This window comes from Haliotis rufescens, unplaced genomic scaffold (genome assembly GCF_023055435.1).
Source record: "Haliotis rufescens isolate VD_foot unplaced genomic scaffold, xgHalRufe1.0.p SCAF_9, whole genome shotgun sequence".
Lineage (NCBI taxonomy): Eukaryota > Metazoa > Mollusca > Gastropoda > Lepetellida > Haliotidae > Haliotis > Haliotis rufescens.
This window is the reverse complement of record NW_025964383.1, coordinates 41547097-41619185: the sequence shown is the minus strand read 5'-3', so window position 1 is coordinate 41619185 and position 72089 is coordinate 41547097. Positions and strand designations below refer to the sequence as shown.

Here is a 72089-nt window from a genome sequence, read left to right as displayed (position 1 = left end):
GTAAATTTTCGGTCTAAGTAGGGCAAGCAAATGGAGATTACTTCAAACTGGTCTAAAAGTTGGCCAAAGGACATTCTTGAGCTCAATATGACGAACAAGGTATCTTATGATTTCGGAAAATCACAAAATATTAATCCTATTAGCCAATATTGTGCTCTTTCTCGTGCAAGACTGAAAAATATAACGTGACCAAAATATATTTGTCCTTTGGTATGTGCTGAAAGTGTCAATATATTCCTTCTGGGTCTTATACATTTTCAGCAATCTGGATCACCTGACTACCTCGCAAGTAAAGTATGAATTATCTTAGAGAGTCTAAAACGTATATGCGCCGTGTATGTGTTCAATCCTCTGCAATTGAGGGAAACTATACATAATTTACCTATGATGTTTTACTTAATAAGGATAAGATATATGGATGAACAACTTCTTTATTACAATTAATTTATGATTACAATTGTAATAAAGAAGTTGTTTATCCATATATCTTATCTTAAGCTGTTCATCCATATATCTTATCCTTACTTATTTTTCCAACATCTTATTGCCTCTGAAAGAATATGCTTTACTTTATCAAACATAATGATGCCTTTTAAGCTATATAATGCACCTGCATCTCCCAATGTGTCTTCTGAAAGGGAAGTTGGTTTGGGTGTATCAAATGCGTTAACATTTGTTATAGATGGGTATTGTTAAACGTCAGGCGCAACGTTCTATAACGTCGGGTGAAACGGCCATATTTACCGTCGAACACACAATCTATATTTCCTATGGAGACATTCATGTATACCACCTCACTGTGTCAACATGTTTGTGAAAAGAAGCATTAATAGCATCAAGCTTTTGGTTATAGTAACGCTAACACCAACTTCATAAAAGGTTAATCTCCATGAAAACATCATGATTTACATAATTATGTCAATGATGGTTTTAAAAATGGGAAGAAAAAAACATTCGCAATTACATATTTCACATGCAGTGACATTTCCCTCGTTAATATTGCACAAATTGATGTGTATACTGTATGTTCTTCCATCACACGTGAATGCGTACAATATGCGGCGTTGAAGTGAGGCGTGCCTAGTTTAAAGTCAAGAAATGAAACGAGAACGTGGGTCTTTGATGAAGTCAAACGAGCCTTGTCGCATGACACTGATGCAATGTAGAGAGCGGATGGCTGAGAGGTTGTGGCACGTGTTGCACGAGAAGTTTGGCCGGTTATACGATGTAACCTGAGCACTCATTGGTCAGAGCACTTCTCCCTCGCTGGAACCAGGCCGAGGCTTGATAAATTGGTTAAAAATAGCAGCTTCACTTCAAATTGGTTGTATGTATTCACTGGTGATGGACGGACGTGTATACAAACCCGTGAAGTACTGACGAAGCGAAATTGGACTTAGAGAAGCGTTACGAAGCAAATGACCCTCGGATGCATTTGAGCAGTTTATTACTGTTTGGAACATTTTGTCTCAAAGTAAAGGATAGACATTTCTGTTCGACGTACTTTCCTGGCTTCGTAACGACAACATCGTTGTACAGTCCAATTTATGACGTCATAACTCGACAAAAAGTTGATTACTGCTACTGTGGAAAATGAGTATTGTCTATCAAACAATAGTATAGTCTCGATTTTTTTACCGTTATGACGTATGGTCGCTTGTCTATCACTGGTATGGTTCTGTATCCATCCTTATGATATGAGGTCATATGTCCACATTTCGACGTTTCACGTCACACCTGACCATCGTGACGTTTCGTCACGTACATGCATTGTGACGTGCGGCCACGTCCTTACCATTGTGACGTATTTTCAACTATGTAGTCTGGTGAATGTTGGTAGCTCAGACTCGTGGGTATTGCATATAATCTACATATACGTTGCCATGACTGTCTATGTGTCTAGGTGTGATGTGTGATCGGTAGTCTATGTTATGATATCTTTAGCCTTAAGGTTAACAATTTTGTGCATACATATCGCCTTCAGAATCGTTCGAACCTCCATATATGTTTATGAACGCTGCGAAATGATCAAAGCATGTTATAATGAGATATATATTTAATGTTGATAATCCTCTGTTTGTTTTTCTGTGATTTGACAAATATCCTACAATATTTGTATTTTATTGTGAATTCTTAATTTTTTATTATTAAAGCGAACAAAGATCGTCCAGTGATCAAAATCGACGTTATTTCTTGATGTGCAGAGTTACGTCCCTTAGGTGTGCCAGAAACCTGTGATATTGGGTTCGAATACCAGATTTAAGATTCTTTGTTTGCCAGGGCCTTACACGTGTTCGTGGGTTTTGTGGGAAACCGTCTGTATCACTTCAGGCTTTTCCTCCACAACAAACTGACTATAACTGAAATAATGGTCAAATCGACGTTAAACCCAACTCACTAACTCACTTTTCCTTAGAGCCGACACAGTTACTTCTGTTTATTCCTCGTCCATGTTCGTGACATTCCCTAACAGTTCGAGAAAACTCGTCACTTCTCGTATCTTTCCGTAACACAGTCACGGAAATACACGAGAGGTCACGAGTGAGCACGGGAACAAAATACAAAACAATTTTTTGTCGCAGTCAAGGCAAGTTTACTGATATCGAATGAACATTACAGCTCGTAACTCTATTGGTGTTCAATTTGTTCAAGGTGATTTCGAAAAATTATATATGATAATATATAAGATCTGACGACATAAAAACGGTCTTTTTAATGGGAAAATGAGGAGTGCTGTTTGCATGAGTTTACTGAATGTTCGAATTTGGAAATTAATGGTTGGCTTTGATGAGCAGATTCTTCCTTGAATATACTCAGACCATACTTGTCACTGTCAAAAGTCTTTAATAACAGATAATGGAGATATTCTGTAAACTGCGTTTAAGCGGACAAGTGTGAGGTAAAAAAATTGATTCTTTGTACACAGCATTCTTCATAAAAAATAGCTAATACGTAAATGTACGTGCCCAAATGTTACTGTAGGCGTCAGATGAGTATAAATTTCCAATGTACACTTTTACACAATGTATATGTACATGACTTTTCTTGCTTTTAGTTTTGAATTTGTAACAGTGAAACATGTTATTTGACCATATGATTTTTTCTGTCTGGCATAACAATGGTATTTCGGAACGTTCAGTATGTGAAATCACTGGTAGTCTTTGCCCACCTTTGGATTTGAAAAAAAGAATATACAAATCCTTTCAGAGAAAGAATTATTTCGTATGCAGGATTATAGTTATTAATACTGTAGTAATAATTTGCTGTAATTCATGTTAGCGATCACTGTAATAATCAAAACGTATTCTCTTGTATCTACTCTGCATTGTACGCGAAAAGATATTTCTATAGTTAGGGTATTTCTGGTGAACATTTATTTAGTATTGCCATTAACCAAACTTTTTTTATACTTATGTACTAAATGTTTATTTTTAAAGTGTTCATTTTGTTTGTTTTGGCATGTTGAATTCCCGATTATCCAGTGTGTTATGTCTCAGTTGTATTATGATACGCTCCCTGGGCACTTCTCCTGGGAATATTCGGTTCGGAGGTTATGCCACCATCAAACATTTCCCTCGCTTGTGTGTGTACTTTGATTGGACGGTTATTTTTAGCGTCGTGTATTTCACATCGGTAGAGAGCGTCCAGGGTATTTATCCTATTAGAATGGAGATTTAATACGCTGGATAATCGAGGATGAACACGTTGCTATTGAAATGTGTAATCTATGCATGGAGTGCTGCGTTGTTTGTATAAAGTACAACGTTGAAGTTATTAATAAATTGTTGTTTAAGAACGAGTGCCTTTATTCCATTTTTACTCAGCTACAAGAAACGCACATAGCATTACACACATGTTTGTATGACACAAACCATTAATCGTTGTTATGAACGGTGAGATGTGCATTCCAAACAGATGAGGCACCCGGTACCCGATGCACCTTATCATGGAACGGAGTTGACTCTAAACGCTTATACTAGGGGCCTGCTTTGTCGTAACGCCCACATGAAAATTGTCTGATGTGAGTGGGTGTGTTGTTGGGGTATTTGAGTGAGTTTGTGTGTGAGCTGGGGGAAAGGGGGGGGGGGGGGGGGGGGGGGAGGGGTTAAACGAGTATGTGGGTGTTCTGGTGAGTGAGTGAGTGAGTGAGTGAGTGAGTGCGTGAGGACAGCGTAGACCACCAGTAAATCATGTTTGACCCCCACTGGAATTCCGGGGCAGGGGAGGCTCAGATGTCCCCTATCGATGAAAATTGTCCATCATGTGGATGTCGGCACAGACATGGATCCTCAACTTGCATTTATCGTCCCTCTTTGGAATTCGGGGCCAATTAGGTTTTCTTTACTCTATGATGGCCGCCGTTCGTACTCCGGGGCCGAAAAGGTCTTCATTTGTCCATGAAGGTCCCCAATGGAATTCCGGGGTCGAGTAGGTTTTCATTTGTCCATGATGGCCCCCGTTGGTACTCCAGGGCGGATTAGGCTCCTAGTAGGCTGACCTCCAAGAAATGTAAATAATGATCACTGCCTTCCTTGGTTGTCTGATGCCCCCCCCCCCCCCCCCCCCCCCACACACACACACACACACACTCATTCGCTCACACTCTCACCCACACTTCCACTCACTCACTCTGAACTTAACTATTTAGAGATAAAATATACTAGTATATACACATAAAAAACATCAAAAAATGTTTCTCCAAACCTGATGACTTCCTTAAAATTCCACCTCCATAGAAGCTACACACATGTAGTCTCCCACACAACCTATTCCAGAACAAACTTACGGGCGTCTGTGTTAGTAGGTGCCAAGCCTGACTCATTGATATTGGACTAGTTTGGGGACTGTCTGGCAGTTGATCGTCACACGTTACAAGATGTAATAATGTTCCAACCAGACTAGACAACAGCAATTTACGTTATGAAGATCGCGATATATTAATACGTTTACCGTTATTTAATAACTAGTCTGTACCAGCTTGCCCACCACCGGGGCGCTAATTGATCCAGAATAAGTCCCCACAAATACCGATAAGGCACTATGTGGGGAAACACATTCTTTTTATGACTTGTGATAAATAGACTCGGCGTAAGCCCCACGCTGACGTTTATTGAGCGAGAACGTTGAATCATCTGATGGAGTAGGTTATGACGGGATCCATCCAACTCTCGTCCTTTGTGATGGAACAAGATCATTGACACTAAACCCAATTCACAACTAAGCGTCCCCCTGGGTGCAATATCAATATACAAATATAAGACGCTGGTTTATTGTCGATGTCTTTATGTCCGACCTTATAGCCGCTGTGTGAAGGACACAATCGTCGGTATGTTTTAGAATAAAACGCTTGTTGAGGTTATTGGTCTTCATTAGGAATCCAGTTTGTATTCCCCATGTTCTCCCTTTCTCTGTTTCCCACTTTCTCTCTTTCTGTGTTTCTCGCTTCTCTCTTTCTGTATTTCCCGCTTCTCTTTCTGTATCTTTCGCTTCTCTCTATCTGTATTTCAAACTTTCTTTCTTTCTGTATTTCACGCTTCTTACTTTCTCTTTTTCACGCTTCTCTCTTCCTCTGTTTCCCGCTTCTCTCGCTGTATTTCTCATTTTTTTCTTTCTATATTTCCCGGTTCTTACTTTCTGTATTTCCCACTTTCTTTCTTTCTATATTTCCCGCTTCTCCCTTCTGTATTTCCCGCTTCTCACGTTCCGTATTTCCCGCTTCTCTCGTTCTGTGTTTCCCGCTTCACTCTTTCTGTATTTCCCACTTTCTTTCTTTCTGTATTCCCGCTTCTCTCTTCTGTATTTCCCGCTTCTCTATTTCTGTATTTTCCGCTTTTCTCTTTCATAATTTTCCGCTTCTCTCTTTCTGTATCTTTCGCTTCTCTCTAACTGTATTTCCCGATTTCTTTCTTTCTGTATTTCCTGTTTCTCTCTTTCTGTATTTCCCACTATCCCTCTGTCTGTACTTCCCAATTGTTTCTTTCTGTATTTGACGCTTTTCTCTATCTGTATTTTCTGCTTCTTTCGTTCTGACTACTGTCCTTGCTGGATATAATGCTCCTGGATATAATGCCACCCAGGTTTTAATGCCATGTGTTTGTCAAAATGGATTCCTCTCTTTCTGTTTATTTACTCTTTCTAGCCTTTTGTCTATGTGTATGGATATATGTCTACTCTCTCACACATACACACGCACGCACGCACGCTCTCTCTATCTCTCTCTCTCTTTCTCTCTTGACGGTGCAAAGAACTGTCTGTGTTCAAGTGACGGTGCAAAGAACTGTCTGTGTTCCAGTGACGGTGCACAGAACTGTCTGTGTTCCAGTGACGGTGCAAAGAACTGTCTGTGTTCCAGTGACGGTGCAGAGAACTGTCTGTGTTCAAGTGACGATGTAAAGAACTGGCTGTGTACCAGTGACGGTGTAAAGAACTGTCTGTGTTCCAGTGACGGTGCAAAGAACTGTCTGTGCTCCAATGACGCTTTAAAGAACTGCCTGTGCTCCAGTGACGCTGTAAAGAACTGTCTGTTCCAGTGACGGTGTAAAGAACTGTCTGTGCTCCAATGACGCTATAAAGAAATGCCTGTGCTCCAGTGACGCTGTAAAGAACTGTCTGTTCCAGTGACGGTGCAAAGAACTGTCTGTGTTCCAGTGACGGTGCAAAGAACCGTCTGGGCTCCAATGACGCTATAAAGAACTGCCCGTGCTCCAGTGACGCTGTAAAGAACTGTCTGTGTTCCAGTGACGGTGTAAAGAACTGTCTGTGCTCCAATGACGCAATAAAGAACTACCTGTGCTCCAGTGACGCTGTAAAGAACTGTCTGTTCCAGTGACGGTGTAAAGAACTGTCTGTGCTCCAATGACGCTATAAAGAACTGCCTGTGCTCCAGTGACGCTGTAAAGAACTGTCTGTTCCAGTGACGGTGTAAAGAACTGACTGTGTTCCAGTGACGGTGTAAAGAACTGGCTGTGTTCCCAGTGACGCTGCAAAGAACTGTCCGTGTTCCAGTGACGGTGTAAAGAACTGTCTGTGTTCCAGTGACGGTGTAAAGAACCGGCTGTGTACCAGTGACGGTGCACAGAACTGTCTGTATTCCAGTGACGGTGCATAGAACTGTCTGTGTTCCAGTGACGGTGCAGAGAACTGGCTGTGTACCAGTGACGTTGCAAAGAACTGTCTGTGTTCCAGTGACGGTGTAAAGAACTGGCTGTGTTCCAGTGACGGTGTAAAGAACTGTCTGTGTTCCAGTGACGGTGTAAAGAACTGTCTGAATTACAGTGACGGTGTAAAGAACTGTCTGTGTACCAGTGACGGTGTAAAGAACTGTCTGTATTCCAGTGACGGTGTAAAGAACTGTATGTGTTGCATTGACGGTGTAAAGAACTGTCTGTGTTCCAGTGACGGTGTAAAGAGCTGTCTGTATTCCAGTGACGCTGTAAAGAACTGTCTGTATTCCAGTGACGGTGTAAAGAACTGTCTGTGTACCAGTGACGGTGTAAAGAACTGTCTGAATTCCAGTGACGGTGTAAAGAACTGTCTGAATTCCAGTGACGGTGTAAAGAACTGTCTGTGTACCAGTGACGGTGTAAAGAACTGTCTGTATTCCAGTGACGGTGTAAAGAACTGTATGTGTTGCATTGACGGTGTAAAGAACTGTCTGTGTTCCAGTGACGGTGTAAAGAACTGGCTGTGTTCCAGTGACGGTGTAAAGAACTGGCTGTGTTCCAGTGACGGTGTAAAGAACTGGCTGTGTTCCAGTGACGGTGTAAAGAACTGTCTGTGTTCCAGTGACGGTGCAAAGAACTGGCTCTGTACCATCGACGATGCAAAGAACTGGCTGTTTTCCAGTGACGGTGTAAAGAACTGGCTGTGTTCCAATGATGGTGAACGTGTATAACTGGTAGCGGAGACTGAGATCGATCCCAGCTGTAGCACGTTTTAATGCTTGTCCAATGAACAATGTGTGATACCAATATTGAACCACGCACGTTAACACACTTCCCCTTTCAATAGAAAGGCTCAAAGTAAAGTGGAAACACAAACAACCACTTAGACAATTACTTTGAACTAAATGTTTGAAATGTCACATAAATTTCACGAAAATGACGTAAAGCATCGACCGCTGAATACACAAGCGTTAGAAATATTCTAAATTGATAGAACAATATCAGGACACGACTATTCCTTTTACCAACTCAGTATCAAAATCATGACAGCTGTTACTAGTACCTAAAGTTATAGTTGATCGAGTGAGTTGGTGGGTGGGTGGGTGGCTATAACATGTTTTTGAGTGAGTGAGTGAGTGAGTGAGTCAGTCAGTCAGTCAGTCAGTCAGTGAGTGAGTGAGTGAGTGAGTGAGTGAGTGAGTGAGTCAGTCAGTCAGTCAGTCAGTCAGTCAGTCAGTCAGTCAGTCAGTCAGTCAGTGTGTGAGTGAGTGAGTGAGTGAGTGAGTCAGTCAGTCAGTCAGTGAGTGAGTGAGTGAGTGAGTGAGTGAGTCAGTCAGTCAGTCAGTCAGTCAGTGTGTGAGTGTGTGAGTGTGTGAGTGAGTGAGTGAGTGTGTGAGTGAGTGAGTGAGTGAGGAACATGTTTATTGTAATGAAACAATGTGTTGTGGCTCAACTATCATTGTTTGGCATCGTTAAGAAACATTTAAATGTCTTGAAGTGCTGTATTTCAGTCAGTGCTTTTCAGGTCACACGCTAACTAACAGATGCATTCCAGACTTCACCCACAGTCGAGATCATTTCCAAGCATTTCAGTCCCCCCTCGTCCACAAATCAATGTTGGTCTTGCAACTATTGTGAATGTCTGCTGAGTATACCACATGGGCTTGCCCCAGTCTCACGCCTGCCTCGTCGAACACGAGCCCAGATACAATGAGCTATGAAGGCCTGTGTGTTAAGCTCGGTTAACGATCGTAGCCATTATTCATAGCAAAGTGTTAAGTGTCCGATATCCCATAAAGACATAATGTCCTATTCAGGAAAGGAAGGAAGCAGGGCCTTGTTGGTGTGTTCCACACAAGAAGGCTGACCAGACACTAAAAGTCAATGGGCCACGAGAAAGTAGTGCTTAACACCGGAATTACCCAGCACGCTCCATATAACCAGATCACAGAGAGTGCACGGTGTGTCCAAATACGTGGAAGGAATTCAATGACACAAAACTGCCATGGACAATGATTTTGGACGTTGAGATGCAGAGTCTCCAAGATGAAAGGAATCATCCGCTAAATGGTAAATCTGTTTGGTTGTTCACTCAGGTTTACAGAAATAGTTCAGCTCAATGACTGAAGCACGTAAATATTCGAGTCTGGATCAGACAAACCAGTGATTGATGTTATGAGCAACGACCAACCCCGAAAAAAAAATATAAAGAGCTAGTAAGTGAGCCAATGGACCATGCCTTCATTATAATTATTTGTTTGTTTGTTTTTGACTACGCATTTTGTAAATTACCGGTGGCACGTAAATTAGGCGTGTCAGGACCAGACAAACATGTGATTGGTATGAGGATCAACTCTCCACGTTGTCGAGAAACGTTGACATGCTTTCAACCAAGTCAGTGAAATGACCACCCGATCTATTTAAAGGAATGGTAGCGACAAGTCATCTCGCCTGACCAACCGATCCACGTTATCGCCTAGTACGACAAGAACAGGTTTTGGGGATCCTGGAATCGAACCCGTGATGATTGGTTTCTTGCATGGATAAGGGAAGTATCATTGCTAAGGGGACTGAGCTGCACGTGCCCCAATCCCAATATTGTGACACAAAGTTGGAATATATTAATAAATGGTCTATTATTCAAACAGAAACAACACAGAATTTCATTTGAACTATTTTGATTACACTTAAAAAGATAAAACTATAACACAACAAGATCGGTCGGTCTGTAGATTGCCAGTAAGCACAATACGTGAGTGAGTGAGTGAGTGAGTGAGTGAGTGAGTGAGTGAGTGAGTGAGAGTGAGTTGGCGTGGGTTGGTGGGCGGGTGGGCGGGCGGGCGAGCGAGTGAGTGAGTGAGTGAGTGAGTGAGTGAGTGAGTGAGTGAGTGAGTGAGTGAGTGAGAGTGAGTTGGCGTGGGTTGGTGGGTGGGCGGGCGGGCGAGCGAGTGAGTGAGTGAGTGAGTTAGGTTCAAGGAACATGATGATTGTAATGAAACAACGTGTTGTGGGTCATTGATTCCAGAAATTGTCTTCACACGCTGTAGCCACAATGCTGGAGACCATGCAGGCTTGCAGTACCTCTCCCACCTGCATGATACTCCCGCTGTGTGTACAGCATCCCCCATCATTGCTCGCGATAGTGGACACGTTTAACTAGTTTAACTAGTGAATAGTCGCAAACACAAATATACCCCTGTATACCTTGCATGGGTGCGTGAAGGAGTGAGGGAGGTTGGTTTTCAGCAGTATCACGACCCATGTTGTTGTACCCATTGTACACATGTTGGGATTCGAACCCTGGTTTTAGGCGTGACGAGCGAACGCTTTAACCGCTAGGTTACGTTTATAGGGGTACAGTTGGACATGACATTACGTAGAAGTATGTAAACTGGACGAATTAGTCTGGATTCCAAGAACCTGAACTAAATGGTGGCATGTTATTGATAACAGCAATCTTAGTATTACTCCCCAATACTTCAAAAGTAATTCTGATCATGTTCATATTCATCCTCGATTATAAAGGGTATTATTTTCATTCTATCATAATAAGTACCTTGGAACCATTCGCTATCTCAGCGTTGTTCTAAAAGCCAAATCAAATTTTACTAACAATACCGGGAGAACTTCAGTGCTGAGTGAAAGGTGGTGACGTCACTTTAGAAACCCCCCTGTGGATCCGGGTATTTATCAAAATAGAATTTATATCCTACTCTGGATAATCGAGGGTGGTTCATATTCACGTTATGGTTTGCAATGGCTTTTTAGACTGAATGACTGACTGACTGAGTATGGTTTAACGCCGCTTTTAGCAATATTCCAGCAATATCACACATTGTACTCATGTCAGGAATCGAACCCGGGTCTTCGGCGTGACGAGCGAACGCTTTAACCACTAGGCTACCCGACCGCCCCCATGGCTTTTTAGAAGGATGCAACTCAAACGTTCTAATTGCCTTGCAGTGTACTGTTGTCTAACTGAACTGAAGATGGGCATCATAAGGTTTGTAAGAGTAATTAAATTCAAAATGAAAATGGAATTTCACATTACAATTGACCCTTGGAATGTGTGTTAGAACCCAAGGTATGGTGAAATATCTTGTTATTACCATTTCCCAACATTTAAGTGTCTTTCTTTCTGACGTTAACACGTCAGGAAACACCTCACTACACTGGTGAGGGTTAGAAGTGATATACACGAGGAAGAGAATGTATGGATGTCAACTTCTTTATTATGAGGAACACAACGTTTCGGAGGATATGCTTACTCCTTCATCGGGTGAATGGATGCTAAGAGGCAGAGAGCATATACATATGTACCTGAAAGAACAACAAAAGTAATAAAATAACAAAGGTGGAAACTTAACAAAGGAAGCCAACAGATAATTGGCGCTGATAGGTGATCAGCATTAGACAATGGAAGCCAACACTTTACAGTTATTAGCGCTGATAGTTATGGACATTTGGAAGCCCGGACGGAAATAAGTGTTCCACTTTTTTATCGTATTACGTTTGTTGTTCTTACATGTACATAATTATTAAATATGCTCTCTGCCTAATAGCATCCATTCACCTCATGAAGGAGCAAGCATATACTCCGAAACGTTGTGTTCCCCACAATAAAGAAGCTGACATCCATAAATTCTCTTCCTTACAAGGGACTATCCATTAAATACTCCCGGGTTACATAATGGTTTTCAGTCAACACATGGAGACAAGTATTTATCGTGCCATATTTAGATAGGATCATCTACGTTGAGGAATTTATGAGCCAAAAACAAGTTTAGGCACCTACGGGAGCATATTCGATTTTGATATTGTCGAAAATCCTGAGAATATTCTTATAATCATTCTGGGGAACTTATTACTTTGAAATGTTACAGATCCCCCAGCCCTCTCTCTCTCTCTCTCTCTCTCTCTCTCTCTCTCTCTCTCTCTCTCACACACACACACACACACATACACTCACACGCACAGACACGCACACACACACACACGCGCAGACACACACACACTCACACGCACACACACACACGCACGCACACACACACACACACGCACGCACACACACACACACACACACACACACACACACACACACACACACACACACACACACACACACACAATGTATAAACACATCGCCATCACCACCGCCAGAATTACCATACGGCAGTTCCTAAATCCCATATCCTCGTTGTACATGTTCAGTTATCAACAGATTGATCATTTCTGTCCACGTATGTTATGTGGTTGAATATAAAGGCAAAATCCATCATTGGTGAAAACCTCCCTCAGTCTGAAGCCGGATGATTGTGGCATCACCACGACCAAATTTGATCAGATCGGCGGTCACTTGACACTAGTTCCACTCTCTTCTTCCAATCGGAACAAATTGATTCATTAGACCGTCGCGTTAAGAACTAGCGTCACACTAGCCTCCTTCCGTCATGAACTTTAGAGATTTTATTGAAGGCTTTTCGCATGGGGGGCTAAAAATACCCGCTAATTCCTCTCCCAATAAACCCGATCGTTGTCACATCCTCCGCACGTTCCTGTTCGCTGTGGCGATGGGATATGCTAGGGGGCATTTCATTATCTTTTGAAATCCCACTTCAACTAAAGTGGTCTTTGCATTGAGATCAAACTACCCTATCGTCTTCATTATATTATTCCAGTACCCTGACGTCAGAAACTGATTAAGTATCGACAATTGTCTCTTGTAAAAACTTGGGAATTCGGCCCTTCACATGGAAACAGACGTGCCGCCATTATCATTGGATGCTGAAATAGCTTAGTCGGCGATAACAAATGGTAGACAATTTATTGCGAAAATTCTCTAGGGATAGTAAAGTAGCAATTTGGGCGTTAGTTTGGAATGAACAAGGTCTAAGTTCGATCCCTGGAATGGGGAGTTCGTGCGTTAGTTATAGTTGAAGTCGGTGATGGAGAAATAGATTCATCGTAAGGCTGCGTCGTTTTTGCTGTTGTTTCTATCGACTTGGGTGACGGGCCGTCACTATGGCAATGCACACAAAGCCCAATCGAATTTTTAGATCTTAATTCCAGCTCCAGCTGTAACCATGTCCGTACGCTGGCTCCCTTCTTAGATGCTTGTTTTCTTAAAATCCCGTCGTGCAAGAAAGCGTTTGTCGTGGTTTCGATTTTGGTCCTCCTTGATTACGTGTGTTGGTTGTCAGCACCTTACCCGTGCTCGTGGGTTTCACCAAAGTTGTAAACGTCTAACACCTGCATTACTTCGGGCTTTCCTCCCACATCAAGCTGAGACGCCGTTTTACATGATCATACTCCCCAAGAGCGGCGTAAAATACAACTCACTCATCTTGGTAGTGAAACAGAAACGTAAGTATTGAGTGAGTGAGTTGGGTTTAACGCCACTTTTAACAGTATTCCAGTTATATCGCGGCGTGTCAGCTTAATGTGGGAGGAAAGCCCGAAGTGATGGAGGTCTCAGACGTTTACCACTTTGGTGAAACCCACGAGCACGGGTATGGTGCTGACAAACCTAGAAACATAATCGGGGCGAACCGGGATTCGAACCCACAATCATAGGTTTCTAGCGTGCCCAAGGGACGCAACTCTGCACAGGCAATCGCGGCGCCTTAGACGACTGGGCCACCCGTGCCCCCACGTAAGTATTGATCTTATCACATGAAAACATTAGATGTGAAGGAACAGCAGTTGGAATGTATAGGAAACACATAGGTGGATGAGTGGGTGAGAACGTGAGGATGGCTTTACGCTGCTTTGAGCTATATTCCATTAACATCAAACGGGAGACACCAGAAATAGGCTTCACACATTGTACCCAGGTGGGGAATCAAACACGGGACCTCGGCATGATAAGCAAACGATTTAACCACCGCCCACCAAGTAGATTAACAATGAATTCGTGATCAAGAGAAGAGTACTGCGGTTACCCTGCAATTAGACGGAAATATAACGAAAACGTTAATCCGGGCGGTAGTAAGTCAATGAAGTTGACATGATTAACAAGGCACGCGAGTGGGCCAGACGTCAGAGGCGCCGCAACACACCTAGCTGGGTTGCGTCCCTTGGGCGCGCCAGAAAGCTATGTTGTTCGAATCCCGGTTCGCCCAGATTATGTTTCTAGGTTTGTCGGCTACATACCCGTGCTCGTGGGTTTAAACAAAGTGGTAAACGTCTGAGACCTGCTCCACCTTGGGCTTCCCTCTGATATTAAACTTACACGCTGTGATAGAACTGGAATACCAACTGTTAGAATAATAAAATGAGTGAAAAAGGCAGACTTTTCCAGCTTCAAATAAAAGGTTAGCATCAGCGTGTCATTCGGTGACCCAGTATGAACTTGTTACCATAAGTTTGGAATATGTTTTTGTGTACAGCTTGGGTCATAGACTTGCCCATGTTCAATTATTAGAAAAGCGCTTCAAAAATCTAAAATCAGCATTTATGACACATTTTATTCTTAATTGTAAATTTAAAGTCCGAAACATCAATTGTTGATATCAAGTTAAGTTCTCATTTCATTGAACATATTTGAAACATTTCATAACGATTTTAAAAAGTTCGGATCAGTTCTTAAATTATGCAGATCCTTTTCACCACTTTACGAGTCTCATGTCAAAACCAGCATGAACAGAGACAGTATTCAATATAGGGGCTTGTGAGAATGGTTTGAGGCGTGGTTGAGCAATATTCCAGCAGGACCACATCGGGGAGCTCCAGAAAATGGCATCACACATTGCATTCACGTGACGGCTGAGTGAGCGTTTTTTTACGCCGCTTTTCGCAATATTCCAGGACATTCACGCCAGGGAAAAACGGTATTGGCATCCCGCATTGTACCCAAGTGATGAATCGAACCCCTGTGCTTTGACCAATGGGCTACCCCACCGCCCCTATCGGATTATGACTTCTGACGTTGTTTGATAAGAATTGGAAGGCCTCGCGTGCCATTTTCCTCACGAGCGAGTCTTTAAGACAGACAACGCATATACCTCACCTCTTTGTTCTAGCCTGTTTGGAATTACCCTGAAGGCCATGTCTGATCTGCATCACAAGTGACATTTAATAACGAGCGTTGCTATATCACTGGCCAACAACGTCTATTTTGGGGTCGGTACACCTCCGGGCAGTGTGGTCATGTTATCCCAATTGTCCCCGCAGGCTAAAGCGTCCAACATCCTACCCGGTGCCACTGGTTTGTTTTCAAAAGGCATATCTAGGCAAATAGGAGATCAATGTCTGGGCAGATAGAATATCGGTGTCTGGGCAGATAGACTAAGACTATCACTGTCTTGGAATATAGAGTAAGTGTATATGAAGGTAGAATAAGTGTAAGTGAAGGTAGAATAAGTGTAAGTGAAGGTTGAATAAGTGTGTGTGAAGGTAGAATAAGTGTGTGTGAAGGTAGAATAGGTGTGTGTGAAGGTAGAATAAGTATGTGAAGGTAGAATAAGTGTAAGTGAAGGTAGAATAAGTGTGTGTGAAGGTAGAATAAGCGTAAGTGAAGGTAGAATAAGTGTGAGGGTAGAATAGTGTTAGTGAAGGTAGAATAAGTGTTAGTGAAGGTAGAATAAGTGTGTGTGAAGGTAGAATACGTGTGTGTGAAGGTAGAATAAGTGTATGTGAAGGTAGAATAAGTGAAAGAGAAGGTAAAATAAGTGTAAATTAGGGTAGAATAAGTGTGTGGATGGTAAAATAAGTGTGTGAAGGTAGAATTAGTGTGTGTAAAGGTAGAATAAGTGTGTGTAAAGGTAGATTATGTGGTAGTGAAGTTAGAATAAGTGTGTGTTAAGGTAGAATAAGTGTGTGTGTGAAGGTAGAATATATGTGTGTGAAGGTAGAATAAGTGTAAGTGAGGGTAGAATAAGTGTGTGTGAAGGTAGAATAAGTGTAAGTGAGGGTAGAATAAGTGTGTGTGAAGGTAGAATAAGTGTGTGTGAAGGTAGAATAAGTGTGTGAAGGTAGAATATGTGTGTGTGAAGGTAGAATAAGTATGTAAAGGTAGAATAAGTGTGTGTGAAGGTAGAATATGTGTAAGTAAAGGTAGAATAAGTGTGTGTGAAGGTAGAATAAGTGTGTGTGAAGGTAGAATAAGTGAAAGAGAAGGTAAAAATAAGTGTAAATTAAGGTAGAATAAGTGTGTTGATGGTAAAATAAGTGTGTGAAGGCAGAATTAGTGTGTGTAAAGGTAGAATAAGTGTGTGTAATGGTAGATTATGTGTAAGTGAAGTTAGAATAAGTCTGTGTTAAGGTAGAATATATGTGTGTGAAGGTAGAATAAGTGTAAGTGAGGGTAGAATAAGTGTGTGTGAAGGTAGAATAAGTGTGTGTGAAGGTAGAATAAGTGTGTGTAAAGGTAGAATAAGTGTGTGTGAAGGTAGAATATGTGTAAGTAAAGGTAGAATAAGTGTATGCGAAGGTAGAATGAGTGAAAGTGAAGGTAGAACAAGTGTAAGAATCAGTGTTTAGAAAGAAGGGGACAGGTGACACAACAATGTATAAAAAAATACAGTACTGTTAGGAATCAAACTCTCTCTATGCACACGTTACAGTATCGAAAACACAAACCAAAGTTAAAACAAATGAAAATTTATTAAAAATACTGTACAAAAATAGTACGCTTCTTTAAAAGACTGTCATCATATCAACTTAAAGATATAAAATCACTCGTCCAGCCAGGACTAAAATATACATTTAACTTACACAATCTCTGGGCTGGAAGAGCAATGGCTAAAAAGAACTACTAACAAACAAACTAGTGTAGGTTTGTTTTTTTGTTGGTTAATGCCCCACTCTGCAAATATTCCAGTTAAATGACAGCAGTCTGTAAACAATCAAGTCTGGACCAGATACTCCACTGACTGATATTATGAGCATCAATTCAAGCAATTTGGATACGCTGACATGTAAGTAAGTCACAAGACTGACCACCCAATGCATCAAGTCACCTCTTAAGACAAACACAGGTTGCTGAGGATTGCCTCTTAAGAAAAACCTGGGTTGCTGGGGGATCTTTATTCCAACCCAGAATCCCCACGAATGTAGATCCAAATTCTTGAGTTTCTGTCTAAAAACTTTATTTCAGTTAAACTTCTATCACTGATGATAGTTAAAACAGTTGAAAAGCCTTCATGACAAAATGCATATGAATGTGATGATGCGACCCTGAGCTCATCACTGACTATCCAGGGTATTTTGTCTCTATCATCATCATCATAATAATAAGTGCTATGTGGAGAAATAAACAATCAATCATGTTTCATATCCTCGTACTTCAATTATGTGATGTAACTTCAACTATTGAAAGAAACTCTAGATAATCCAGGGTAATATTCTGTTCTAGTTTTGTTGAAATTATACTCTTGAGTAGAACCATTTTATACCACTTATTATTATGATTATTATTATGATTATTATTACAGCACTAAGAGAACAATCATTTCATTTTGGGGGTCTGTGGTCTATCTACCAACACAAAATATAATGACATTTTTTTAAAATCCACAATATATTTAAAAACCTTGCTTTCTTTTATCAATTAAAGTATCTCATAAAGAATTAAAAGAAAAATTATTCTTTTCCTCGTTTGATTTTTTTCTTATCACAATATCACAGTTTGTGTCGCTGGTAGATAACATGAATGGCCCTTGCTGCCAAGGCCTCTGATATTTTCAGTGCAGGCACCACTTTTAACATCTCAGTTTTATTCACTGATTGGCATAATCATGTCTCTCTTAACATGCTTTATAAGACAATTTAGATATAATTACCTGCTTTCAAATTCCATTACGGTAAATCTAACAATAGTCAATTATACAAATGAAGGAATCAGGTCTTAGCAATCATACTTTGAGCAATTGGAATGAAGGAATATTTAAATATGTCGTTATTCATTGAGGTGTCTATGAGAGCCATTGACCAATCAGCTTCTGTATTGTCGCTCTGGCTTGAACCAGTTCTGGCAGGTCGGTGTCGGTTGGAGGGTACATGTTGGCACAATGAGCAGTTCCTGAAACACAGAACATCACAAGCTTCAACCTGCATCTGCATGTACATTGATTGGGGTGTGAGTGAAAGAAGTTCTATTCCCAAGACAGTTATAGCCATATTGGCATGCAGATGTAATCAAGTCAAGTTCAACAACAGCGTGAGACCAAATTAATAATGGTGGGCTGACCCTTGATTTATGTAAAAATCTGTTCCGTAGAGCCTCAGTCACAGACAATGTGACCGCGATGCAACCTCCTTGCGACCAAAATATTTGACAATCGCAACAAGGTTTCATGGGTCTCTGAAAGGTTTGAGAGGTGTCGCAAAACCCATTCGGTCTCGCAACCAGTCTTTTGAACATGCACAGAGGTTTCCACTGTGTGGCGATTGGTTTCGTCTACTCAAGGATGATGACTCTTTGTAACCTAGTGGCGACCTATCGGTGATTGATCAGTGAGGAGGTGATTGACTGGTGCTTCATCGTCTGAGTCCAGGTCTTACATACACAAAAATCGATTGTATGTTTTAAAGCACAGACTGAAAATATTCTGTCATTAAATAGTGATAGATAAATGCCTGTTAAACATAGAAGGGACGTCATTCTGATTGGTCGATGAAAATGGACGTTAATCTGATTGGTTAATGAAGACAGGTCAGTATAAATTCTAGATACCCGGATATCAGTAGAAAAGCTTCTTTTATTTACACAGACGTTCACAGGAGTCAAGCAGTTGGTCAAAACAATATGACAGTGTGTTTCAGTGTTACTGTAGGTTTATAACTCATTTCATTACCTACAAGGGCAAACAAATCGGGGTTCATAAAAATCATATGTGACCTAGGGTCATATTATATCATGAAAAAAACAACAACAGTGAATTGTTTCCGTCATCCGGACCGCATTGTTGACGTCACACTAGAAACGATATAAAAGCTAAAGATTGTTGACGTCATTCGACAAATTGTGGTACCGCTGCTGGTGTCACTTGCTGTCGTTATAGGTAAACACTAAAAAGGGTCTCTGTATGTAGACATCTTCTTTGGTTATAAATAGAACAAGACCGCCTCCATGGTCTAATGGTAGAGCGTCCGCCTGGAGAGTGGAAGGTCCGGGGTTCGATCCCCGGCCGCGTCATACCAAAAGACGTTAAAAGATGGTACTTGTTGTTACCCTGTCTGGCGCTCGGCATTAAGGGGCTAAAACAAGGACTGGTCGCCTCGGAGTCTACTGTGTCTGAGTGGGGTATTCATGTTAAAATGCGGCATGGTATCTCAGTGTGCTAGCACTATAAATCGGCATCAGACTAGTACAAGCAGCCACACACACACACACACACACACACACGTGCATGCACATCGCTATATAAGTTCAATACCTATAAATAGAACATTATATAAGTGTTCATGTCATATAATGTTTATGACACTCGTGCCTAAATTCCAGTATTCCGCAAGCGGAAAATACCAGAACTTAGACACAAGTGGTGTAAACATAGTATGACATGAACACTCATATAATATCCGCTACGTATTTCCCATATTATTAACCCCTTCTTCCTCTTCAGGGTTTTTAGACTTTTCTGTCTAAATTCCCACCAACCAGAATAATAAATGCACGGTCCCTTATATACGTTGTCTGTATATTTCTGAATTCTTATCCATCAGAGAAAACCATCACAGACAGAATCATAACTACATTTATCCTACATTCTGCAAAAGCCTTTAGCCATCAAGTAAAAAATTATAACCTTATAACCGTGACCTTAATATGCCTAAATACCTTATTTATTCTTATGCATTGACGTGTCTACTACAACACAACAGGGACAGAAATGTATTTTGTTTCAATTTGGGGGGAGGAGCCATGAGGTTCAAACCACCCCCTGATAAATCATGTGAATATTTTGTATTATTGAAATATTGGCAATCACCTTCAACAAGGACACATTAGTTATCCAAAAATTCAAAATTTGGAATATTCACTGACATATGCTGCAGGTTTGTGGTCAAATATCGGGATAAAAGCAGCTCTAGATATATCCCTGAAATTAGTTTACCGTTTATAAAGACTGCAGTGGCATCGGGTCCCAGGTCTTCTGTGATTCCAAGAGCGTGCCAAGGGTCGATGGAACCATTCGGGAAGACAACTTTAGTAATTTTGATTCCATAGGCTCCGTAGTTGGTGTTGGTGCGGTTGATGCCATGCTGTATCAGGTCAGCATTGAACTTGGACCCGAAGATGTCCATACACTGTTGCACTGAGAAGCTGAAATACATGGACATATTTACTTGGGTTGCCATGATTTACTGATGAAATCAATCACATATTTACTCCTGACAATGAGACATGGCCAGCAATGTATTGATTCATGTATTGTGATAAGTTTCAAATTTTCAAAAAGTTATCTTTACTAAGGTTTTCAACAGTCTGTTAACTAGTTGGGCTGCCATAACTTCCCTGCCTATCACAAACCCTATAAGTGAATGCATCATAATAGTTAAGAACAAACAAGTTCAAGGCAATGTGGTGGAGGCAGGGCTAAGGGAGACTACTCTGCAAGTACTGGCCATCCTTGCCCCACACAGACCAAACTCCTGGAAGTGTGACCAAGTCTCAACACCAGAGGTAAGTAGAACCACAATGTACCAACGTGAATACTTTTTTTAAACAAAACAAGACAAAACATGAAAAAGTTGCCAAATGAGAATCATTAGTTAAGCTTGGTTAGTCTGTAAGTGTGTGCATGTGCATGTGCATGCTTTTTTTTTTTTTATTCCAAATCTATGTAAGCTGTAACTGGACCTGACAATCCAGTGATCGACACCATTACCAATTATCCATGCTGTCACAGCATACTGACACAACATCCACCAAGTCACCGCACCTGATCACCCAATCCATCAAAATGCTTTATATGACCAGCATAGGTTGTAAGGGACCAACTACCTGGGATCCCCACAGGTTCCGGACATAGTCACCTCTTACAACTAGCAATGGAGCTTTGAGGACAAACTCCACCCCGGGGTAAAGACTGAGGTTGTTAGGGACCAACTACCCGGGATCCCCACATGTTCCGGACATAGTCACCTCCTACAACTAGCAATGGAGCTTTGAGGACAAACTCCACCCCGGGGTAAAGACTGAGGTTGTTAGGGACCAACTACCCGGGATCCCCACATGTTCCGGACATAGTCACCTCCTACAACTAGCAATGGAGCTTTGAGGACAAACTCCACCCCAGGGTAAAGACTGAGGTTGTTAGGGACCAACTACCCGGGATCCCCACATGTTCCGGACATAGTCACCTCCTACAACTAGCAATGGAGCTTTGAGGACAAACTCCACCCCGGGGTAAAGAGTGAGGTTGTTAGGGACCAACTACCTGGGATCGCCACAGGTTCCGGACATAGTCACCTCTTACAACTAGCAATGGAGCTTTGAGGACAAACTCCATCCTGGGGTGAAGAGTGAGGTTGTTAGGGACCAACTACCCGGGATCCCCACAGGTTCCGGACATAGTCACCTCCTACAACTAGCAATGGAGCTTTGAGGACAAACTCAACCCCGGGGTGAAGAGTGAGGTTGTTAGGGACCAACTACCCGGGATCCCCACAGGTTCCGGACATAGTCACCTCCTACAACTAGCAATGGACCTTTGAGGACAAACTCCATCCTGGGGTGAAGAGTGAGGTTGTTAGGGACCAACTACCCGGGATCCCCACAGGTTCCGGACATAGTCACCTCCTACAACTAGCAATGGAGCTTTGAGGACAAACTCCACCCCTGGGAAAGACTGACAGGTTGTGTAGTAGCTTTACACCCACCTGACAGGGAAGTTGTGGCCAAAGGGCTGATCGTCTAAATCTGAAGACTGGAAGAAGCCAAACTCTGTACAGGTCTGGTAAGTCCACTGGCGACCTGGAACAGAAAATAGACTTTGACTAAAAAGAAAGAATTACAATTCTATCTATGACTCACCCTCGATATCTCCAGGGCTCACATGTCGGTAAACCTTTCCTAACCGTTAGATCCATCCCCTTGGTTCTCAAGATCTCAAATTACCCATGCTTGCTTTTCATCAGCATTTTACCGACTAATCAAACATAGAGATAATGAAACAGGAAAAGGGTCAATGAATATTTGGATGGCTCCAGGCAGCCCTGCGAGGATTTGGTTTTGCTAAATAATTTTACTGTGTGCAGTGAATCAAGTTTCTGACCGTTTTCGGTTTTATTTGACATCATGGCAAAGTACTTTTCCATCTTTGCACCGCAAAAAAAGAATCGTAGCATCGAAGGGTGTGAGTCAGAATGATGATGATGACCTTTGATCAAATAAAAGTGATGGATGACAAGATTCTGAGCTGAAAGACGCAAATAAAGACATGGAGAAACTGTCCATGCAGCTGACATTTGAAAGTAAATCAAAACTAGTTGTGGAAACAACATAAAGCAATTAGTGGCTAATGAAGCATGCATGGATAGTGTATGATTCCAAGACTATTGCTATGACTTTTAGATTTTATAATAGGAATTTGATTTAAATGCTTTTAAAATTCTAAATATTTTTGTCTTCACTTTCTTGATTTCGGCTTGATTTTGCCAGTGGCTACATGGAAAAAATGTATTTGTAGCAATATTGCTACTTTGTAAAAAATAAACGTTGAGGCCCGGGATTGTATGTATTTTTGTATATTTGTACATGTATTATAGGTGTGATGATGACAATAGTGGTGGTGATGATGATGATGTTGATGATGATGATGATGTTTTTGCCCACCTCCCTCTGAAGCACTGCTGTTCCAGTCAGTCATCTTCAAGCCATCAATCATCTTGGAGTAGACAAAGTCGACACACTTCTGTTCATATGTGGTCATGAGGAGGTTGTTGACCTTGGCGTAGCGCTCGATGGGAGTGATGGAGGAGTCAGTCATCAAGCCACACAGTGTGTCCACCGTGATGTTGGCCCCCGCTCCCCCCTGCAACAATACACTCAATACATCATGTTGTCAAGGTGATGTTGGTCCCCACTCCCCCTTCAACAATACATTTAATACATCATGTTGTCATGGAGACGTTGGTCCCAACTCCCCCTGCAACAATACACTTAGTGCATCATGTTGTCATGGTGACATTGGTCCTACTCCCCCCTGCAACAATACATTCAATACCGGTACATCATGTTGTCATGGTGATGTTGGCCCCCACTCCCCCCTGCAACAATACACTTAATACATCATGTTGTCAAGGTGATGTTGGTCCCCACTCCCCACAAAATACATGTTGATGCTAAGCAAAAAAAAGGGATTCTGAAAAGGTCCATAGCATTGTGATGTCATATGAACACATTGTCCAAACAAATACTTGACGATCGATTGTTCAATATGTCATGACGATGCTATGTAATAATATTCCCACAGAGGAGCAACTGAGCTGATGAATCCATCTGAGATCAGGAAACCAACATTTTTAACAGTTTTGCAGAAAAAATACAATTAAAGGAAAGAAAGAATATCCTATTCGCAACTCAAAACTTATGGATTATCTGTCCATCGCCAAGGCTTGGATCTTACAAAATAAATTCACTTGTATAATGTGTAATTCCTCATTGCTTGAAGGTATTTCTCCTAGTACATCACACACTGACCTCAAATGCCCTGTTGTCCTTGTTGTACTGCACGACACCTTCAAAGTTGCCGGCCAGGGTCTGGTACAGGTTAGCTACATCGTTGGCGTTTCCAACGTCGATGTCATCACACAGACTGAGACAGAAAACAACCTTTCTTAGAGCTGGGTTTTATATAGCATTCCTTTCAGGGCCAGACACGGCACCTTAAATTAACATAATTGCTTCAATATGTCAAAATCGAGATTTTGATTTTTTTCGCATATATAATACATGTACTTTGTGATGCAACATGTTTTTTACGAGATTGTGTACATTTACTGAATAAAAAACGTTATTAAAATCATAATGTGTGGTATTGTTTTTAAATATGATCGTAATCAATGTGGAAAAACCTGAACTTTCACCCATGACAACCACCCCGCAGCTGTAACGAACCCCTTCATGTTATACATCGATAGAAAGCTGATCGTTTCCGCCATCTTTCTGTGCAAAAACATTCTAAAAATAGATATTCCACGTGAGGCTATCGTCGGTTTTTCCCGCGAGACATTCGTACGTAAATTACCATTTAAGGAGAAATATCCCGTAATGCAACATTCGGGAATATTCGTTCGATCCAAATAAAGTAAAACGTATCCCACAATGCACCATTCGGCTTAGCAACAAAACACCGGTCTTTTCCGGTAGGTATACAAAATGGCGGCTGCTTTGCGAAAAGATTGACAGGCAAACATCGTTTTTGATATTTTCTTAACTGAAAATTGTTGTATTTTTTTAAAATGAGGTCAAAACACGGGTCACAACACGCCTATGTTAGAATAGGAGGCGAAGGGCAAGTCAGTTGAAGCAGGCACGTTCGGAATGCGGTGTTAGAGTTACGACCCGTGTTGACAGCGCGATCATCCCTGTGTCAGATTCTGACAGCTTGGACGTTTTAGATGCATCGGAATCATCCGGGGACCACGCCGTTGGGGAAAACATCCCCGTTGGAGACAATGAAGGTGAGAATTCTTTTTTATTGAATGCAACTTCACGCAGCGACATAAAACTATCAAAATTTAAAGCTGCTGAAAATATCAAATCTCCCGTGCTTGACAGTGATGAACCAAAACCTCAATGGATGTTAATTGACATGAGACAAATGAATTTATTTTTTCAAGAGATTGAATGCCTATCATGTCACGAACAGGGGTCTTTGTTGTTTGAAAAGAGTGACAATTTTGATAGATTTGGATTTGCTGTAAACGTTATGTTGACATGTCAAAACTGTCAGATGTGAGTTGCCAAAAATTACACTTCACAAAGGTAAGGTAATCAATCTGGTACCAATCCCTTTCAGGTCAATGACATTTTTATGCTCTGTCAGAGGTAGGACTTGGTCATGCTGCAATGAAAATGTTTTGTCTGGGTTTTGGAATGGAAGGTCTCCATCCTAAGACATTTCAACAAAAACAAAACATTCTTTCACAGGTTGTTGTTGAAAATACTAAGGAAGTTTTGTCAACATCAGACATTGTCTCGATGCAGAAATTGCAGAAAAGATGGTACCTGTGTATCAAAGAATGTCTGATGAAAACCTCCTTAAGAGGATGGTGAAAGGCAAGACACAGAATGCTAATGAATGCTTGCATTCCGTGATCTAGTCCCGTTGTCCGAAGACCGTCTTTGTGGGTGCAAGGCGGTTGCATCGGGCAGTGGCGTCTGCAATAGCTTCGTTCAATGAGGGTACATGTCACATTACTCAGGTAATTAACAAGCTTGCAATAGAAGCTAATGAAATAACAGCAGCTTCTATTGAAAGACTTGATAATGTGAGAACCCTCAAAGCAAGGAAGCAAAGCCAGGAGACATCTAAGATAGAACGTAGTGCAAAGTGGGAGGCTAAAAAAAGGGACCGAGTTCATGTTGAGGCAGCTGAAGGCTTGTTGTATGGTGCTGGGGAGTTTTAAGTCCTGTTATTTCTTTGTACATGCATTGTTTTATGTATCTTGAATACATCCCATCAGTAAACTAAGATTTTGTAAGTGTTTAATAGGTGCTGAAGGAAGAAAACCATATACAAACTTATTTCCTCATTTTCTCCATTAACGTCATTTTGGATCTTAGTGAACATAGATCTCAACCATTATTGGCCCGATTTGAATGAAATTTGGTGTACATATAGGCAGAGGATTACTTTACACAATAACAGAGAGACTTTTTAAAATTTGTTTGCCATTTCGATTTTAAAAAATAAATTATGGGTAAAAATCAACCTAAAAAATGTGAAATTTTGAAAAATTATTTTAAAAATATATACCAGTCTTTTTTCAATTTTTCTGTCTGTCATTGTACCCAACACCATACAAGCTTTGTTATACAATTGAAATTATATAAATATCTTTATTGGTCTTAGAGAAAAACTGAAACTAATTTCAATCTTTTTCAGGCTTGCGGCGGCCATCTTGGATGTTTCCATGGCAACCGGTGGCAACATCACCTGGAAAAGACTCCATTTCAATTGTTAATATGTATACCTCAAAGTTGTAACCAATTAAAACTAACAAATACTTGTGAAGCATTTTGTCAATTGTAAGGTGCAGTGTCTGGCCTTAAGCTTTCGTTCAAAATATATAATTTCCTAAACTGCGATGTATAACAACATTGTATTTTATTACACCGAAAATAGTATGATTGGGGGTAATTATTACCAAACCCACCTCCAGAATACAACAGTTTTTTACCCCTGTCAAGGAGAGTCCACAAAAACAAAAATAGTCACGAGTCTGTATTTTGTTGATAGAGTTACTTCCCTTTGCGCTCTTGTCTGATAAATATAAATCATCTGACAATAACCACTTCTGAGTATACAGTGATCCCTTGCTACAACCCTACCTTCGGGGTCCAAATAATTGATGAGCATTATAGATGATCAGTGGTTTAACGAACCAACAAAACAGTATACATGCTCTGCCTACCTAACACGATCTACGTTGAACATTTCAGAGTTTCAAAAAGGATGAGAATGGAAGTTATTTATGATTCTAGTGTAAAAAAAGATTTATCGAGTATAATATGCATTTTAAAAGAACAAGACACATCGTATCCCTTCAGGTGAATAAGCAGATAGATCTATAACAAACTTGATCAATAAAAGTATGAAATTTGATATAAAACATCACTCGACATGATGATTTGCCATTTAAAATGTATTTCCTGCTCTCAAAGGCATTGTTTTATATGCAGAGATTAAGATTACCGTGTGTATTTTCTTGTAAACTAAGCCGGAAATAGCAATCAGCTGTGATTATCATGTAATAGTGACTGTTGCAAGTATTGTGGAGTATTGAGCATGTTGGGCCACCAAATCACACATCATCTGGGGGCTGCTAACTAGAGCGCTTGTGACTCAAACCAGCAACATCTCCCCAGGTGATGTCTCTAACCACAGGGCAGATGAGATTTGTAGAGAGCTGGTACACATGTACAAGTTACACACAACACACCTATTCACATGTCTCGGGGTAGTAGCCATCTCACATTTAAAATAATCAAGCTTGAAACATTAACGATTATGTGAAACCCAAGCTAAATAAAGTTAAAAAAATGAAAGAAAACAAAGAATAAAAATTAAATTTGGTGAGCCTTTAAAAAACCGTCATGCCATGAAACACACTGACATTAATGCAGATTCAAGATAGCTTGCATAGTTTTCCCCACACAACAGTTCAAAGGGAAGTAACTCTAACAAAGCAGAGAATCATGTACCCCATTCATAAAAGTTTATTCTTGAGGGGTCTCCTTGACAGGAGAATAAAGTTATTTTTCTCTTGAGGGAAAGTTTATATTTGATTATTTTTTAAGTAACTTAAAACTGGTTCATCCGTGACATATTGACAGTCACCTCTACAAAGCTGTAGTGTTAGGTGTAACAATGTTGATCCATGACATATTGACAGTCACCTCTACAAAGCTGTAGTGTTAGGTGTAACAATGTTCATCCGTGACATATTGACAGTCACCTCTACAAAGCTGTAGTGTTAAGTGTAACAATATTCATCCGTGACATATTGACAGTCACCTCTACAAAGCTGTAGTGTTAGGTGTAACAATGTTCATCCGTGACATATTGACAGTTTTTTTTGTTTTTTTTACAAAGCTGTGGTGGTAGGTGTAACAATGTTCATCCGTGACATATTGACAGTCACCTCTACAAAGCTGTAGTGTTAGGTGTAACAATATTCATCCGTGACATATTGACAGTCACCTCTACAAAGCTGTAGTGTTAGGTGTAACAATGTTCATCCGTGACATATTGACAGTCACCTCTACAAAGCTGTAGTGTTAGGTGTAACAATGTTCATCCGTGACATATTGACAGTCACCTCTACAAAGCTGTAGTGTTAGGTGTAACAATGTTCATCCGTGACATATTGACAGTCACCTCTACAAAGCTGTAGTGTTAGGTGTAACAATGTTCATCTGTGACATATTGACAGTCACCTCTACAAAGCTGTAGTGTTAGGTGTAACAATGTTGAAATGAACTGGGAAATATTTGGTTCCAATTTGGGAATATTTACATATTGAAATATACTGAAGACTTGGGGCTGAATAATTCAAGGCAGAAATTGAAATTTCTTTTAATACTTATTACTTGCTTGTTAGTTTTTAACGTTAATTCAGCACTATTCCACCTAAGTGAATCTTGGACTGTTGATAATGCTGCTGATAAATGGCCCATAGCACCATCAGTGACTTACTTGAAGAGTTTCTTGAGCTCGTCCCTGCCCGGCTGTGTCTGCAGCCTCAGCTCCACCTCCACAGTGGCCTCCAGGATGTTCTTGTTACAGTCGGGCCCCGTCGTCGCCAGCGAGTCCCGCACCACGCCCAGGTAGTCTGTCACACAGCACTCAACTCATATATCATAATGTTTATTTCTGTGGTATGAGATTGATGATACAGTAAAAAACACTTGGTTAAAATCTCTATATATTATGAAACATTTATGGATAAAAAATTGTTGTTTAAGGCCCCGCTGTTCAAGCTATGTTACAGAGGCCAGCGTTAGAAATTGGCACTAGTCCTGCAGTCCCTGCCAAATTGCCCAATAGTTAAGGTATCATAAGCGGAAATTTGCCATTTTTATTGGTTTTGCTATACGTTATCATAAAAGGACTAGTGGACTAAAACTGTTAGTTTCTACCACTGAGAGAACTGCAAACAATCGTCTTGTTACAACAAACCAGTGATAGACTACAATTGACATGCATCAACCAAGTCAGCGAGCCTGTCCACCCTCTTATGACCAGCATGGGTTGCTGAAGACCCACATCTTCACAGGGTGAACGGAACGTGTCACAGATACTTACTAATGTGTCACAGATACTTACTAATGTGTCACAGATACTTACTAATGTGTCACAGATACTTACTCACAAAGTTGAGTTGAGCCAACACAGGTGCACTTGTTGCTACAGCACCGGAGATAAGATGTGGGTATTTCATCCTCAGCCAACCCGACAGCGACCCTACGGAGGAAACAGCACCAGGATTCTATCTGGGATTCCTTACAGTTAACTAAGTGCCATGGTAGGCAAACTGGGAAATCATTAACATTTCAACGATTGTATTTCTCACATTCAGAGGTATTTTAATATTACATTCAATTCAATAATGCCTCTTCCAATATATTGGTTTTTAGTAAAAAACAAGTCACCTCCATAAAGCCGTAACATTAGTTATGACTATATTTACATGAAATTGAGAAAAAAAAATTTCCACTTTGTGAACTTTGACTGACATAGGCTGCAGACTTGGGGCCGACCTTCCACCTCAGAGAAGGTCAGTGAATGAGATAAACTCTGCTTTGAACCAATCTCATTTAAATCAGATCATATTTCTTGCTACCGCTAAACAAAGATCTGAGGACATCCCATTAAGGGTCATGTCAGAATTCCAATGGAATGACTGACAAGAAGTCGACATTAGCTAATCAGAAAGCAGCTTTCTCTTCCTTTATGGCACAAGTTTCAAACTGGCCGGCTATGCTTTGAAATATATTTTGACAAATTTTCGATTAAAACTTCGAAAACTAAACAAACGAACATTTTGTAACGGCCAATAGATGCCACAGATTGTATGGATTCAGTCATAAAGCCAGTAACTGTCGTTTGGTATACCCTTTGTTAGATCTTTTCAGGTTGCATGATCAGAAATCACATTCTGACTGTCACTTTCCTGATCTGGTAAGCGACACTGATTGGTGGGATGAAAGGTCGTTCTGACGTGACCCATAATGGAATGTCCTCAGATCTTTGTTTAGCGGTAGCGAGAACTAAGATCTGATTTTAATGAGATTAGCATTGAACAGTCATTCAATAATAATACAAGGTGTCAGCTTATTGAGGGAACGAGTCAATGAGGTCTTGACAAAGGATAAGAATTGGGCAAATTTAGGATTCGAACCCATGCCTGTACGAAGAAACTCTTCACCATGTTGACAGCATCCTTAATCTATACCTCCTGGACTTGCACTTCAGTAAGCCTTCACTAACTCCTGGATCCATCCTCATGATTCTTGCTATATCATTAACATTTTACGGACAAATCAAATGTCAAGGTAAGGAAAAAGGAAAAGAGACTTGCCACCGCCAGTTTTACTGGACATGAAGACATTCATTCCAGCAAAGAGATTTTTGAGGGCTTGTTTTTGCGTGTCAGTCAATTTGTCAATGTTGAATTTCTTGCAAACTCTATCGAAATGAATGGGATTGGTTCCAATGTTGTTGATATCGCCAACCCAACATTGAGGCTGGTTTGTAATTTGCATCTTAGATTGAAGTTCTGGGCTCAATAATGAATCAAAGACATTGGAAATATTATCAGCAATAGAACAAAAAAATAAATCATATAAATGCTATTGTTCTGTTCCACAATGTGATTTTAGAACTAAGAAGACCGTGACTCCCATACTTTAACATAGATATACTATCATCAAAGCACTAAGAAGATCGTGCCTCCCTTACTTTAGCCATGCGAACATAAATTCAAGATGATGGTAGTACTAAGATCGTGACTCTTTTAATTTACATAACTTTACAATGATCGTAGCATAAGAAGTTACTCCCATACTTTAACATAACTTTATGATGATGGTAGCACTAATATGATTGTGACTCCCTTACTTAAACACACATTTACAAACATTGTAGCACTAAGATCGTGACTCCCTTATAACACAGACGTACAATGATTGCAGCACTGAAATTGCTTTGTGGACTGAGGTCCTGAAGCCTTAACTTCTCAAAGTACTGGGAGGTTGGTGAATCAGTGTTTGAAATAAAGGATAAAGTGATGGGGTCCTTGTCATAACCCTAATGTTAAATAAATAAGACTTCGGGGGCCCAAGATTCACCGCAGCAAACTTCACGGCCCCCAAAGTCCCCTCTCAATTTCAAACACTGTGAATCATTTCACAACCGTAGTTCATCCTGGGACCAACCTGGATAAGATCCTCCAAATGAAATCCATTTGTTGTCATCTAGGTTGAACTTGCTCTTGGCAAATTGAATGAAAGCTGCCAAATCAGCCAGAGCCTGCTCACTGCTCAAATACTGCAGACTGTCATCACTGATGTCTCTGTAACCATGGTAACAGCATATTTTCATTAAACATACTTAAATTTAAGATTTTCCGGGTCACAATACATCCCCAACAACCTATGCTTGCTTTACACGTGACTTAATGGTGGTCTGACACCATTTTAATACTTTATGTACTGTGCTGTCATCAGCAAAATCATTGTCAAATAGATTTGATACATCTGGCAGCCCAAGAATGCATGATTCTAATAGGACATAGTAGAGTGAGGGAGTGAGTTATTATTTGGCATCACATCAGCAATATTTCAGCCATAACGTGACGAGAAGTTATTTATTAGTAATGCACAGTAGAATATACTTTCACACATACGGTGTAGGATGACTCTTGCCGTAGAAGCGATGCTCCAGCTGGAAGCACATGGCGTTGAAGTTCTTGGCATACTCCACCCACATTCCGTCCACCATCCATATGGGGTCTGCAGTGCCCTCCCCACCGATCATCAGGAACACAGGGCCACCCGGCTTGAAGTACTTCTCATTCACAAAGTATCTCTGAAAAAAAGACATCAGTCAATAAACACAATACTCCAATGTTCCATGGCAAATCTTGAAAATTCTGCACACATATCTGCAAACTTGTAAGCTTAGTTTCATTTTTCTTCCACAAAACACAAACACCTAAAATGATTATTCGGAATGATTGAATTTATACAATACACAATTCAAATAATGACTTTGTTTCAAAAAACCAATGCAACCTTTACCTTCTTTCAAATTTGATATTGAAGGAGATCACATTGTGATACTCTTTTCTATTTCAGTATTGCATCATATAATAACATGCTTAAGTTAAAACAATGTTTTCAGATGCAGTAATTGCAGCTAAATAAATAACAGACTGATCAGTGATGATTACTGACGGGAAGAAGGGGTGGTGGTTGCTGTGGGGGTCAAGTCATGATATATCTCTCCATAACCATTTTACATCAACAATGAAAAATCACCTCAAAAGGTATTAAAGTCATGAAAACGAAGCAAATATATAGGACTGTTTGATAGGCATTTCTTGGAAGACACAATTTGGTGATAACAACTTTTGTATTTACTGTAAGGGTGACGTTTCGGCATAGATCGTTATACTGTTGTCAAGCAAGGCTGAATAATGAAGCATGGTACAGAATATATATGGCAGGTGAAGGATTAACAGTAACAACAATTGCATCCATGCGAGAGATTAACATGAGTACAAGAAACAATATGATGGACAGAGAACAAAGAATCAAAGAGCAAAAAACCTCAACCAGGAAAACACACGATAAATCAGACATCTCGAACCATATCAGCAGCTGCCCTAATCACAACATCAATTTGGAAACATCCAATTCCTCTCAAACAACCTCCATGACTTCACGAAGAGAAAACTAACAGAAGCAGAGTACATTCGCTGCCACAAGCCATCAATCAACAGAGATCAAGGCTATTTCATCCCATCCGCCCACTGTGAACTGATTAAGCACAATTCTACCATGAATTTGGAATTTACTCGATTCTGATTGGTCAATCAGAGGCTATTAAATCACAATAAACCCCCTCTGATTGAAACAGCTGGTTTGACGGCCGCTTCACCGCGGAAGCTAATATTCGTAGAATGGTACTATTTTCAGTCATTGTCGGTAGGCGTATTTAAATAATTATATCTGCAATTACAGGTTACAAAATGCACAGATGCGGTTAATACAATATACAAAGGATGTGTGGCAATACATTTTGTGCAGAAAAACACGACAGAAATCAACAAAGGGAATGTATTTACGTTTTGGAGACAACAGAGAGCTTGGAATTTTGGCGCTTTTCTATATATGACTGTGACGTCATATCTTTTGCGTCACAATGAGCGGCATGACGTCATAATGGTGACGTGCGATGTAGAGCGAAAGCCTTGCAAAGCTTGCTTTGTTTTCTCTACGGATGCCCACCTCATGTTTGCTTACCAAGTTGCCGTGCTTATATGCTTTCAATGCCTGTCATATGTTCGATTGAAGTATTACGGTATAAACAAACTGCTTGAGGATATACAGCACCATATTTTTTTTTCGGTGATTCCGTAATTCAGATCGATAACGCACTCAAAACACTGAACTCAACCCATGACGCTTCACTCAGTATATTTGCTAACACCAAAGAGTTCGCATTTTATTTAGTCATGGTAGAATGGAGATAAACATACTGTGTTTTCAATGTAGAGCTAGGTTACCTGTAGATTTAACCCCGCTAAATTTAACATTTGAAACCTCACGCTGCGCGTTCGGTTCCAAATTCAATTTAGCGGGGTTAAATCTACAGGTAACCTAGCTCTACATTGAAAACAAAGTATGTTTATCTCCTAAATCATCCCACCTATGTTCACTTAGTCCTGTCTTATTGGATTCCTTATCATGTGTTCTCTGTCCATCATGATGCTATAGTATTGGAATCTTGTGGGAAGAGTTCATTTTACTTAAGGGATAAGGGTACAAGTGTGATGTGCACTCATCCATAAATTTGTTTTGATAGTAGTGTAGGCGATCTGAGGTGTAGGCCAGATGAGGACAGGCCATGGTATTATCCTTCTGTTGTAATTATTTAATCAACTCATGTTAATCTCATGTTTGAGGACATCATAAGTTTTCAAGCGCCATGTTTATCGTGATTACTCAGGCTTTAACAAGGGGTGTGACGCCACACAAACATTGTAAATACTAGGATGATTGCTTGATTTTAAGAAAGAGTTTTCTTTCATACGCGGGTAATTTTAGCATGAATAATATGGGGATATGTAACTATTCCACCGCCATCTAAGAAAGAAAATGTGGCAAAGGTGTGTTTAGACAGTAACCAATCAGCATTTTTGTTAGCATTCAAATAAAGTTAAATTGAACAATCACAGGGGCTTGTAACACACCTAGTGTCAGTAAACTATATAAAAGGATCCTTTTTATATAGTATGCGGGTCAACACTGGGTTTGACCATATATCTTGCAGCTGCTACTTTTTGTGTTACAAGCCCCTGTGTGAACAATAAAACCATCCCCTCCACATTCTTTAAATTATTTGCTCTTTTAAATGTGTTTTAACCCTCAAACAGTACTGCTGAACACCCTCAACCTCTCCCCTCACCAACACACCCATCCTAATGAGAAAAAAATGTTGGTTCATTTTATGCACAGGAACTCAATGATAGCCAGTATAGCATAATATATTCGTATAGAAAAAAATCACACCCTCTATGTCTATATATATAGAGGGGTATGAATTTCTTTTCTATACGAATATATTATGCTATAGCCTATAGTATAGGCCTACTCGCTATCATCGAGTTCCTGTGATTTTATGGTGGGTTATTCCTACAACTCGATCGACTGATGAAAGTAAGGCGATCGCGATGTATGAAACATAAAGACAAGTGGTTCCTTAGTTTGCTCTCAACATTACCTGCTGCCATGTCTGTGTGTTGGCATCGTTGAAGTGGTCTAATGTCTGCTCCATCCACATATCGGGTGGGAGGGGGTCTGTGGAGAGTCGTTTGGACGCCGGACGACCCACCATTCCCCCTCTCGGTCTTCCATTGAGGAATCTAGGTACGTAACCAGCCGATGCATGAAGGCACGCCAAAACTACCACGACAACAAATGCCAGTTTTTGCATGTTGATTAATACCACGTCTACCTTGTTACGATGATGGCAATCAGCTGGGCCAACCCACTCATGTGATAAGCGGATAAGCACTCTTAGTGCACGTGACTGTCATATGACAAAATGACAAGCTCCTAACAGCGATAATCCCTGAGCTCTCCAAACATTGTATCGAAGAGGCAAAGTCACGCGCTGGTTTGGAGCTTGAAAATTGAGTAATCTTTAAGACACAAATGCGGTGAGGATGGATTTGAATTCGACTGTTTCCACTTGGTTAATATGCAATCTAATATATATATATATAACACCGATATATTATGATCAGTTGGAATGTTTTCATTTGAAGCGCATTTTATTTCAAGATATAATGGGCGTTTGTCCGTAATCATGGCATTATTATTAAATTACTGCTCCCTCGGGTTTATCCAAAACACAACTTTGAATGGCTCACACGGATCACGAATGTTCGGGACACTTCAGTGCCCCATCGGTTCATCAGACACTCGATGAATTAGAATTTGAGCGGGGAATCTGGTCTGCCGCATTAAATGGAGATCTGACAGAAGTAAAGCGACATCTACTCAAGGATATAGACGCGGACAAAACAGACAAATCGGGCTACACCGCTTTGGTACTTGGGTTTGTACAAAATGTAACCCTCAGGACGACTGATGATAGCTCACTCTCAAATTAGTATAAATAAACATTATTCAGTGGAATAGATTAAACTTGTTTGATATGCATTTTAATTAAATATAATAATTATTATGGGGAAAACTGGAAAACGTGCGGAGCTTCATTTGATTGTGACAAAAATAGAAAACGGAGACAATTTACACAATAAAAACAAATACATGTGCGTTGGTTATGGTCGGTAGAGATGTGCACGTATTGAGTCAAGATGTTAATCGACCAAAAGCCAAGTTGTGTCATGCGGCATTCTTTCTTAATGTTTCAGCATTATGCCAGCAGGAACGGTCACTTGGACGTAGTTCGGACACTAGTGGACGCTGGTGCCCACGTGGATGTGGCCACAAAGTCTGGACAGGCCACGCCCCTTCACCGAGCTGCGTACATGGGTCACACTGACATTGTCAAGTTCCTCTTGAGCCGCAGGGCTAACCCTGTGTCACGTGATTTGGACGAAATGACCCCACTGCACAAGGTGGGCACAATAAATTAGAGCAATTTTAATTTAATTGCGTTTTAAAAATTTACAACCTGTAACAACTCAAGATATCGCCAAAAAGTGTATTTTAATGGAATATTATTGCAAAAGATCAATTGAAATAACAAAATAAATTGCTTCATGATGAGAAAGGCTTGGTTGTGGTATGGTTGTACAGATTGAAGCATGGCGATAATTATTAAAAAATAAATATCGTTATTACATCTTGTCTTGATGTATCACATACGGTGGAAACTTTTAAACATGCCTTATGGACATTCACGTTTGTGTATTACGCCGCTCTCAGCAATATTCCAGCTATATGACAGCGGTCTGTAAAACAATTGAGTCTGGACCAGACAATCCAGTGCTTGACATGATGAACATCGATCCACAATTGGCCCACAATGACATGCATAAACCAAGTCAGCGAACCTGTTTCATGTTGAAGTATTTAAGCTAAAGGTCTACTGGTTGGCTTAAAATGTCCAATAGACTGGACAGCAGAAAGTAAAAATGTTTTGAACACCCACCGAAAACTATCAATACTTAATGTTCGTTTGTTGTTAACGCCACACTCAACAATATTCATGCTCTATGGCGGTGGTCTGTATATAATCGAATCTGGACCAGGCAATCCAGTGATGGATATCATGAGCATCGATCTACGTAATTGGGATACAATGACAGGCATCAACCAAGTCAGCAAGCCTGACTCCGGATCCCGTTAGTCGCCTCTTACGGCAAGAATGGGTTGCTGAAAACCTATTCTACCCCGGATCGTCAGGGGGCTGAGTTTAATGAGACTGGGAAGTTAATGATTAGATAGCTCTTGTAGCAAGGCATATACGGTATTTATCATGATGGAATGGAAATCTAAACCTGTTCTACTTTGGATAATCAAGAATGTACGGGTACCCCTCGTGCGGATTCCGGGTTAGAACAGGTCTCCTGCAAACTATGCCGGTTTGGAGCGGCGATCAAATGGATCGGGTGGTCAGGCTCGGAGATTTGGTTGATTGTGCCCTATGATACGCCGAGGGCATAGATTGGGTATTTGATATTTGAATTGTCTGGTCCAGACTCGATTATTTACACGCCCCGTCATATAACTGGAATAAAATTGAGTGCGGCGTTAAAAAACAAACAAACAAATCCGCTTTAAAGACAAGATACAGACAAGTAATGCATGCACGTTTCTCCCCAGGCATCAGAACGAGGTCGGCACGAGTGCGTGACGATCCTGCTGGAGGCGGCCTCGGTTGCCAGGACTGCACGTGATTCCAGAGGACGCACGCCGTCAGATTGCGCCACTGATGAGGCCATAAAACTCCTGCTTTCCTGACTCGTCACGTTGAAATATTCACACTTTTGCTGTATCTACATTCCGTAGGAAGTCCCAATGACTGTCCACTCCAGAACAGTATATAGTATGTACAATGGAGACGCCGCCAGGCCATACGAGGACTTTCTCCAACTTTAAGGACACCCCAACTGTTAAACTTTGACCTAGTGCTCTTATCGTGGAAAATATCTGAAAACCTATTCAAGACCTCTTTGCAGTATGTGTATATACTGTGTGAGTCAGCATTGAGTGAGGCATGACGAGTGTAATCTGCAGCTTCAGCCTGGCTCCAGTAGCTCTTTGAAATTCTGCTTAATTTCTCGGGGCCCTCAACGAGAATTTTGTTAGTTAAATATGGTGCTCCGAATAAGGATATGTAATATGTTTATTGGTTTTTCTCATCAAAGGATTTTATACATTTTCTTCAAACTTTAACGATTATGAAAATATTTAGTTGTCAATTTCACGCTATTCTGTCATGTGTCGACGCAGCCGTTGCCGATCATCACATGTCTTTTTAATCACACAAGCGCAACCCAAATATCTTCCGACAGAATTTGAAACCATTCACTGTTGCTTCGACAGCCTCCATGGTCTAGTGGATAGAGCGTCTATTGTGAGGGCGGAAGGTCGGTCTTTTTATCACTTGGCCGCGTTGTACCAAAATATGGTAAAAAATTGTACTTCGTATTACCCTGCCTGGCGTTCGGCATTAGGGAATTAAACAAAGACTGGTCATCTTGGAGTCAGTTCCATGTGTCTGATGGGGCATCCGTGTTAGGAAGAGGCGTGGTGTCTCAGTGGGCAAGTTCTATAAAAAAAGGCAAAAGTCCGGACTAGTACACGCGGCTACACATACAAGTGCATGCACATGCTATATAAGTGGAATGACCTAGAACGTGAAGTTAAATACTATTTCAACCTCACCTCTGCGGTTGTTTCGTTGAACTCAGAATCTCATCATCACATCGTCATATGTACCAAACGTAATGTTTGTTTATTTATGTACATATTTCATCAGGGCGTCTCCTGGCCACCAATAATAAAGACACATTAATGCATATTAACCTTTAATTACCGAAGCGTCATGTTGTATTTTGATATGGGTGCGGCTGTTGTTTTGGGGAGTTTGAGGACGACGAGGATCTGACGTCTTCTGAATATAAACGCTGCATTTGGCTTGATTTTTAGGTGGATTCCTCCATATTTTCACAATGTGCTTAGAACTTTGAATCAAGAATCGATTTCAGGATTCAATGAATGCGTTGCTAGTAACAGAACATATCATGCTACACTGGTCAATGGCAGCATGTAGGTCACTAGTCAGGGGTGTTAGGAGAAAGGGGAATTTGGCTGGTTGATTTTGAGGGTTAGATTATCTGATTATTTGTACATATTACTTATCCCCCTTTCGAAACATGACACGGAAACGTCTACGAACACACAAATGACAGTTCTCCGTTGGGGCTTTAAATAAAAGCAAAACAAATTGAGCATACACGCAATTGTAGACACTTTATACATTCAACCCATTTGGTCCCGATGTTATTTCAGGATATCGTTGGCGACTCGTCGATGGAAACATGCCACTGCTGTGACCGGAAATACCCTCCGCTTCAGTCTGTAAGATGCAGTTAAGAAGGTACCCTGCTACATCAGTGCAATGACCTTGAAAGCATCGTTAACCTGCATTTCACCTCATCACAATGTCACGAACAATAGTTTTAGCTATGTATGTGTACTGCAGCAAGCATCAGGCATATGGGTGCGGTGTTGGCAATACACACATATATATACTAGTATATGGCCATATTTGTTTTATTATAATGAACAGCTTTTATTTCATGATACTGCAGATTCACGTACGTTTGAAAAGTCTTTCTTACCATACAACTGACAATATTCAGTTCAATTCAATTCACAATACAGTTTGGCTTCACTCAACATTTTGGGGTACACCGAAGACTTTACGTTTAATTTTAGAAAAAATCAATTTTGAAATTATCCGCGCAAATTTGTTATAATTACAAAAATACTGCTGTGGGGAAGCAAAACAGGACAATAAAGAATATTACGTTCCTGTACACACTTAAATTAATATATTATATGCCCGCTTCAATCACTTTCATCACAATGATAATCATCATATGGCGTATTTTAGTTACAATAATTTCATTTCTACACTTTACATGTAGGCATTTAGATATTTATTTTACAGAGTTGAAGCGAAATATTTAAACACATTTAAGAATTCATTCATTGGAGTATTAACCTTCATAGAGTGAGGACTAAACTGGATGAACGTCGGAGCTTGCACTCACACAAGTGAAAGTGAATTCTTATATTTTTTTTATTACATACCCGTGAAGAGATCACCCGTTTAATAAACATACAGCTGTATTACACATTGTGAAATACCAAAACGCGTGCTCATGTACTCTTGGAACACGTTTCACGAACAAATATTGAAAACTTCCAACATCCCTTGGCTTATTCAACGACATTGCGTGTGGAGATGATAGATCACTGAGAGGAGCTCATGCACACTCGATGACCCCAGCAATCTTGTTGCTAGGCTAACGTCACATGGCATTGTTTCGCCGAAGGATCTTGCAACAAAATTCCACAAATTACGTCATCGGGTATTGTGACGTGATTGTAAACTTTGAGGTGCAAGGACCCGTTCCACAAGGCGATCGTACGGTAGCGCAACGGCACTCGTTGGTCTAAGTTAAAGTATGTGAGTTGCGATAACCTTAACGCTACGATAATTTTGTGGAACGGACGCCTGAATTCTAAAGGTGGACCGTTGTTTGGTATTAAATTCATACGTTTCAACTTTTGACGTGTTTGAAGTATTACTGTGTTAAACTCAATTCGATTATGCCGTGGATCGCGTAGGTGTCAGCATATTCCCACTCAATAGTATAATTCTAAAAAACGTTATAAATGGCCAGTAATAACTAAAATACTAAACTCGCTCCCGTGTAAAACCAATTTTATGAAACTCGTGAATAGTTGTGGTATCTGACGAGCGAAAGCGAGTCAGATACCAGAACAATTCACTCGTTTCATAAAATTGGTATTACACAGGGGCTCGTTTAGTGTTCTATATTTATCATCCAAAACTGGCTCCCACAGGAGATATCGCTTGGGTGAGATCAAGCGATATCTACATTGTAATTGCAGACCACTGTGACGTCATTGGTTACCATGAAGCCACAAAAAATGACATCACTAATAGCTCTGCTTCTGAAGCTGTTAGTATTACTTTTTACACTTAAGACACTGCTTATTACTGTCTACAAAAATTGCAAAAGTTTGAAGAATGATGTTAAATGATAAATAAAATCTCAACAAGCAAGCCTGGGAATTTTTCCACTTTTATAAACTTGTGTTGATATATTTGATATCAAAAGACACTCGGGTGAGATTCTCTATTCATCATATAATGGGTAGGTTTCTCGGCAGGATAAAGCCAACGGATAACAGCGATATCCGTTGGGGTCATATGCGAATAGAGATGCAAATATCAAAGGTCAAGTAGTGACTACTTTCACTGTTTATAAACAAACATGGCGTCGCCCTCGTCATTCGGCGATCGAGTCAGATTTAACCGTCGGGAATCTGGATAAACTACAGAGATAATTGCTTTCATTATTAAAAGAACAGACTAATATACTGAAAATCAGTGTCTTACTGTGACGTAGCTAAAAATTCATTGTTGCAAGGTGTTTTAACATTGTTTTCTATTTAGGCTAATAGTCTTTATTTAAGAAATATCAGGTTTTGCAGCTACACAAATGTCCTCAATTCATCCCCTCAAATGATCCGTCCCTTAGACACAATGGTATGAGACGACACCAGTGTTGGTGTAACGTACATGTAAATATTTGAATTTCCACTGCTCGCCGTAAAAGGCAACCGAATCGGGCAGCCCGTTTGTCGTGTCTTGCGTCCCAGTGTCGGCGGAGGAATAGCTTTCCTTTGCCCAATACACCACTTCGACCCTTACTTCGCCTAGACGGGTGGTAGGATAGGCCCGATCCTATCAATCGGCTGGTCATGTCAAGGCCTGTGCATAAAATTGTGTATGCACATTCGTGATTTATATGCATGTATTGTTTGGTCTTGGCCAGTATATAACATATTTGAACTCACAAATTATTTATGTAACAAATTACTAACTACAAATATTCAATGGAATATTCGAAAATGGAAGTACTATAGACCATTCAGTACGACTAGAATCCTTTGTCACAAATGCTATTGTAAACAAACAACATGTAGTATCTGTTTTCCTCAATCTTGAGAAGGTCTACGATACTACCTGGATTTTGGTTTGGTTTGGCTTGTTGTTTAACGCCGCACTCAGCAATATTCCAGCTTTATGACGGCGGTCTGTAAATAATCGAGTCTGGACCAGACAATCCAGTGATTAATATCATGAGCATCGATCCACGCAACTGGGATCGATGACATGCATCAACCAAGTTAGCGAGCCTGACCACCCGATCCCGTTAGTGGCCTTTTACGGCAAGCATGGGTTGCTGAACACCTATTCTACCCCGGATCGTCACGGGTCGATACTACCTGGAAGTAGGACCGCCTCCGTGGTCTAGTGGTAGAGCGTCCGCCCGGAGAGTGTAAAGTTCGGGGTTCGATCCCCGGCCGCGTCATACCAAAAGACGTTAAAAGATGGTACTTGTTGTAACCCTGTTTGGCGCTCGGCATTAAGGGGCTAAAACAAGGACTGGTCAGCTCAGAGTCAGTATACTGTGTCTGAGTGGGGTATTCATGTTAAGCTGCGGCATGGTATCTCAGTGAGCTAGCACTATAAATCGGCATCAGTCCGGACTAGTACATACTAGTAAACTTTCCTTCTGTTCATGGAAATTCCTGCATTCTGATTAGCTGAATTGGTCACGTGTTATTGCATTCATTTCCCAATGAATGTAAAGAATTCGGCCGCGCCCACCGAGGTGCACTACTTTTATTACTGCGGAATGTCGGGGAATCCCAATATTACAGTCGAGGGAATTCCCTTTCTGCTCACGTGTATCGTCATGCACAGGACATTTAGCGACTTTCATGCATATTCATTGTCCAAACTACCGTTTGAAACCGAAGGCCGAGAATGAATGAAACAGCAAACGTGCAGGCTCGCTCGCCTGTTTTTGTCCCGCCCGCCTCGGTTCAACTTTAATGTCTTCGGGTTTCATTTCTAACTAGCATTTCTCCATCCGTGTTTTACCGTAATCAGGGAAGTAATGTTTGAATCTGGCGGTAACTGACCATGTTATTTGAAACAGCCGCCTTCTCCCGGACATATTTCTTCCGGTTCGTTACAGTCTGACTGTTGCGGGGCGGTCGGGTAGCCTAGTGGTTAAAGCGTTAGCTCGTCACGCCGAAGACCCGGGTTCGATTCCCGACGTGGGTACAATGTGTGAAGCCCATTTCTGGTGTCCCCCGCCGTGATATTGCTGGAATATTGCTAAAAGCGGCGTAAAACCATACTCACTCACTCACTCACTCACTCACTCTTTCACTCACTCACTCACTCACTGTTGCAGTTCTTTTCGCCTCTTGCCTTAATTGACAGGTACAATGAACATTGTTTTGATTCTACTCTCCGTTGAGCTAATGATGGTGTAGGCGTGTCAAGTTATGGGCATTACTTAAACGATCACCTGATTCATGCCACGCCACAGTATGTATTCCTACACCTGTAATGCTTATCAATCTCGTCATTTTTGTCTGTTTTGATATGTACAACTGTTTTTGATTAAACTATTGTAGATAAAACATGTTTTACTTTGTCGAATTTAATTATAGGCATTGACTGTGTATTTGTTTCGGTTCATTGAGATACGAATCGAAAAACCGATGTGCAAACGCTACGCGGATTCATACAGTTTGCACATCGGCTTTTCGATTCATCCTCAATGAACCGAAAAAAACCCATAGTCAATCCTTAAAGTGGCACGCTTATATCAAAAATGAGCGGGCCACTGTAACTTGATAATGCCCTCATATTAATTGACGACGGGCCATTATCACGCCCGTTGTTAGGTGACTATGCTTGTCGCAAGAGGCGACTAACGGGATCGGGTGGTCAGGTTCGCTGACTTGGTTGATGCATGTCATGGTATCTCAATACGATGCTCATGATATCAATCACTGTATTCTCTTGTGTAGACTCGATTATTTATAGACCGCCGTTATATAGCTGGAATATTGCTGAGAGAAACAAAACACAAACAAACGTGCGTATGAATACATAGATAGCCTACATATCGATTAACAAAAAATGGCTGCCAATCAATCAACCCCCATATGAACTGTAAAATGTATTTCCTCTATTACACGCTGGGTTTCTAATACAAGCCATGTATCTAATACAAGCCATGTATCTAATACAAGCCAGGTATCTAATACAAGCCAGGTATCTAATACACGCCGAGACAACGGCTCTCGCGAAATCAATAGACGGCGTATCGCCCAAATGAGGAAATACGGTAGTTTGATATCGGACAGACAGACAGATTGTTTATTTGAGTTTCACCTCACAGAAATAATTACATAAATACATATAAAAGGACATAAAAGTGAGCCACATGTTAAGGGTTACGAGATCTAAATTTGGAGAAGGCAGAGCGGTAAGAACGAGGCATATACATACTTACATAACTGTCACATCCATACCCATCTTTAAACATTCTATACGTACGTAATTTGTTACCACCCGTTCTTCCGCCAGGCTTGCATAACCGTTCATTCCAATCAGACACATAATTTCCCATGCATATATCTGGCAGACGTACAACTACACTTTTCACGCTAACATTCTCAGAAATATTCAGACCAAATTCGTCAGAATGACGTCACATTATCGCGGAAGATATGTTGTCACCCGCCATCTTAGTTCAAGCTCACTCTGGATACATAGGCTTATTACAACCAAGTGACTGTGAAGCAAATGGAACCGGATAGTTGTTGAGGTTAGTTCATTTTTCAAAGCAGTCTCTGCTAGTTGTTATGCCTCTGTATGAGAACGCGTGCTGTGCGCTCTCACATATATTTGGGTAACCTTAGAACATAAAGTTGAGAATTTAAATCACAGAGTTGATGGCGACAGTTCCAGTATTTATTCTTGAGCAGATGTTATGTAGATACATTCAATACAAAATTTCACGTTATTACAATAATAAAGATGTACATAAGATATTGTATAATATTACAATTTAACATTTAATCAATGAATATTCATGAGAGAATAAGCTTATAGAGTTGATAATTGATTGTTGGGGGAATTAGCATGGTAGTGTTGACAATGGCGGGAAGATGACTGGCTACAGTTGATATCATTTACATAAATTTATTACAATTAACTGGATACTGAAAGTAGAAAGGACATAATTAAACTCGAGACTAAGCACATACACATAAGATTACACAGATATACAGACTACCACCTTTGCATCTATCAAGATTATGAACATTTATGTATATTAATAATATTGGCTGAGATATGTACACATTCAAACAGCTGGAGGCTTACGATAGGTATTGCCCTTTGCATTTCCTTAAACTAACCTTTTTACAATATTATTAATAATACTCACATTAACGATAAATGTGCGGTAACTCAACAATGTTGAGGTCGGTATAATACATTTAAAATACAACTATTCACAACAAAGTGTGACATACAATTAATGATAATTGTTAGCAGTATTATAAAAATATGAACAACATTTTATAATTAATTGCAACAACACTGAATAGAACGTGATCAACACAAACATTCCAAATAATTACTTACATTTTACAACGACAACATAAATACAGAATTACCTGCACTCAGTTCAAGTGAGATAACTTTACTGCATATTTAAACAGAGTTGTTTGGTCTAACTTCAAACATTTCTAAACAATAACTACACATGTAAATATTTTGAACAAGGGAAACCAGCTTATCTTAGAACATAAAGTTGAGAATATAAATCACAGAGTTGATGGCGACAGTTCCAGTATTTATTCTTGAGCAGATGTGATACCAAATGGGCATCTGCTAGGTTTTACATAGTCGAGAGGCCGAGGAACTGGAACTGCGCCTTTACTGTTATTGGTCCAAAGTATGTAACACCAATTACGTTTGTTTCACCAGTCTGAAACCTAAACATTTTGTGAAGTATTTTCAACGACAATATATTTTTTCTATTAAATTCCAGGCCCCAAACCTCCCCAGAATATAAAATGGTCAACCCCTTACCATGTCTGTCCTTCTTATTTTGACAGACAGACAGACAGACAGACAAATTTATTCGGTACTTCAGGCCACCGGCCCATAATACAATGGAAATATACTGTATATATATCTGCATGCTGAGTAGATTTAATAATGATTTACCGTTCCACACTGTGTTTCCTTTCGATGTTCATGACTTGAGAGAGAAATTTTCCTAAACCTTTTATAGTTTGTTCGTTTTCAGCTGACATAAGTCTTATAAAATTCTCAATAGAGGGAGGGGTAACGAGACGCTTGGGAAAAGAGTTTCTTCTTGCTCTAGAATACTGGTCACAAATCATAAGAACATGGAATTCATCTTCTACATGGTTATGTCCCTTTGAAAAACTCTTTTAAACTCTTCTGCAGCACTATGGTAAAGGTCTGTTAAAGCATCTACGCTGTCTTCTACATTTTCTTCAATCTGTTTGTATATACTATCACAATATGTTAAAAAGAGATCTTGGAAATTCACCATAAATGATTTACTGTTATATGGGCACCATGTATACTTGGTCCATCTTTCTTGCTGAGGTGAATCTTGATGGTTTTCATAACCAATATGACTATTATTAAAAACATTGGGGTTGCTGTTGGATTCCTCAGAGTAATTAAGTGGAAAGTCAATAGTACAGTAAAGAGGAAGTAATTAGATTCATCTCTCTCATGAACACCAAAGGAGCTAAAATGTGGAAATAAATCTGTACTTGCCAGAAAATAGTCCACCACACTGGCACCATTGTGAGTGATACAAGTAAAGTTCCCATCCATATCATCAAATAGCCGCCCGTTTAGTACATGGACATCATGTGTGCAACATAATTCTGCTAGTTTGACACCATAACTGTTGTATCGAGTGTTATCCTTTGTTTTACGGGGAATATCAAACCCATCAGTTGGAGAGTCATCACTGTTCTCCTGGATGAAGTTGAGATCATCAGCTGGGATATAACCCAGAAATGTATGCATCCTTGCATTGAAATATCCAGCAAGTAGTAGGTAATGATTGTTATAGATATTTATGATTGTCTCGTTCAGGGTTTGCTTCCCATTGCGTAATCGATGAGCTCATGTGATAAGTATATCGTCTGCTTCAGTGATATCCAATTATTCCTCGAACTCTCGAACTTTGCGCTCCGAAGTTTCCCATGTTTCGTTCTTATCTTCCTGAAGTCCATGGAACAGAAGGTTATTCCGCCTTGTTCCGAGATTCTAAGACATCAAGTCGGTCTCTCATCGCACTGATCTGTTGATGGAGTACTTTATTATCATCACGAAGCTGAGCGATTTCGTCTCGTTGTTCCCATAGCTCAGCCGCCATTTTGTCGACTTTCATGTCCATTGTCGGTACACGCTCGTTCACTGTTTTAATATCAGTTTTTAGATCTTGAGAGAAAGCCCTCACAATGAGATGATCCGAGATCTGCTCGTGTGTCTCCTCGTCTTCCAAGGTCTCCACCAAATCCCAACCCCTGGCGTGATTGGTGTAGAGTAGGTCGAGGATGTGTTCAGTGTCAGCTGCCCCTTCCTTTCTTAGAGTTCTGGTTCTTACGTAGTTGGTGAGACCAGGCAATGTCACTTTACTGTGATTCAGGTCTCCACCGACTATAATGGTCTGGCTCAAATCTATTTCTCCAGCACTCTCTTGTGCCGACGATATGAAATTGTTGTTCCAAATCGTTCGTTTTTTTTTCATGACATTACCCTTGGGGTGTACACTGTAAATACACACCGCCAACCATCTCACGTCTCTGAACACGAAGGTCACCCCTAACGCTTCGGCCATCTTAGTGGCGTCGTTGTATACCAATGTTGCATCAGTACAGCCTGCATCTGACAGATAGATCGCCGCACCCCCTCTTTCGTTCCCTGATTCATGCTTATTTCGATCCTGAAAGAAACCTTTGTACCCAGTTATGTTCCTTTGAGTATGTTTATCCGTGTACCACGTCTCGGACACCAGAATGACGTGCGCCCTTTTGAGATCACCATTAAGACGACGCTGTAGGGTCGACTTGTTTTTGCGTAGGGACCGCGCATTCACGACCAATGCATTGGGCACAATAGGCGTAGCTGAAACACATGTATCAAAGAGAACCGTTGGATCCAACAATATATACAAGCGTCAAAAAGTAACTGTGATCAGTATAAAGTGGTGTAAATGTTATGTTATTAAAAGTAACGACATAATATACGGTCATTAGTCTGATCAATGTTTTATCATTACAAATGCATTAACAAAACCCATACTGGGTAACAGGGGACAGTGGTACGCTCTAAAAGAGGGATGGTGAAGAACTCAATTAACAATGCCAATAATGGGCGCGACCACCATTTGCATTGATACAGGCGAGGCACCAGACAGCCTGTGACAGGTTCTAATTGTCACTCAGAGATTGGACCATTTGAGCTAGCGTTACCGGCTGGCTCTGGTCCTGATGTAGGTATCGCTCTATCTCATCTTGGACATGTTCTATGGGGAGAGAGGTTTGGTGAAACTGTCGGCCATTGCAGTACAGCAGTGTTATGTTACCTCTAAACGTCTGTTTTAACAGGTGCAACGTGTAGGTGGGCATTATCCACCGCACACTGACGTAACTTCCCTGCATTTGAAGGGTCGTCCAGGTAGCGTACGCTTTTCAAATTGACAAGATGAGATGTGTTCTCCTATGAGTTTTGGTGCCACCCCATACCATTACACTTCAACCGCAAACTGACGACGTTCAGTAACGCAAGCTTCGCCCAAACGTTCTGCTAGAAGCCTGTAGACCCTTGCACGACCATCAGATGTCAAGATGAAACCTGGACTCATACGTGAACAGTATATACTGTCCCCATCTTGTTTTCTTAACCCCAGATGCTGTCTACACCAAACAAGGCGTGCCTGACGGAGACGTGCGAGCAAAATTGGTTCCATCGCTGGACATCCCCCTACCGGTTGCATAAGGTTCTGCCACTAAATGGTCTCAACCCAGGAATTAGCTGAGCCGTTAATGCAGCAGTTTGATATCGATTCCATAGATGCACGAACAGTATATGGTTGTCGTCACACGTGGACGATCAGCCCCTGGCAAGTCATGAGTGTTGTCCTGCTGTAGATAACGTCTCCTGGGAGATGATGTTGTATTTCGATGAACAATAACATGTCTGGAAAATTCTTTTCTCGCCATTCCTCTCGCCATTGACGTTGATTTTCAGCAAGCCGTGACATTGCAAGAGCATTATTTACAGTAAAACGCAAGTGTCTCAGGAGCACCTGATAGTAAAACAATCATTGTGTGCTGTTTACATAAAAAGGAAAACACGTGTGTGAGTATTAGAAACGCATGCACATGCCTTAAAGTCGAGAAGATGTATTCATGAATATGGAGTGAAAGTTACGTTATAATATTTCAGAATAAAAATATATTTAAGTGAGCTTTATAAAAGAGCACAATCTCTTTTTTCCGTGTGTATATATGCATATGGGTTCATAGACGAAATATTATACTCATGATTCCAGCAATACTTTAATTCAAATTATTCTTTTTATCGTGTTGGTGTCTTGTCCTCTCAGGAGGAGACATGAAGAGAAGTAAAGATCCAATATTTAGTAGTAAATAATGGTCTCTTTACAATGTATATTCTCATAAGGCACTTGAGACACACTGTGTGGTTCAGTGCTACAAAGATATTTCGTGAATAGCGAGTGAATGAGTTTGATTTTACGCCGCTTTTAGCAATATTCCAGCAATATCAAGGCGGGGGACACCAGAAATGGGCTTCACACATTGTACCCATGTCGGGAATCGAACCCGGGTCTTCTGCGTGACGTGATGAACGACCGCTTTAACCACTAGGCTACCCGACCCCTCTCAGGATTAAATGCTGTTTTATGTGTATGCATCATCAATTAACTTAATTGAGACATTTAAGCAAACCTCTTATGTCGAATGAGGTACTAGTCAATGTGCCCTGAGTATTATTTTGAATTTACACGTCTTTGATTGTATTTAGCTTGTAAAGCAGACTGTGAATCGTTATCCAGGGCGAGGTCAGCAAATATGTCGGTAACACCTTCCACAGCTTTCTTGTCTGTGTCATTCCCTGGAGGCTTCTTCTTGAGATTGTCATCAGATTTGGGCTCCTCGTTGTCTTTTGTTGACACTGCTGAAGTATGGACGGCATGTGAAGTGTCAAGATTCTCGCTAACCATTTTATTTGAACCAACTTCTTCATGATTTGTCTCTTCAAACTTACCAAAACACATTCAGTCGGACCCCATTATCTCCAACCTAGCAGGGCCGATTTCTCTGCTGGAGGCGACAAAAGGATCGGGTGGTCATGATCGCTAACTTGATTGATGCATGTCATTGCATTTAAATGCGGGGATTGATGCTCATGACAAACAATTGGAACACAATAACCACAATCCTTCAATCAATACAATCAAGGAAGAACTTTATTTATATTCACAGAAAGTGTTTGTGACAAGTGGAATTAATACCATATGGATTCTTAAAAATCCAAAGGTTTTGCTTGACTTTATGCAATCTCAGAAAAGAACCAAGTTCCATTCTGTCGTTCCAACATTATTATTTTATCAACTTTGTACCTTACTATTCAACGTGACAAACTTAAGACCAAATTTCATTCCTTGATTCATGGGCTTTTGATACAAAACATGGTGATCAGATACAGGTAAGTACCTGTACTCAGAGATCCAGGGCAATTTGTCAAAAATGAAAGCAAATGCCATCTGAAGTTTACTGAGAAAACAATACGGGAAATGCTGGACTACCCCGTTGATAACATGTTCCTTATTACAAAAAACCAGTCACTGCTTAGTCTGCCTATATACAACAAAGTGCCCCTCTCAGCTGAAGCATGTTTCTTCACAGCTTGGATATTGTGAGTAGCGTAAAGTGGCTTTTTCAGGAAGTGATGTCATGTTTTTCCTCGTGTCTATTCACGATGTTAAGATTACCATTACAATTGAATTACAATATATAATACAATATTTATATGGCTTGGTTTGGTTTGTTGTTTAACGCCGCACTCAGCAATATTCCAGCTATATGACGGCGGTCTGTAAAATAATCGAGTCTGGACCAGACAATCCAGTGATTAATATCATGAGCATCGATGCACGCAATTGGGATCGATGACATGTATCAACCAAGTCAGCGAGCCTGACCACCCGATCCCGTTAGTCGCCTTTTCGGACAAGCATAGTCACCTTTTACGGGCCTACAATATAAGTACATAATTAGTTGAATAATTGGTTTAAATTACTCAAAACTGTTCATGTGGCAAATGCCAACTTCGAGATAAAGGTAGACAATTCTATAGTTAGTTCGAGATAACACTGTGTATTTATATCTCGTATTCTAGATAAGCAGGTAAATTTATATATATTAATATATTGAGGCGTTTGGGGCCGGAATAGGTTCGAGATATCTGTACATTCGAGATGATGGGGTTCGAGATAACGAGGTTCGACTGTACCTAATCAATCTCAAACTGAGAGTTAAACTTTGTTTTTATTCGTAGCTGTAATGAGCAAATTGCAAAGATAAAAATTCCTGACTTTACATAGCATGTGTTACAGTAAATATAATGGAATAAATTGTATCTCAAGTTAATACATTATGTGGACAATGTGTGTGTGTTTGTTGCTTTGTTGCTTAACGGCACATTCCACACTTGTCCAGTTGTATTACGACGACCATGTGGTCAATGCTTATATTGCGAATAAAAACTTGAATTGAAATAGAAAATCTAACTGTCAGCTTACGAGCCTCATTATCCTCATTCTGCTTTTCCTTTTTTTCCTTTTCCATAGTTCCCTACGGTTCAGCATGGGCCATGTCGTTTTGTTTAATTTGTTCTTCAAGTCTTTCGTATGGCTGAAAACATAAACCTTGTCGGTAAAACACATAAGCATCCGTTTCGTGTACACCCCCCCACCCCCCACCCCCCACCACCCCCCACCCCCACCCCCACCCCCCACACCCCAGATGGTGCAGTTTGGCAGTTTGTGACATTTTATACTAGTCTGGCAAAATCTATTTCTGTGTTAATATAAAAAAATAATAATATGTGTCCTACTATCGAAGGTGTCGATCTTAAATTCACCACTATTGTGATATAATATAAAGGACATAATACACTCAAAAGCAAAAACAAAGAGAATCGGTCAAAACAAATTACTGTCTTTGATGGAATTATGCCATATGGAAAGAACAATGCCTGAAGATGCGGTAACAAGCAACAGTCCAGATAAAGAGGGCTCCTGTCATATGCAAAATGAATCATGTCACACGAGAGGTTCAGAGGCAGGCCCAGATAGATAGACTGTGTCCACCTTGTGCATTGATTGAGGCCTTAAACCTAAGCCTAACTGAGGCCACTACACGTTAAAGAAAGGCCTCCGAAATGGCATTCCATATATGACATTTCAGAGACACAACACCAGGAAGAAATGTAGCTTCGAATTAGTAGTATAACTAAAATACAACAACTGTCATAGAGCAATATTCCTATGAAAATAAATTGGGTTCAACACACGAAAGTTATGTATGAAACATATTTCTGAAATGCATTAATATATAAAACTTCAATATCTCAAATTTGAGGGTATGTAAGTCATATCGTGCGATATAATGGAGAAAATACTTCGTGAAACGTATTTGTTTTTGCCAAAACCCATGTTTGACCAGCTAAAATGAAACCCGAAATCATATATGCCTGTTCCTTCCTTGATAACCTCACCGTTTCCCGAACACCGGATACCATCACTATTTGATAGTGATTTATAAACACATGCTCATGATATAGATGGAATCGTACAATCGACAATCGAGATTTCATGTGGCGATGGAAAGGATTTTGTCGTTTATATTTGAACAGCCTCATATCTACACGAACACAAACACTGAACTCAATAGATAAAGTAAACATATATAACATTATGTCTCTGAACACATTAATGGCTTCAAACACAATGCTTCAACAAAATGTACACATGAACAATCTATTATCAGCCAGAGTGTTCAATATACATGAAATAACTTTGATATCACGAAAGAGGTTCACAGCAATAGACCGCCTGATATTGCCGCCGTCATGTTCAACAGTGAAGCAATCTAGAACATCAGTAACGAGTAAGTTGAAACATGATAGTGTTCATAACAGCGACATATATCACACCTGACTAAATCGCCATGACATATCACTATCGGACGGTAAAGCTAGAGTTTGTGATGTGTCCCAACATGCATGATATGCGGTGATAGGAATGCAGTCTGATGGCATTCCTTGGGCTGGTAGCTTCTTTATATATGTTCAACCAAAGTCATCAAGCTACATGCACTACAATCACATACATGTGTCAAATAAATAATCATTTGTAATAGGAAACAACATGATCACACTTCGTAAATAACGACAGAACCATGCAACATGTATCTTCGTGATCCACGAATATATAAAGTGACCATCAGGGAGTTATAATTTATATTTTAGTCATAAAGAGACGGAATGACACTTAAATAGGCTCAGACATCCCACAAACCATCACTCTTTGCTCAAATTAAATTAACTTTATTAATTATCCATCAATTATCAATCATTTATTTATGAGTGAGTGAGTAAAGATAGTTGATATGTTTGCTATATTTATATTTCATTTCATTTTTGAGAGTCTATAATACAACACACCTGTACTACAATACAACTTACACGTACCACGATACACATATATGTACAACGGTAAAGAACACATGTACCATAACACAGTACACCTGTTCCACGACATAACGCGTCTGTGCCACTATAAAACACATGTACCACGGTACAACACACCTGGACCACAGTACAACACATGTACTATCATACAACATACCTATATATGATAAATATGTTCCAAGATACAAGACACATCTACTACAACACAACACAATTGTACCCTGATACAACACATCTGTTCCACAATACTTATACCACACTTATACTACGGTACAACACACCTGGATCACAGTACAGCACACCTGTACCACAGTACAACACGTGTACTATCATACAACATACCTATATATGATACATATGTTCCAAGATACAAGACAAATCTACTAAAACACAACATACCAGTTCCACGGTACGGCACACCTCTTGTACAATGCAACATATATGTACAAGTATTACAATACAGCACACGTGCACTACAACACACCGCACGTGCACAACACTCCTTGGGTGCTGCATGTCATCGTAATCCAAGTGCTTAGATCGATGCTCATGATGTCAGGCACTGAATTGTCTGGTCCAGACAAGATTATTTACAGATCGACGTCATGTAGCCGACTATTGTGAATGCGGCGTTAAACAACAAACAAATAATACCATGTTACAACACACCTGTTCCATTATACAATACACCTGTACCATGTGACAAGATACCTGTATTTCGGTACAAGAGAGTAAACAACGGTACAGCCGACATGAAACGCAGAACAACAGGGCCCAGTTGCACAAAGCAATCTTAGCGCTGCGACTGTCGTAGGCCCATGTTAAAGTATGGGAGTACCGTTCACCTTAGCCGTAACATAGTTTTATGAAACGGGCCAGGTCAGAAACTGCCCAAAGGCAAAGCGAGAGCATATGTTGCTGAAGACCAATTCTAATCACCAGCTCACAGCGACCTGTAAGCAATCGATTCTTGGACAGGGAGTGTTTCAATGCCGTTCAGGTATACGAAGCACAATCAGACATGGTCAGATACTGTACCTACCCTCTCACAACGCCCTGTAAACAATCGAGTCTGAGAAAGGCAGTGTTAGTGCAAGATTAGTGCCAGCAAATGTGAATCGAATCATCCAGAACTCATTTCAAGTTATTTTTCTATATTATATTTCCATAATAGTCTAGTGGTACCTAATTACACAGGAAAGGAAAACTGGCACCTACCTTTCAAACCAAAATGTGAACGCGCGAAATAATTTGTTCAGCTGTATAACATGTACAAGCATGTACCTCGTTGCAGTGAAAAATGCGCGGTGATTATATATCGATCCCATAACCACCCACTGACAGATGTTTGTCACCCGACGGAATGCGTATTAATTGTCGCTTTGGGTTGTCCCAGTTAGAGCTGTGACGTCATTACTTGTGAATATGAACATTGATACTGAGTTGGAAATCTACACATTGCGTGCTGAAAGTGACTCTTGGGCAATGTTGGGGTACTAAGCAATATAAGGAGTTGATGATAATGATAAAGACTGGGTTTTATATCATGAAAATAAATATGTCGAGTATTGTGATTATTATTATAATGATAAAAGTGGCAATGTTTAAGAAGTTAATGATGATGATCACTGCGTAAGTAGGGTTGGCAGGCTGTTTAAGCAATATTCCCGCCATATATTGACTAGGACACTAGGAACAGACTTCCCACTGTGTACCCATATGGGGAATCGAACCTGGTCTAAAGCATGGCGACCTTACACTGTAACCACTGGGCTACATAACCGCCCCTGTGATAATAATACAATCGCACAGAATCATAATAACGACCATCATGTATACATCCATAAAACAAAGCAAACACTAATTGTGTACAGACTTGTAAAAGGCGACAACGGGATCTGGTGGTCAGGCTCGCTGACTTGGTTGATACATGTCAGCGTGTCCCAATTGCGTAGATCGATGCTCATCATGTCAATCACTGAATTGTCTTGTCCAGATTAGTTACAGACCGCCGTCATATAGCTGGATTATTGCTGAGTGTGGCGTTAAACAACAAACAAACGAAACTAAGTATGTAACGAATGTTGAGAGCTTGGCTACTGTGGTATGATTCATGTCTGTTTTGAATGTCACATACAGTGTGTCGCAACACCGTCACATGTTTACCTAAAATCCTGGATTATAATATATGCATGATTGAAAATTACATATAGGATTACATGTATATACAAGATTGTGCCAGACTGCTCATGACAAATACAAGATCTATCTTCTACCGACAGTGATTCATACTATGAACCTGATATGAATACGTTTACACAACAAAGACTCACAGTACATGTTAAGATACCACATGTCCCTCTATTACAAAGTGTGACGCGTACACCACTAATCTTCACAAGGAGGTCAATCATGCGTTCTATATACCACCTAAATGTACCACGGCACAAGGTGAGGTGAGGTGAAATGGGGTTTAACGTCGCGTCCAAGATAAGTGCACTTATATAGCGACGTGAATGCACGTGTATGTGTGTGTAGCTGCTTGTACTAGTCTGGACTGATGCCGATTTATAGTGCTAGCACACTGAGATACCATGCCGCTGTTTAACATGAATATCCCACTCAGACACAGTAAACTGACTCCGAGCCGACCAGTCCTTGTTTTAGCCCCTTAATGCCGAGCGCCAGACAGGGTAACAACAAGTACCATCATTTAACGTCTTATTGTATGACGCGGCTGGGGATCAAACCCCGGACCTTCCGCTCTCCAGCCGGACACTCTACCATTAGACGGCGGATGCGGTCTAACACGGTACAACACGTGTACCATCATAGAACATAACTATATATGATACACCTGTACCACAGTACAACACGTGTACTATCATACAACATACCTATATATGATACATATGTTCCAAGATACAAGACAAATCTACTAAAACACAACATACCAGTTCCACGGTACGGCACACCTCTTGTACAATGCAACATATATGCACATGTATTACAATACAGCACACGTGCACTACAACACAGCACACGTGCACTACACTACTTGGGTGCTGCATGTCATCGTAACCCAAGTGATTAGATCGATGCTCATGATGTCAGATATTGAATTGTCTGGTGCAGACAAGATTATTTACAGATCGACGTCATGTAGTCGACTATTGTGAAAGCAGCGTTAAACAACAAACAAATAATACCATGTTACAACACACCTGTATCATGTTACCACACACCTGTTCAATTATACAATACACCTGTACCATGTGACAAGATACCTGTATTTCGGTACAAGAGAATAAACAACGGTACAGCCGACATGAAACGCAGAACAACAGGGCCCAGTTGCACAAAGCAATCTTAGCGCTGCGACTGTCGTAGGCCCATGTTAAAGTATGGGAGTACCGATCACCTTAGCGCTAACATAGTTTTATGAAACGGGCCAGGTTCGTAACTGCTCTAAAGGAAGGCGAGGGCCTGAATACAAAACAGGTCCGACACATGTTGGATAAGGGAGGCATTTGTCCACATCGACCTACATTCCAAGATAAATTTGTCAAGTGATATAAAGCAGGTGGCTCTACTCTTATATATTCACCTATGTAGACAAGCGGCACACATTAATTTCCTCGCTCTTAATACATGTAATCAACAGGTTAATTGTTTGTTTGTTTGTTGTTTAACCCCGCTCAACTCAACCCCATTCATCTTTACAAACACATAAGATATATATGTCTGATTGTACAGTCGTGACATGAAGAGCTGCATCACATTCATAGTCTTTTTTAGTTAGATATACACCATTCGTTAATATGTACGTCTGTTGACTTCTGTGTATCAATATAAAAGGCAATTCGACGATTCCGAGAACGAAACATGTTTCCGACGTAAATTGTAAGAATGTGGAAATGTTAATGTTCAGTCAAATATAGTCGCCAGTTAGCATATACAAAAACCTTGTGTAGATAGTTCCTAGAAATGTGACAACACATACAATGTGAGTTCTCCATCATCAATTTAAAGTGTTATGGTGTAAACTGATCTACGAGTACACGGACAACAGACATTGAACTTGATTAGTGCGCTGAGGTTTCAATGAACATGCTCTCAGATGTTCTACTTGTAGTAGTAGATAAAAATTGTCATGTATGGTGTTATTAAGGTGAGGTGAAATTGGGTTTAACGTCGCGTCCAAGATTATCGCACTTATATAGCGACGTGCATGCACGTGTATGTGTGTGTGTGGCTGCTTGTACTAGCCCGGACTGATGCCGATTTATAGTGCTAGCTCACTGAGATACCATGCCGCAGTTTAACATGAATACCCCACTCAGACACAGTATACTGACTCCGAGCCGACCAGTCCTTGTTTTAGCCCCTTAATGCCGAGCGCCAGACAGGGTAACAACAAGTACAATCTTTTAACGTCTTTTTGTATGACGCGGCCCGGGATCGAACCCTGGACCTTCCGCTCTCCGGGCGGACGCTGGTGTTATTAAGGGTAACTTATATCATATTGTCTTTGTGACAGTTATTATTGCACCAAAGCTTACATTCCTTCTCAAAATGCTCGGCAAGATACAGGCAGTAGCATAATCGAAATCACTTATGGCTAGACACAATTAATTTCTTAAACACAAACAAATAATCGTAATACTTGATTAAGTTTCCGATCTGAACGGATTACTAGACATGGTGCAACTACTGGTTTCTGGTTTTCAAAAGTTGTTTGATCGCCATTCCGCGAACACCTCTTATCATCACTATGTGATAGTGATTCATAAACTCGTACTTATGATACTTACAGAATATAATTGTGGACTGACTTTTCTTTAGATGTTGGAACGGGTGTTGTCGCTTTTCTTTCCAGAACAATCCGGCATGCTAGGATACAACCTAAAGAGTGCGGCATTGAAAGAAACTCACAATCACTTGTTCTATATAAACGAATAATGCCATCTGACATGGGCTAAAGAGAAGAAACTAGAACCCTCACAAACGCTTATATATACTTAGTCTAGTATATGCAGCCAATCCCTATACCAGGTGAGCATATCCTGCCCTTCGATGGCACCCGTCATAAACACATGCATAAGTCACTTGTTTATCTGAGCAAACAGTGAAACATACGATACACATCATTTTAGTCAGTGATGTGTGAAATTTGGAAACGTCCACCTCATGCCTAATATAACAGATATTGAAAGCATTCGGTGTTGAATGATGTAACCCTCATCAATCACACTTTTGAGCAAGAGTCTTAATTATGACCTTATGGTAGAGCATGCTCGCAGGTGCATCAAAAGTTATGACACTTAAGATTAGTGCTACTGGAATATTGAATATAAAAAACGACAAAAACCTTTCCATTTTCAATAGAAATCTCTATTTCACGGTTTCACGGGTCTCGTAATATATACTCAACAGCAAAAGTTCCTGTGACACCAACATTATAGTATATTTTTCAAACAAGTAAAGTTTGGTTTTCAATATTGTAGTACATGTATGGAATCAAGTCACAAAACTGCTACAGAAAAGCATGCATTCCATACAAAAGTTGACTTTTATGCAAGCCCCATGCGTTTCACTACCCAAGAATGGATATATAAACATGTGCGTTAACGGGATTCTGTATGCATTGTTTAGCATCGTGCTGACAACAACCACTCAGAAAAACAACAAAATTACGCAATTATTCAACATTACGAAATGCCACGCCTGTCCGAAAATGAGCGTCTGCGAGCCATTGGTATGCTTGAAGCAGAATCGAGTCAACGTTGCAAGGCAATTTAACGTCCACAGAAACACCATTTGGTGTTTATGGCAACGTTGGTAACAGAAGAATGCAGTCAGAGACCAACCTCGGAGTGGCAGGCCACGCGCAGACAAATAATCGACAAGACAACTGGATTCGAACAACACACCTACGAAATCGATTCCAGCGAGCAACAGTGACTGCAAGAAACATCCCTGGCCTTCGACAAATATCTTCACAAACCGTACGTCGCCGCTTCAGATGTGCATGGATTGTCGCCAGAAGACCCGCCAGACGTCCCATTTTGACAGGAAACCATCGTCAAGCACGTCTACAGTGGTGCAGACAGCTTCTACGCTGGACGGCCATGCACTGGGGACAAGTTCTATTCACTGACGAGTCTCGTTTTCACCTCAGCCACAGCGATGGACGGATTCGATAGTATCGACGTCGAGGTGAACGTTACGTCAATCATTGTGTCATGGAAGAAGATCGGTTCGGGGGCGGCGGCGTTATGGTATTGGGTGGGATTAGAGCGAGACAGAGGACCCGTTTGATAGTGGTAGAGGGAAATCTCAATGGACAGCGCTACCGCGACGAGATCATCGGCCCTGTTGTTCTACCGTTTTTGCGTCGTCATGGCCCAGGCATTACCTTTCAATATGACAACGCCCGGCCTCATATTGCTCGACTTGTTCAGGATTCCCTTCAACAAAACAACGTGAATGTCATCCCCTGGCCGGCTCGCTCCCCTGATCTCTCACAAATCGAGCACATGTTGGATGAGATGGATCGGCGCCTTCGACGTCAACCACGTGTTCCACAGACACTCCATGAACTTAGAAACATGCTCCAGCAGATATGGACAGATATCCCACAGGACTTTGTGCGACGCCTGGTCCATTCCATGAGACGAAGATGTGTTGCTTGCATCGCAACCAGAGGTGGACACACACGCTATTGATTTGTAAATTGACATTTTGGCATGTTCATGGTTTTATGTATGAAATCACACATTTTCTGAAGTCAGTATGTCAAATTAAATCATTTGAACACTTACAGGAGTCTTTCATCTGTTGCAAACCGAAATTGTTTCAGATTTGGTAAAAAACATAACTTTGCACTAAATCTTATTCAATGTCACAGGAACTTTTGTTGTTCAGTATATGTATTGGGTGGTCAGCTTCAATGATGTGGTTCGAGTTATTTAACGCCCAACTCAGCAAAATTCCATTAATGTGAGAGCGGTCTGCAAATAATCGAGTCTGGATCACACAACCCAGTAATGAATTATGAGCAATGATGGCTGCAAACAAACAATTCATCGCGCCTGACAACTCGATCAATTACGCTATATCTTACGGCCAGTATAGTTTGTAGAGCCCTAACCCTTCTTTTGATAGGTCACGTTTTGCCTCGACCGTTGTTATATGTGGGTACAATGGAAAGGCACTGGTGAGTGTGTGGGTGAGTGAGTTGGGTTTAACGCCACTTTTAACAGTATTCCAGTTATATCACAGCGTGTCACCTTAATGTGAGAGGAAAGCCCGAAGTGATGCAGGTCTCAGACGTTTACCACTTCGGTGAAACCCGCGAGCACGGGTATGGTGCTGATAGACCTAGAAACATATTCGGGGCGAACCGGGACCGCAATCACAATTTTCTAGCGTGCCCAAGGGACGCAACTCTGCACAGCGAATCGTGGTGCCTTAGACGTCAGGGCCACCCATGCCCCCCAGGACTGGTGAAGTCTTGGCACTTCCAACAAAAAGGGGCGGTGGCGTATCAAGCGTTCGCTCGTTACGCCAGAGACACGAGTGCTTGCAAGATGGGAAAATGCCCATTTCTGGTGCCTTTTTATTTTCTGTTTATTGTTTTGATGCCGCACTCAACAATATTCCAGCTTTATGATGGCGGACTGTAAATAATCGAGTCTGGACCATACAATACGGTGATTGACGTTATGAGCATAGATCTACGAGAATAAAAATCCATTGGTGCGTAGAAGGCAAATTATATGTGGAAATTATTAACACGTCCCATTTTAATTCTGGAAACCCAAAAGTCCAGAAACTTTACGGTCTTTGCCCAGTCTCGGTTAAAGGTATTTACAAAATTAAACATGCTGTTTTCATGGGAACATACCAAGGAAGAATATATGAAACACAAATTGTTTAAAAACTCAATATTTAGACTATGTCGCCCATGGGCGAAGATTGGCCCATGGGTAGGTCCTAGGCAGGCCTATGGGCGAGAATATGTTCCTTTACTCAAAACTCATGTTTTTTGTTTCGCAAATACATATATGTATATCTTTCAAGTATCATGACACAAAACTTAACTCATTTTAACTTAATTCAATTATTTTATAGCGATACTGAAATATTTCGCCCATGGGCGAGAAAAAGGTTGGGCCCATAGGCGAGAATATTTTCCTTTACTCAAAACTCATGTTTTTGTTTCGCAAATACATAAATATATTTATTTCAAGTATATTGACACAACATTTAACTCATTTTGAATTAATTCAACTATTGTATCGCGATACTGAAATATTTCGCCCATGGGCGAGAAAAAGGTTTGGCCCATGGGCGAGAATATTTTCCTTTACTCAAAACTCATGTTTTTGTTTCGCAAATACCTATACGTAAATCTTTCAAGTATCATGACACAAAACGTAAATCATTTTAACTTAGTTCAACGATTTTATAGCGATATTGAAATATTTCGCCCATGGGCGAGAAAAAGAATATTTTCCTTTGCTCAACAATTTAAGTTTCGCAAATACATTAAGGGATTATAAGCATGACCCATGATTCAACTCATTTTAACTTAATTGAACTAATTTTTGGCGATATTAAAATATTTCGCCCATGTTTTCGTCTGTCCCTTTAAAGAATTAACTAATTGTTTACAAAGTATATTATATCACGTGAAACACACTTTGTATTATATCATTTCATTACTATTTAGAAAGGGCCTTTGGTTGGATGTTTCCTTTGCAGAGGTTTTACAAATTTCACCTTTTTTACATATTGTAACGATCTTTAATGAACCCGGCCTTATCTCTCAAAACGCTTTGACAGTTTATCATACGAATTCATGCGCGTGTACACCAATTCATTGACATTATTTTCCAACGAATTAAAGTTTAGTTTGTTTCTTTTTCATTTCCCATATTATGTCTCGTTGATACATCACACTGGGAAGATAAGTGACACTAGATATGCAATATACAGGTACACGTGCGCGTATTTTAATGGGGAAAAAACCAGATTCGTCTTTCATTGCATAACGTCTAGCTGAATATCTCACATTCTAACGAAATCTCGAAATCATTATTTCATTATATGCGGTGCGATGTTTACAGGCGATTGAGGAAAACTTGAGTGAATATTATGACACTAAAGGAACTTTTAAATGCATTGTCACTTTTAGTATGAAAATGGTAACAGTTCAGAAAAGAAAACAGCCTTCTTATGATAATTCTCATATTCTGATCAGTTATGCAGGTGTTGCTGTGGTCAAATACCTAGCCTGAAAATGTATATTTTTTTTGTGGATACATGTTTTACAATTTTTTGATGATATGTTTATGAAAGATGAATTAGTGCCTTGATACATTCAACGAGATGTGTATCATCGTTTAATGGGGTCATTCAATAAAAGTATGTTTGGAGGAGATATCAAAGGAGCCGCCCAGTATACACAGTGTCGTCGTCCGAGGAACTACCATCCCACCCTGTCCGTAAGAGTTATGTAATCGGTACACAGATATATTTGATGCGGTGTCAGTGTGGAAGGAGTTTGAATTACGTCCGCCACTGGCCACATAAATCCTCAAAGTATCGTAACAATCAACAAGGTCAATGCCGTACTAATTACCTAGTGACGCAGACAGACAGATTGTTTATTTGAGTCTCACCTCACAGAAATAATTACATAAATACATATAAAAGGACATAAAAGTGAGCCTACCGTTAAGGGTTACGAGAGACTTAAAATATATCACAGTATGTACAGTATAAATATATTGGTGTATATTGGTATGATAAAATACTACCCGTAACTAGCCATATAAAATATATTTTCTTCGTTGGTGAATTAAAAAGCAGGTTTTGGCTGTAAAATATACATAATATTTAAAATGTACAATAAGTTTATCAGTATTGCATAACTCTAGAAAGTTAACGCACCTTTTCGTATACACTTTCACGCAAATCATCGTACACAGGGCAATCAAGTAATGCATGACATTCATCTTCAATACTTTCCTTACACTGAAAACACACTCTTTCATTCACATTCATATTCGTATATCTGACTGTTTCCAACTTCAGAGGAGCAGTGCCTCATCTAAATTTGGAGAAGGCAGAGCGGTAAGAACGAGGCATATACGTACTAGTACTTACATAACCTTCACATCCATACCCATCTTTAAACATTCTGTACGTACGTAATTTGTTACCACCCGTTCTTCCGCCAGGCTTGCATAACCGTTCATTCCAATCAGATACATACTTTCCCATGCATATATCTGGCACACGTACAACTACACTTTTCACGCTAACATTCTCAGAAATATTCAGACCCCATTCGTTCAGCTTTGCCCTCACACGAAAATTCCAGTTTTTCACACGTCCACCAGCATAACGTTCAGACCACATAAAAAAAATACTTATTTAATCTAAGGGACATTATAGTAAAAGGACAATACTGTCTAACTATCGGAGGAATCCATCCCACATCTCCATTAACAGCAACATTTGGAGCGTATTTACCCAACCCTAAGAAAAATCTCAAAGCACGATGGTGAACGGCATTTACAGAAGAAATGTCACGATGACCCCAGATAGATGCCCCATAACTCAAGACTGGCCAAACCATCGTATCATACAATTTGGAATAAGTAGTGGATTGCATACCTCCAACTGCCTTATATTTACATATAAGAAGACCTAATGCTCTGTTAGCCGATTTAGCTGCTGCTTTTGCCATAGCATTGTAGTCAAGATGTTCCGTGAGCAGTAGGCCTAAATAATTATAACAATCAACAATGTCTAAAACAGAGTTACCAATATTTAAAAAAGCTGTTGTTCTTTGAACACTTACATTTCTAAAGTGTACAATCTTGGATTTGTCATTATTAATAAGGATACTATTATCAACACACCATGTATTCATAACATTTAATAGACGATTCAAATCATCTGCCGATTCTGCAAATAAGATCATCAGCATATGCTAAGGCTGCAATAGTAATATCATCAACACAAATACAAATACCAGTTTCATTTAGCTTATCAAGCAAATCATTAATAAAAAAGTTAAACAGAATTGGCGAAAGTAAACATCCTTGTTTTAAACCACGATTAACATTAAACCAGGGTGTAAGCATACCATTTATACGTACACTGCATTTCACATTATCATATAAAGATTGAAGTGCTAGAAACATTTTCCCTTTCACGCCAATGTTACATAATTTCTCCCACAGCACATCTCTGTTAATGCTATCATACGCTTTATGAAAGTCAATAAAAGCAGAAAAAGTGTCTTTTTTAATACATTTTCTAGTTTCAATAAAAGAACAAACAGAGTGAATATGATCCGTAGTTGATCTACGCTTCCGGAACCCATTTTGTGCATCATTTAGAGCTCCTGTGCTTTCAGCCCAAGATTGCAGACGGTTATTTAAAATATTACAATATAATTTGTACATAGACTTGGTGAGGGTCAAACCTCTATATGATAAAGGATCCGCAGGATCTAAAGTAGAACCCTTTGGTATGGGGTTAATTATGCCCTTTAACCACAATGCAGGGATTTTCCTTGTGCTAAAACATATATTAAAGATATTGTGCATCGCCGAAATAACATTTTGTGATTTAAGACATTCCATCGGAATACCGTCAACACCAGGACCCTTGCCACAGTTGCTTCTATCAACCGCTCTGGTTACTTCAAAGAGAGTAATTTTAACTGTCACACTTAACATTCTGCATCCTGACGTCACCATTTAGCAGTTTACAATAACCATTCTTCCACTTATCTAGTACATCACTCCATTTCTCAGACACATTTCCATCTTCTAACATCACTCTCATGGGGATCTTTCTTCGTCTCTCCCCACCTACCCCAATTTTACCAATTTTCTTCCAGAACTCTCTATCATTATCCTCACACATTTCATCCAACCGTTTTCTTTCCCCTGTCGCATACATTCGTTTAGCAATTTGCACTGTTTTGTCAAAATGTTTTCGCTTTGTAACAAAAATATGTTTCAGAAACATTCTCTCATTACCAGGGCGTTTACGTTTACACCACTTTCTCTCTGCCTCGCACATGTCATTCCACAACACACGCAGATCATCATTCCACCATGGCTTTCTCACACGACGCTTTTTATTGCTCTTACCACCAAAAACCACATGAGAGCCGGGTTTTAACTTTTCGTGCATCTCTCTCTGAACTAAGTCTGTGAGAATCTCCGCACCTAGATCTAGGGCATTCTGAGACTGGGTCGACATCTCGAGCTGCAATATGATGTCATTCAAGTGTGCTATACATTTATCAGATGTTAGAAAGTCAGAAGGTACATCAGATGTAATAGAGCGTGTAGCATAAACTGTGTCTGACTGGTTATCTGCTACCTGTGATCCAATATTAATAGTCTCACAAGACACTGACCACTGTAACAGCGAGTGATCAAGCTTGCTAAGTAAGTCTGTATTTACTTGTTCAACACCAGCGCCCTCTATTAACGCTGAAGGTCTTAGTACCTGAAAACAGCTCAAATCACATAGGGATTCATGTGGTATCATGCAATAATCAACTACAGAGGCGCCCCTCGTAGATATGTAGGTAAAGTCATTGGATGCTGTATTTCTTCCATTCAGTATACAGAAATTTGCATCTATCAGAAAATCAATCAGTCTCCCCCCATTGGCGTCACATAATCTACAACCTGCCTTTCGGGTAGCATGTCCACGCCCTCTATAAAATCCATTCAGGTCTGAGGCCCTGCTATTGAAGTCTCCACATACTTACAGTATTGTACCACATGACTGAAACTCTAAAATTTGCGACAACAAGGTGTCGAGAAATTCAGCTACACAAACATTTCTCGTAGAATTCTCAGGGGGGAGATAGCACACTGCCAAATAAAACTTTGACTTACAATGGTCAGTTAGTTCTAGCCATAACATGCCTTCAGAAGAAATATCAGCAACATTAATATTATTAAAATTACCTAGGAATGAGGTTTCAATGAAAAAACCTACACCGCCAGATCCAGCCTTGGCACGGTTATAGAGTAACTCTCTATTGTGTCCAATCCACTTATAACCATCTAAATACAGTTCTTCATCTTTACGTAAGTGAGTTTCAGCTATCCCAATTATATCCATGTCACGTGAAAGTAAAAGATCACCCCGTAATGCGAAATTATTATTCTGTGCATCACAGGGCCATCCAGCTACATTCCGAAACCCGCATAGGGCCTATCTTCTACCCCTGGGTCTACCCCATGTAGACGGGGACGCTGCATCTGCTCCTCTTCTTTACGCACGTAACAACGACTGTCAATCTGTCTGCTACAGCTACCATACCATCATCCCTGTCACAACTGGCATATTAACGGCTAATTCAAAATATTAATTGTAGAAACGTCGTTAAGAGACTAACGTATGTCGTATACAGTCCTCATATTTGATTAAAAAAAGTAAGTACCACAACTTGGAATTCAACTGGATGTTACCTTCCTTATATGAGCTAACAGCCCTGTTTGTGAACATATGTACTAGACATAAGATTTAAAGACTAATAAAATCAATTGTAAGACCGCATAGACCATAAAACCGAAATAAATATGTCTTGGTATCATCTCTTGTATATTAGATGATGGTAATGACCTGAAATGTTTAAACGTTAGATTAGGACGGAGAAACATTAAAGTGTTTTATAATACTTGGGAACATGGCAATAAGATGTATTATCATATAATTGGTAGGTTTCTTGGCAGGATAAAGCCAACGGATAAAAACGGACTACTTTCAGTGTTTATAAACAAACATGGCGTCGCTCTTGTCATTCGGCAATCGAGTCAGAATTAACCATCGGGAATATGGATAAACTACAGAGATAATTGTTATAATTATCAAAAGAACAGTCTAATATACTTAAAATCAGTGTCTAGCTGTGACGTAGCTAAGGCATTTTATAAGTTTTGGCAACTTTGGAGATAGAAATTTCGACACAATTTTGCGAGGGCACTAGGCCTAGCCAAGCGGGATCAGTAGCCATATCTATGCTTGTAGACCTCTGCGGCTTGAAACCTTTTCCACAAATTAAAATAGTTGGATTTGGCCGAAATATGTTTGAATTGTTACTCTGTTTCGTTTTGGCGCTGTGTGTACATCTGATTGCACTTGTTAACGTTATGTCAGGACAGGCCGAATTTCAACAGCGTCTGACCGTGGCCGTGACGTCTCATCGACTAGGGTTAGAGACGCTTCTCTTTGACAAAGGGCAGTTACTCTAGCGGACAGACCGATGGCTTGCCGCGCAATGCAAGTAAAAACAGTTGTTGTTTTGCGTATATGTGCTTCGCCACTGTATAAGAAACAGATTTCAGTTGGAACTATATTGGCTACTTTCACTGTCCGACTGACACATCACTTACCCTGTGACGTAATAAATATTAATGCGCGCATTCCAGGAAAACTCGCAATGTTTCGGTAATGTTTGTGAGAGAGGGAAAGCGATTTTGAAGCACAGAATTAAAGAATGACATTATATGATAAAGAGGTTATCACGCTTGTGTGTATGGGGATGGTAATGATCCTGTATTAGGAATAAACGCTATGTGTTTAGCTCGCCAAGGCTCGCTAAATACAATGTTTATTCCTAATGCAGGATATTTACCATCCCCAAACACACTCGCGCGATAACCTCTATGCAACATAAACATGTATGGAAAGGAATAGGGAAAATGGTGAAACAAATTGAAATAGATTTTAATAAAACATTATTGTACTTAATAACTTGCAAAAGCGGTGCCCAAAATTGTTTGACCGTGTTGTATGTGTTGTAGACTGACGACTAGCAAGTAATTGTCATGCTGTACGCACGGTTCCATGTACAAATTCAGATATACAACCGGTATAAAACTGAGAACTGATATGCCAAGCACAACCTGCATTCACACACGGAAGCAATATAATTGTGTGTATGCCCTCTCCTCTGAAAAATGTATCACTAAAGTATTTGCATTGTAATAAATATAGTAATAATAAAACTTGGTTAATTTGGTAGGTCTCCGACAGATATGATTTTCAGTTATTTTACACCTTTGATTGATACGGATTACGTACATGTAGTCTAGTCACTGTCTCTAATGTATCTGCTTGTCAGAAATTTCAAATATCCTGTCATAGCACTGTTCCTAAAATAAGGCAGTCTCTTTTATCGGGTATAAATAGTTGATTCGTCTTGTCACGCAGTCATTTTTACTTGATCGAATGATTTCCATGAAAAATTCCGGCAGAGAGTTGTGTATTTTATTATATACATGTATTGTTAATTGTAGAAGATGCTTACATCACTGTATCTCTGAAAGCAAAACTGATAACATTCAAACATGTAATTAGTACACAGTTAATTGTTACATATAATTTCCTGCATATTCCTTTTTGAACAAAAAGCCTACATTTATACTGAAATCGGTGTCCACTGTTAAAAGGGTATTAGTGCAGTCAGCCATGGCAAAGGTGATTAATTATACATGTAGTCTGTTGCAGAATATGCGGTATAAGTGTAGTCATTTATACACATACACATTACACATATACAGATGAAATACACGATATGATACAGTGCAAGAACAAACTAAGATACGGTTTCTATTAAAAATAATTATACGTTTATGGGTTTAATTAGCATGTTTAAATTTTCAGGCCAACACGGTTGAGATACAGCATCGGCATACTCAACTGGAGTTGTTTTCTGCAGGTCGTAAGTTCATTGTTTGACTGAGCACGCTTGTGTCGAAGTTGCGATATTTTGTTCTCTTTGATGGCAGCCTGCCACCGGCCTGAATTTTGAGAAAGGTCTGAGCATGACTTTCTTCTTAATGATGTCAAGAAGCTTACAAACTTGTAGATGTTGGGGCGGTTAGGACCAAACTTTTTCAGCTCAGAGTGCCACTCTTCCCAGTGTTAGTGGTCCTGGAACCCATAGTGTCAAACAGGTTCTGCACAATACGTCCATCAGATTCTACTGTTCAGCAACATTGTCACTGAATTTCAAAACTCTGGCATAATATAATAATCAATGATTTCGAAGGTGAACGAGGGGAAAGCCAGACGCACGTGGATTTACTCTCAGGTTATTATTGTCTGGAGTTCACATTTTTGAGCATTTCATATACTAATTGAACAGAGTTCACCTGCACATGTCCACTTTAGTGAGACCAAAAATGCAATGAGTTGTAGCTCTAACTCCCTTATAACAACGGTAACAACAACCAGGGTGAGAGCACAGTAAGGTTAAACCGTGTCCACCAGACAATCTCAGGTGGCTAACGCCATATCTCCCATCAAGTCAGCTCTATTTTTGAGCGCATAATTATTTGTTTACATTTTGAATAAAAGGCACTGAAAAAAATATATTTAACAAACCTACACATTACCAAATACAAAACTTAATAACCCTATCTAGACTTCGTTCTAATTAACCTTGATTCAACTCGCTCGCGAAGGTCGTATACGACTTAAAAGTGAATACGTCTACAGTGTACAAGTAACTTTTAACTGTATCATATATACTCATGATAAGCAATTATTTTCGATCCTATTTCGAATGAGCACATCCTAAGGCTAGATATGCAAAAGGACAGACAAAATATTTCTTTGTACAATGCAAACGATACAAACGTAGCGGCTGATAATAGAGACAATGATTGAATAATCTGCAATATGTCATTTGTTCTCGTCCAATCTATTGTACATATTGAAGTGATTGTAAAGTTTCAAGGAGTACTAAAATGTTGTGGTATTATGAATGAATTTAGAATATGAATAGCGAAAAACAGTCACCATATCGGATGTACATGTATAACTTGTCATCCAACACCACGCTTGTGCCGAGGCCCGTGGTCATGAAACTAATCGCGGATGACCTAGCATTAATCGCCCCGGATGAAGATTCTCTACAGAAAATGCTTCTGCATTTCAGACCCAAGTCTACAATCATTTCAGATTACCAGTTTAAATGTGGCTTAAATGTTGTACCATATACAGAGAGCTATAGATACCTGGGCATCTGGTTGAATCAACATGTGGACATGCATAAGACTGTAAAAGAACTTTGTAAATCTGCCAGTAGAGCACTATCTGCATTGTACACTAAATTTAGAAGTTGTGGTGGGATGTCCTATGAAGTGTATACCAAGTTGTACAATACCCTTATCAAGCCTGTTTTGTTCTATGGAGCTGGTATATGGGGGATTAACAAAAACAGGGAGGTGCAAGTCATCCAAAACAAAGCTTGTAGATTTTTTCTAGGAACCGGTCAAAATGCATCCAACTTGGCGATTCGCAGCGATATGGGATGGTCATCAAGTGATGTGGATCAAAAGATAGAATTATTTAGACAATTCTTCAGATGTGAATCAATGCAAGATAGCAGAATTCCAAATATTATTCATAGGTGGGCAATGTATCAAAGTAAATCTCTTGATAAAAGAACTGAAATGCTGATACGAGACTTAAATGTGGATGGGATTATCAGTGACAGTGACAATAACAAGAAAAAAGTGAACTTACTGAAGGATATCTTGAAAGAGAAAGATAGTGAATCATGGTGTGAACAAGTGTGGGATGATGAGAACAAACCAAATGGTAACAAGCTAAGGACTTTCAGACTTTTCAAATTTGATGTGAATGTGAGCCACTATGTGAAATGTGTGAAGCGAAGGGATTATCGAAGTGTTTTATCTAAGTTTAGGTTTGGTAACCTCCCTCTATTAGTCGAAACAGGCCGCTATTCCAAGCCACCTATTCCTTTAAATGATAGAATATGTAAATTTTGTGCAGAAAAAAATAATTATGTTATTGAGGATTAATCACACTTTTTAATAGATTGTTTTGTATACAGTGACCTGAGATATCAACTACTACACAAGGCAGCTGAAATAAATCAGGACTTTTATTATTTTAATAGCATTCAGCAATTATCTTATTTGATGCAAGAAGTGATTTTACAGCCGCTTTTAGCAAGCACATTATACAGCATGTATAGAAGGAGAGTGCATCTCTTCTAGTCTTATCATTGTATATAATATTTTTATTTTGTGTTTTATATTTAATAATGTTATATGCTTTAAATGCTTTTAGAGTGTCTCATAAGCCCTAGAGGCTGGATATTGTACTTTTAATGGCAACTTGCTTTTGTTTAAAATGTGTTTTATGTACAATATGTGACACTTAAATAAACATTTCTTCTACTTATCAGTCCCATAAAAGGAGCAAATAGTTTCGCAGATATCCCGCTGTACTTGCTATGGTTCACTCCCAATTGCCAGACGACCTAATCATCAGACAGACCAGTCAAGTGTGACCAGTGTACCTGCCTGGTTTTACCTTCTAATAACTGAGCTGCCCAATACTGTCATACTGTTTGTTTGTTGTTTAACGCCGCACTCAGCAATATTCCAGCTATATGACGGCGGTCTGTAAAATAATCGAG

The 72089-nt window shown here is 40.1% G+C and overlaps 3 protein-coding genes and 1 long non-coding RNA gene across 4 annotated transcripts in view; 3 read left to right on the top strand and 1 right to left on the bottom strand.

Annotated features, from left to right (window-relative positions):
• LOC124111080 overlaps positions 1-3796 on the top strand; it is a 78026-nt gene extending 74230 nt beyond the window's left edge. The window contains exon 7 of the mRNA XM_046470649.2: positions 1-3796. This exon is cut by the window's left edge and continues 3693 nt beyond it. The gene's annotated coding sequence lies outside the window, so the exon portion shown is untranslated.
• Positions 3797-16747: 12951 nt separating this feature from the next.
• LOC124111081 (putative serine protease K12H4.7) lies at positions 16748-35166 on the bottom strand. Its single transcript, XM_046470654.2, has 10 exons — positions 34847-35166; positions 31746-31927; positions 31276-31412; positions 29207-29302; positions 28535-28670; positions 23812-23926; positions 22945-23143; positions 21990-22083; positions 20222-20430; positions 16748-18183 (listed from the first exon to the last, which is right to left on the bottom strand). Exons 1-10 carry the CDS (start codon positions 35057-35059, stop codon positions 18077-18079), a joined length of 1488 nt encoding a protein of 495 aa, XP_046326610.2. The 5' UTR covers positions 35060-35166; the 3' UTR covers positions 16748-18076.
• On the top strand, positions 23983-26345 carry LOC124138510. Its single transcript, XR_006861641.2, has 2 exons — positions 23983-24794; positions 26222-26345. It is a non-coding gene; the product is annotated as an uncharacterized LOC124138510 (long non-coding RNA).
• A 292-nt stretch (positions 35167-35458) lies between the features above and the next one.
• LOC124111082 (ankyrin repeat domain-containing protein 39-like) lies at positions 35459-38632 on the top strand. Its single transcript, XM_046470655.2, has 3 exons — positions 35459-35678; positions 36006-36212; positions 37423-38632. Exons 1-3 carry the CDS (start codon positions 35490-35492, stop codon positions 37558-37560), a joined length of 534 nt encoding a protein of 177 aa, XP_046326611.2. The 5' UTR covers positions 35459-35489; the 3' UTR covers positions 37561-38632.
• Positions 38633-72089: the final 33457 nt, after the last annotated feature.

What these genes read in the sequence shown, in the direction of transcription:
- LOC124111082 (XM_046470655.2), top strand. Translation starts at nt 35,490, where the DNA reads ATGGCTCACACGGATCACGAATGTTCGGGACACTTCAGTGCCCCATCG. An exon ending in AATCGGGCTACACCGCTTTG is followed by an intron (nt 35,679 to 36,005) that starts GTACTTGGGTTT and finishes TTAATGTTTCAG; the next exon opens with CATTATGCCAGCAGGAACGG. An exon ending in AAATGACCCCACTGCACAAG is followed by an intron (nt 36,213 to 37,422) that starts GTGGGCACAATA and finishes GTTTCTCCCCAG; the next exon opens with GCATCAGAACGAGGTCGGCA.
- LOC124111081 (XM_046470654.2), bottom strand. Translation starts at nt 35,059, where the DNA reads ATGCAAAAACTGGCATTTGTTGTCGTGGTAGTTTTGGCGTGCCTTCAT. An exon ending in AGGACAACAGGGCATTTGAG is followed by an intron (nt 23,144 to 23,811) that starts GTCAGTGTGTGA and finishes GTATTGTTGCAG; the next exon opens with GGGGGAGCGGGGGCCAACAT. An exon ending in CAGCAGTGCTTCAGAGGGAG is followed by an intron (nt 22,084 to 22,944) that starts GTGGGCAAAAAC and finishes TTTCTGTTCCAG; the next exon opens with GTCGCCAGTGGACTTACCAG.